We start from the raw sequence: 72,089 nt of genomic DNA, 5'->3' as shown, positions 1-72,089 counted from the left end.
TTTTGGGGGGGGGGGGGGGGGCTTTGGGTATGATGGGTACTATGGGCATCATGGAAGACACAAAGTAGAAGAAGGGATATTTTGCACAATACACAATACACAACACACAATATACATAGGGGGGAGGGAGAGAGAGGGTTTAGAGAAGGATAGGATTCCCTCCCCTTTTTCTTCTTTTTTTTTTTAGGGGAATTAAGGGGAATTAATTCTAGAGCACAAGGAGAGCACAATGAGAACACAATCACTTTGGGGTCACATTAAAGTGGGGAGTTGCTAGGGGGGGGGGGGGGGTCCAGGACGATGATGGAGGAGGGAGGAGACCAGGGAGGGAAGGGAAGGTGGGGGAAATATATTGTATATATTGTATAATTGTATATTGTATAATTGTATATTGTATAGACAGATTTGAATCCCCCCTTCATAACATCAACCCGATTGACCCTTGATCATACTAGTAATCTAGCGAGGTAGGGAGTATGGTAATGAGTGGTTTTTACACCTGCTAACGACAGATTTTAAATGTGTTAGTCGAAGGTGATAGGAAGTTGATCGGGAAATGTAAGGTTTGAGGGGGAGGGGGTAGCAAGCCTCAGGACGGAGGGATGGAGGGAACCAAGAGGGGAATGGGGTTTAATAATAATCTTTTCGGGGGGAGGGGGTTAGGGGGGGTTATTTGAGAAATATTGCAGGGCAAAGACTGGTTTGCGAATACTTTAGGTGCCAGGGGGGAGGAAGGGCCGTGGGCCATTCCTCCTTTGTTTTTTTTTGTTTGTTAGGGGGAAGGGAAGGGAAGGAAGATGTTTGTTCTCTTTTTCCTTTTTTTTTTCTCTCTCTTCCCCTTCCTCCATGGTCGCTTCCATTTATTTATTTTTTTTCTCTTTTTGGAAGACTTGATCCCTCGGGGAGATTAGTTAATTAGTATTCTCTTTTTTCAGTGGTTGGAAGGAGCCGCGGGGGTGAGGGGAGCTCCCTTACCGAGAAATGCGCGGGTGAAGTCCCCCTACTAGGTCAACACTCATAGGGTATAGCGAGTGTAAAAGCAGGGGCTTATAGATATCTCCGGAGGAAGGGGAGGAGGGCCTACGATCTCCTCCCCGCCGTCCGTTGATATCAAATAGAGTAGGGTAGGGGTGGGGGTCTATTTTTAGTTTATTCTTTTTTCTTATTTTTTTTCGGGGGGCTTATTTTTAAATTTTTTTTTTTTTTTTTGTTTTTTTTTGGGGTTTTTGGTTTTTTTTTTTTTTCTCTCTTTCTCTTCTATTTTCTTCTCTCTTTCCTTCTCCTATCTTCTCCTCGCCCGTCTGGTCCCCCCCGGTGGATCCCCAGGTTGTGACTTGATCCGTTTCCGTGGGCGCCTTATTGACTGGGAGATGGATACCGTGGCAGTAGTATCAATAAATGTTAAGGGCTTAAATATACCCGAAAAAAGGAAGATTTTGGTACAAGACTTGAAAAAAAGGGGAAGTAATATTGCTCTGATACAAGAGACCCATTTTAAAACAGGAGGGCCGTTTTATCTGGCAAGTGGGTTGTTCCCATGGGTGTATCATGCGACGAATCCAGAGGCCAAAAGGGGAGGAGTTTCTATTTTGATCTCAAGAAACACCCCGTGGGTATTTATGGAATCATTAGTGGATCCAGGGGGGCAGTATTTAGTGTTGAAAGGGACTATAGCAGGCATGGTAACTACCTTGGCCACCTTTTATTCCCCCAATATACAACAAGATAGTTTCTTGAAAAAGTTCTTGAATGATCTAGATGGTTTTCAGGAAGGTCAGTTGTTGATGGGAGGAGACCTGAATATGCCATTAGACCCAAAAGTAGATACATCATCGGGGGGATCCTCAGTTATGGGGGGCACTAGGAAACGAATTCAACATATGCTACAACAGGCGAGATTAATAGATGTATGGAGATTGATGCACCCCGGGGAGCGGGACTACTCATATTATTCTATTCCACATAAGAGCTATTCACGTATAGATTACTATTTTATTCCACATAACCAGCTACATTCGGTAAAAGAGGTTGGAATAGGGGAGATTACGTGGACAGATCACGCCCCAATTTCTTTGAGGTATGCGTTAGCAGATTCTCGCTCTTTGGGGCCTGGACCATGGAGATTGAATGAAAGTTTACTGCAGGTGGAGCCTATTTTAGAGGAGATACGGAGGGAAATAAAGTGGTATTTTGAGACTAATGAGACCTTGGATTGTAATTTGGGAGTGGTTTGGGAGGCCCACAAGGCGGTAATAAGGGGGGTTCTGATAAAGCATGGGGCAAGGATCAAGAGGGAAAGGGAATTAAAGGTAACAACTTTAATGACAGAAATTGCAGATCTGGAATCAAGACATAAACAGTACCCCACTCCAGAGTTAGAACGGGATTTACGGGCAGCTCGTAGACAGATCTCAGAAATACTTTTATACAGGGCCAAAAGGGCAATACAAAATGGTAAAAGGCAGAGCTATGAATTTGGGAATAAAAGTGGAAAACAGCTGGCAAGTTTATTGAAGGAACAACAAATTAAGACCTACATTCCAATGATTCAGGGGATAGGTGGAGAGAAAATGGTGCTACCTAGGGAAATTGCAGGGAGTTTCGGAGAATACTATGGTTCCCTATATAACTTACAAACAAATTCACAGGACCGGGTGGGAATGGATAACTATATAACCTCCTCGGGTATCCCGAGCTTAGCCCCAGAAATGAGCCAAGAGATGGAAAAACCCATTACACTAGAGGAACTCCAGGAGGCAGTGAAGAAGGGGAAAGGGGGGAAAGCACCCGGGCCGGACGGATATACCATTCAGTATTATAGAGCCTTTTTACCAGAGCTGGGCCCATATATGATAAAAATGTTTAATAATTTAGGGGAATCAGGGACTTTTCACCCCGACTCATTAAAAGCGGTAATAGCGGTTATCCCTAAAGAAGGAAAGGACCCCTCCCAAAGGGGGAGTTACAGACCGATTTCTTTGCTGAACGAAGATTTGAAGCTTTTTGCTAAGATTCTAGCAGGGAGGGTCCAACAGAATATACCAGGACTGGTCCATAAAGACCAGGTGGGATTTGTGCAGAAACGGGAGGCCCGAGATAACACGGTTAAGACTATGAACCTGATCCACCTGGTTAGCGCTTCCCGAACCCCATGTGTCTTTGTAGGGACGGATGCAGAAAAAGCATTCGACCGAATAAATTGGCAATTTATGTTTGCAGTGTTGAGACACATGGGGTTCGGTAGAAAGATGTTGCAATGGATTGCAAGTAGCTACACACATCCAGTGGCGCAGGTTAGAGTGAATGGAGTTTTGTCGTCACCCTTTAAACTCTCTAACGGGACAAGGCAGGGATGTCCCCTCTCGCCGTTATTATTTGCTCTGACAGTGGAGCCCCTTTTGAGTAAAATACGGTTGAATAACGGTGTTAAAGGGGTGTCTTTGAGAGGTGCAGAGTACAAATGTTCAGCATACGCAGACGACATGATGTTTAGTTTAACTAGCCCAATGGAATCCCTTCCCAAGCTAATACAAGAACTGAGTGAGTATGGAGAGTGGTCAAATTTTAAGATTAACTACGATAAATCGGAGGCAATGGGAGTGGCAATCCCAGGGAGAGACTTAAAGCTATTAAAATTAAAGTACAGATTTAGATGGTCAGACACCTCCCTCACGTATTTGGGCACATCCATCCCGGCGGACCTAACACAAGTTTTTAAACTTAATTATGTGCCTTTACTGTCTAAAATACGGGTCCTCCTGGATGGATGGCAGAGGGGGTTCCATTCTTGGTTTGGGCGAATCAGCATCGTCAAAATGAGTGTGTTGCCCAAGTATCTGTACCTCTTTCAGACACTCCCGGTCGCAATACCGAAATCCTTTTTTAAGCAAACACAGTCCCTTATTAATAGATTTATCTGGGCGAACAAACGTCCAAGAATTAAGGCTCGGGTAATGTCATTAGCCAAACGGGACGGAGGAATAGCGGCCCCAGACATCTATGGATACTACCAGGCGGCGTTACTATGTCGACTTGTTGATTGGAGCAGACACGCAGGGGACAAGCTATGGCCAGGGTTGGAGCAAGATCAGTGCGACTGTATACTGCAGAGGGCAGCATGGTGTTACCAGGGGCTCCCAAATGATGTTAAGAAACATCCGTTGATAGGTCCCACTCTTCGGGTGGCCCATAAATTATTTGCCAGAGGGATACTATCAACGGATGATTCACCACTTTTCCCAATTCTGGGAAACCCACAGTTTAAACCAGGCTGGATGAAAGGACCATTTAGTAAATTAATAGAGCAGGGGTGGTTCCAGGCTTCGCACTTCCTGAAGGAGGGGGCCTGGACTACTCGACAGGAGATGATATCGGGTGAGCTACCCTATCAACTCGACTTTTGGCGGTCTTTACAATTACAACATTATTTTAATACCTTGAAACCCCCAGCTAGTTACGGGCGGACCTTGACAAGGTTTGAGAGGTACTGCAGCGGGGAAGGGACCCTGCGGCACCCTTTATCGAGAATTAGAGAGTTACTGAACACCCCAACAGAGGAGTTTCAGATACCCTTCTTCCATAAATGGGAGCGTGAACTGGGGAGACTTTTTACAGATGAACAAAAGAACAAAATAATTCGGAATATTTTTGAAACTTCTATGTGTGTAAAGACTCAAGAGATGAATTATAAAGTCCTGTCACAGTGGTACCGGACACCGGAGGTATTGAATAAGTGTTATCCAGACATGGTAGATAGATGCTGGAGGTGTGGGAAGAGGGGAGGAACCCTAATGCATATTTTCTGGGCCTGTCCTAAGATTTTAAACTATTGGGGTAGGGTCCGGGAAATAACACAGAGATTTAGTGGGACGCAGCTACCAGACGAATGGTCTTTTTATCTGCTGCAAGATACAGAGATGTCAGCGAGACGATATAAGAGAACAATGACCTGCCACCTTCTAAATGCTGCGCGAGCATGTATACCAGGGACATGGAAGCAGACATCTCCTCCAACTATAAGAATGTGGCTTAACAGAGTTGAAAATTTGAATAGAATGGAGGATTTGGTTTGGACCTCAAGGCAAAAACGGAAGGTATATTTAGAAACATGGGCAGAGTGGAACACATTCAGATATTCGGAGGAGGGAAAGGCCCTGATGGACGCGGATTAAGGGAGGAGTGGACGGGGGGGGACCTGATGGGGGGAGGAACTATGAGTATTTTTTTTTTTTTTTTTGTGTTGTCGATTGTGTTTTTTTTTTTTTTATTCTTTGGTGCTTGTTCTGTTTAGTTGGGGGGGGGGGGGTATAGGGGAGGTAAGGCAGGAGGAACAGATTAGTAGCCCCAAGCCCGACGGGACACGGATCCCCCGTCGGTCAGGTGGCAAAAGGGAAGGAGGGCAAAGTGGTATTAGGGGGGCGGATCAACAAAGTAGACCTGGGGTAGTATGGAAGGATCAAGTATAGGAAGAGAGATAATGTAACAGATTATGAGCCTCCTTTCTTCCCCCAAAAGAGATCCACTTCCCCTTTACTTTTTTACTTTTACTAGATGAATTGTTATGAAGATAATACTGTTACTTATGTATTGACTGACTTAAACCAGAGGAATGCCTCCTAGGTCTCTGTATACTCTTGCTTTGCTAAAAACCAATAAAAAAGAAGATTAAAAGAAAGAGGACTATCCAAGGGTTATTTTCCAATTCTTTTTTAGTTATCTCTTTTATCAAAGCCAAAACTTTTCCCCAGAACGTTTTGATTTTTACGCAGTCCCACCACAGGTGGGCCATCGTTCCTCTTGCCTCACATCCTCTCCAACATTCCTCTGACTCCCCTACTCCGAATTTGGCCATTTTATCTGGGGTATTGTACCATCCTGTCAGACACTTGAAGTTCATCTCGGCGGTTTTTACATCAACCGCCGAAGTATGAGTCAAATTAAGGATTCTCCCTATGGTCGTCTTCCCCCTTGGGACTCCTAGGTCTCTCTCCCATTTCTGTATGTAGTTTAGCGTATCCGACTCGTCTATTTTCTGTAAATATTTATATACTTTGGAGATATTTCCTTTTGAGCTTTCGGTACTACACATCTGTTCCAGTGTAGTGTACTCCTCTCGTGACCTCAATGGGTGTGGGAGGCACTTAACGAATGACACCAACTGGAGGTATCTCCACTCGCTGAGTGCCTCCATTTCAATCCTGATTTCGTGAAGGGTCATAATTTTGCCCTCTAGTGTTATGTCTTTTAACTGTGTTCTATTTTTAATCCACTTACCACCTATCTCTTTAGTCCCAGGTGCAAAATATTCGTTTTCTTTCAAATCTATAAGGGGTGAGTTGAATTTAGTTTTTAATTGTTTGTGTAATCGATCCCATATCCTTAAAGCGTTATGTGTAATTGCGTGTGTTGACGTGTGTAGGGTTCTACAATGTGGGGGGTTCCAGATTAATCTCCCTAACTGTGCCCTCGCTAACGTGCATTCAATACTTATCCACCTTTTATCCTGTGACTCTTTAGCCCATTCTATAACCCGTGTGAGGACCGAAGCGTTATAGTATAATCTAATGTCAGGTACAGCCAGGCCGCCTTTTTTCTTGGTTCGTTTTAGAGTTTGGGCAGAGACTCTGTGTTTTTTATTGTTCCATATGTATTTCATTAGAAGGGAGTTAATTATTTTAATATATGACGGAGGCAAATAAATTGGGACCATTTGGAATTTATACAAAATTTTGGGGATAAGTACCATTTTTACCACATTTATCCTCCCGAACCACGATATTGGTCTGTTGTATATAGTTTTAATTTCTCTTTTAATTTCGTCGAGAAGGGGGATAAAGTTTATTCTATATATTTTTTTCAAAGTATTTGCCATTTTTATACCCAAATACTTTATCTCTCTCTGCCAGGAGAAATTGTATTTCTTCCGCAAATATAGTTCTTCGTCTTTGTGGATATTAATATTCAAAATCTCAGTTTTTGTTGTATTCATTTTAAAGTTTGAGACCTCGCCATATTGTTTTAAGGTATCTATTAACTTCGGGAGAGTGACTCTTGGGCTGCTTATGTAGAATAATAAATCGTCTGCGAAGGCTGACAGTTTATGCTCGTCTTCACCTACTTCTACCCCATAGATTTCTGGGTTTTGTCGGACCATTGCCAGGAGGGGTTCCAATGATAGGACAAAGAGGAGGGGAGATAGGGGGCATCCTTGCCTAGTCCCATTTTTCATCTCAAAAGGTGCGGAAATGGATCCGTTAATTTTGATCCTTGCACACGGGTGATGATATAGGGTTTTGATCCTCCTTATCATCCCTGGGCCTATTCCTATAAATTCTAAAGTTTGTATCAGGAATCCCCAGTCTACCCTGTCGAAAGCTTTCTCAGCATCAACCGACAGGAATAGACCGGGGGTCCCACTTTCTTTAATCTGCTCAAGGAGGAGGAGCGCCCTCACGCCATTGTCTTTTCCCTCCCTCCCAGGTATAAAACCTACCTGGTCTGGGTGGATAATGGCAGTCATCACTCCCTTCATTCGTTCCGCTAAAATTTTTGCATATAGTTTCGTATCTGTGTTCAGGAGTGAGATCGGTCGATAACCTGAGCAAGTCGTATTATCCTTTCCCTCTTTTTTAATCACTGTAATCGTTGCTGTTAAAGCCTCTCTACTCATGTCATAGTCTATTCCAAGACCATTAAAGTATTGGCAAAGTCTGGGGATTAAGATGGTGCTGAACTTTTGTAGGTAGGCAGATGTAAAGCCATCTGGCCCGGGACTTTTCCCCTTAGGAGTGTTTTTTAAGGCCTCACTTATTTCCTGTTCCGTTATTAAACCTTCCATCTCTTCTACCTCCCCTTCTTCTAATTTTGGAAGATTAGCTATTTGTAATATTTCCCTATTCTTATCTATTTTTTCGCGTGGACATCTGATCTTTTGTTGGATACCGTAAAGTTCTTCATAGTAGCTCCGGAATACTTCTGCTATTTTATTTGTCGCGTATACTAAGTCACCATTTCTGTTCCTGATTTTTTCTATAAAATTCCTAGTTTTCTTTTTTCTTACCATTCTGGCCAAGTTTTTACTAGGTTTGTTTCCCCAGATATATCTTTCTCTCTCTATCCGGTCTGTATATTTCTTAGTTTCTTGTTCCGCCAGAGCTCTATATTCATCCCTTCTTATACGCAACTTATGAAGTATTTCCCTCTTTTGCCCCTGTGATTTATGTTCCTGTTCCAGCCGATATATCTCCTCCCTTAATGTTTTTAATTTACTTGTTCTTATTTTATTTTTCCTTGCCCCTTCTACAATAAAAATTCCTCTTATATATGCTTTATGGGCATCCCAGAGGGATGCTCTTGAAATCCCCTCCTTATCGTTCTCCTGAAAGTAACGTTCCAATTCTTTCTGTATCCTCTCCACTACCTCCTCATCCCCCAACAGACTCTCATCCAATCTCCATTCTGGTGGTATGTCTTTTTGTATAGAAGTTTTTATTTTTAAGGTTATAGGGGCGTGGTCAGATAACGTCATGATCTCACACCTTGCTTCTATCACACTCTCCAGAAGTCTGTGGTCGATGAGGACGTAGTCGATCCTCGAGTACGTCCCATGCACCGGTGAAAAAAACGTGTAATCGCGGGCCCTCGGATTGAGGATCCGCCATACATCCACCAATTGATTTTGTGTCATTTGTTTTATCAATATCGTTAGTTGCTCACGATTTGTCCCCTGTACACAGGACGTACTATCGAGGCTTGGGCTCATGCAGAAATTGAAATCTCCCATCAAGACTACATGGCCCTCTTCAAATTCTTTTAATTTTCTCATGATTTTTCTAATATATTTAACCGAGTTCACATTAGGGGCGTACACATTAGCCAGAGTATAAACCTCTCCTCCTAGTTTTATTTTCAAGAACAGGAACCTCCCCTCCGGGTCTGTTTGTCTATCCACCAATGTGAACCGGATTCTACGAGCGAATCCAATAGCGACCCCGCGGGATCGCGATGAGATTGTATCCCCGTAATACCATATCGGGTATTCTGATGAATAGAGCTTTATATTGGACTCCAAGGTAATATGGGTCTCTTGAAGGTAGGCGATATCAGTTTTATACTGTGTTAATTCACAGAGAATTTTATGTCTCTTAATATGAGAATTTAGCCCTTTTACGTTATATGAGAGAAACTTGACATCTGTCATATAACTTTTTTTTTTTTGTTTTTTGTTTTTTTAAGCGTTTGGGATAATTTTGTTATGGAGTCGGTCAGATGGTCTCCCTGCCTCCCCCTACCCCCCCGCCCCCCCCCATTCCCTCCCCCTCCCTCCTCCATCCCATCCCCCCTCCCTCCCTCCTCCCCCGTCCCATCCCCCCTCCCTCCCTCCTCCCCCCTGGCCTATTCTTGGCCTATGAGCCTTGGAAGGGCAATTCCTCGCCTTCACCCTCAACTCCTCTAATTGTGGTGGTGCTCGGGCACTCCCTTGACTCCCCCCCCCTCTCCCTCCCCCCCCCCGGTCCATGATCCCGGAAATCCAGGTAATTCAGAGCCCCACTAATCCACCCAAGCCGATAAGTCGGGGGGTTCTAGCTGCATTTTAGAGCAGAAATCATTCAGTTCTTCTGGAAATCTTAGTCGAGCCGTTTTACCTCCCTTAATGCCTATAAGGCATGCCGGGAAGCCCCATTGGTACTTTATATTTTGTGCCCGCATCAGCTCTAAGAGTGGTTTCAAATGTCTTCTCCTTGCCAGCGTTTCCTTAGATAGGTCAGAGAATATTTGTAAGTCAGTCTCTCTATATCTCAGGGGGGTTTCCCCCTAAGTCTTCTCCAGATTTCTGCTTTATCAACAAAATTCTTGAACCGGACAACAACATCTCTTGGCCCGTATCTATCTATCATCTGGGGACTTCCCACTCGATGCACTCTTTCAATTTTGAGGGGCTTCATTTCTGCTGGTCTCTCAAGTAAAGGGCAAAAAATTGTGTTCATGATCTCCGTAAGGTCTTCCTCCTTTTCCTCCACTATCGCTCTGACTCTAAGGTTCTGTCGCCTGTTGCGATTCTCCTGGTCCTCTATCCTGTAAGCCGCTACTCTCTGGCTCTCGGTCAGGGCCCTAACCTGCCCTTTCAGGGTGTTTATTTCTTGATCCTGTTCCTCTAATCTCCTCTCTGTCTCTACTACCCTTTCTCTGAGACCTCCGAGGTCCACTCTCACCTTATTGATCTCTGTCTTTATGACATTTTCCATCCTTAATAGCATAGCATTCATTTCTGCCTTTGTGGGAGGCTGTGAGTCCTGTAAGTCTGGGACCAACACTTCCGTGTTATTGTGATCTTGCTCGCTTTCTATTGTAGTTTCACTTTTAGAGCTCTCCGCGCTATTCGCTCCCTTTTTTAATTCATTCTTTCTTTTTTCAGTCTTTTTTGCGAGACCCGGACTTTTAAGGCTCCCCTCTTGGGTCATGTATTGCTGTATAGAGCTATTCCCCGAGTTATTCTTAGTGGGTTTTAAGGTGACACCTCTCGTTGACCTATTCATTCTATTGGAGGGTCTGATTCTCTTCCCCAGTTTGAATGCGGATTTTTTCCAGTCTACTATTGATTCTTTTCCCTTTTCCTTTTTTCTCTCTCCCTCAGCCTTGCCTTAGCTCTTCTTTATGGGGATATCTATTCCCCTCTTGCTACTCTCTCCCCTCCCCTTAAGGGGAAGAGAAAAAAAAAAAAAAAAGAGGCGCAAAGGGGGAACGGGCGCCAGCAAAACAAAGGATATGGCCAGGAGCACCAGAGAGGGAAGGGCACACAGGGAAGGAGTTCCCAGTATAGTACACAGGAAGAAGGGGGGACCAGACGGAGAATAAGGAAGATAAATAAAGGACCCGGAGTAGGGGCACCTCCTCTCCGTCCCCCTATTGACTCCCGTCCACTCCCCGTCCCCAACCCAGCTTAATTATTACAATGGACAGACCAACTGTTGTTTTATCTTCTTGTATCAGAGCTGTCTTCCATATGATTTTAGTATTTGAGCTGCGGTATTTTCTCTGGCTTGCCCTCCTAACCTATAGGGGCCTTTCTTCAGGTTGGATTTCCCAAGCTTCTAGTAAGATTTTATATACATGTCTATGGTTAGGGTGAAGGTTTTTGCGACTCTTTACCTACACTGCAGAAAATTCTGAATGTTATCTGGCAGGATGCTGGAATCTTCTATAGGCACCTGGTGGTTAAGCTCTATTCAGCGTTTCTTGATGTGCTATTACCTCCAACCTATGGTTAGATTACCGGACTAGTTATCCTGTCTGTCCGCGTTATCTAATCAATACGGCCCTTTTACATATAAGGGGGGTCCTGCTCCTTCATAAATTGATTTATATACAGGCTTTTTGTACGTATGCAGAAAATAGGGCTCAGACCAGTATATCTTCCCTGGTCTGACTGTCCCTCAAGTTACTGGCTGCTAGGTATGCTTACCCCACTGCCGAGATACACGCAGGGGGACCAGGAAGGAAAAAGACACCGGTAACAGAAGGAAAAAAAAAAAAAAAGGAGAGAAAAAATAAAGAAAAGAAACATGTATCAAAATCTGCTCCGCATCTAATAGGACCTCTGTCACAAGTCTCTTTCCTAGACTGCAGGCAACTTAAGTCTCTTACTCTTTAGGAACACTTATCAGCTTAATGCTTATTTAAAAAGGAAAAATCACCCATGCACATTCAACCTCTTGCTTTGGTAATCATAGATGGCAGCACTTTGATAATAATGGTAATGGTCCTGTTATCTCAGTGCACCAAGATTATAACTCAGTCCTTTTTCCTATATGTACAGCATTAGCTCATTGCACATATAGTACTAACACCATCTAATCCAATTTTCCTTTGTCTCCTGGGCTGTGGCACCTGTAGAGAGTCCCAGCATAATAAACACAGTACCGGGGGGATTGGGGGGGGGGCCCAGGGAGGAGGGGGGGGGGGTGCGGGATGGCACCCGACCCTGCTCGGCTCTACTGAGCGTCTCACCCAACCTCAGGACCTCCTTGACGACCTGTTGCTGCCGCTGCCAGTGCTGCTGGGGCTCCGTTTTCCTTCCTGCATCATCCTCTATCGTAGCACCGCTTCCTCCGTTCCCCAGCTGCTCCCGGCGTAGTGCTGACCAATCGCATAGCCTCTTCCAGTCACGTGGTATCCCTCTGGGTCCCGTTTGTTTAGGGTTTTTTTTTTTTTTGTTCATTGAGCCATGCAGGGCGGGGGTGAGTCTCCGACTTGGTCGCCGGGGGTGTCAGCCTCTCGTGCTGGCATCCACCGGTCCGCAGCTGGATCCGTCGGCTCTCCACTCTCCTCTCCCGCTACCGCACGCCATGGAGTACTCCGGCACCTCCCACCTCACGTGCGCGCGCGTCACGTCCTCATCAGATGATCGGCGTGTAGTGTTCTAATGAAGCGTGACCCCATGTAAATGCATGGCCGACCGAACGGTGCATGCGCACGCATGCTCAGAATCACGTCGCAAATACTCCCTAAGATACGCCGGCTCCATTCATACGACGTGAATGTAACCTACGCCCAGCCCCATTCACGTACAACTTACGTAAACAACGTAAAATACGACGCTGTTCCGATGTTTCCGACGTCCATACCTTAACATGACTTACCCCTGCTTTATGAAGGGTAAAGTTACGCCGGACGTACACCTTACGCAAACGGCGTAGCTTAATGCGACGGGCGCAAGTACGTTTGTGAATCGGCGTATCTAGCTCATTTACATATTCGACGTGTAAATCGATGGAAGTGCCACTATGCACCCAAGACACGACGGCGTAAGGAGACTTACGTCAGTCGTACAGTATCTTGCAAAATTCAGGCGTATCTCAGTTCCTGAATAAGCACATAGATACGACGGAGCACATTTGGACTTACGACTGATTAGTTGCAAGAGGTTACAACACATGATTTATGCTTGTTGATTGGTTGCTAGGGATTACTGTACAGTAATACTGCTCACTGATTGGTTGCTAGAGGTTACAGCACATTATCTCCTCACTGCCTGCACACCATGGACTGTGGAGGTGAGTGGACCCATTAATAGACAGAAAACTCCTAGGGATCCAGGAGCATTCGTATAGGTGATGGTGGATATGACCTTTAGGGGGGCATGATATACATATGAATGCCGCCTTTATTTACATATCAATTCCACCGGACGCCACTATTTACATATGAATGCTGTCGCTATTTACATATGAATGCCGGTTATTTACATGTAAACACAGGGTCTGCAGGTGAGTCATCCCTACACAACAATAGGGCAAAGCTGGGCAGCATTAGTATCAAAACTTCCCCACTGAGATATTGGGACACAGCACAGGACTAAAACTTCAAGGGACAAGGGAATTCAAACCAGGATAGTTGGCAAGTATGAGGCAGCTTCTTTGGGCCCCACAACAATGCCAGGGCAGCTGTCCCTTTTGCCCTGCCTTAAAGCGGATGTGCCACTAAACAAATATATTAAAAGCCAGCAGCTACAAATACTGCAGCTGCTGACTTTTAATATAAGGACACTTACCTGTCCTGGAGTCCAGCGGTGATCGCAGCAGATGACGAGCCGATCGCTCGTCACCCTGCTGCTCCCCCCTCCATCCACGGTGAGGGAACCAGGAAGTGAAGCGCTCCGGCTTCACTGCCCGGTTCCCTACGGCGCATGCGCGAGTCGCGCTGCGCCCGCCGATTGGCTCCCGCTGTGTGCTGGGAGCCGAGTGTTCCCAGCATACAACGGGGGACGGACGGGAAGCGGAGAAAAAACCCGTCCTTTGCCCGTATCGTAGGGCCGGAAGTGGGTGCAGATACCTGTCTATAGACAGGTATCTGCACCCCCCTCCCCCCTGAAAGGTGTCAAATGTGACACCGGAGGGGGGAGGGTGGCGATCAGCGGGACTCCACTTTAGAGTGGAGATCCGCTTTAAGGATGGCCCTGGATGTCCACCGACACCTTCCAATTGTCAGGCAGAGACTCAGAACTGAGCTATGTGTATGTCAACAAGGTAGACAGGGGGAAAGGGATGGATTCTGTGTTCCTGCAAAGCAGGGAATAAAATCCATGACTTCTCTTAATAAAAGCAGTACACATAGTACACCAAAAGACTGGCTAAGCACACATTTAACCATCTGATCACCCTAGATATTTAACCCCTTCCCAGCCAGTGTCATTGCCAATGACAGTGCATATTTTTGGTACACATATTTTTATTCAAAATTTTAAAAGAATAACAAATAGGCATGTATAAATTGTCCACGCAGGGGCTCAGAGTGGCAACACAACTTAAGGAAAACTTAATCTACAAGCCACCAAATAAAAAACAGCAGTGACGGTGGCTATTTGCCAAGTTTAGAAAGTCAACAGTGCATCTTTTTTAGTACTGTTTACTGTATTGTGCATACACACGGTCGGAATTTCCAACAACAAATGTTCGATGGGAGCTCTTTGTCAGAAATTCCGACCGTGTGTAGGCCCCATCGGACATTTTCTGTCGGAATTTCCGACAACAAAAATTTGAGAGCTGGTTCTCAAATTTTACGACAACAAAATCACATTCTCGTAAATTCAGAGCGTGTGTAGACAATTTTGACGCACAAAATTCCACGCATGTTCTGAATCAACTATGAGACGGAAGTGCTCGGTCTGGTAAAACTAGCGTGTATAATGGACATAGCACAATCGTCACGCTGTAATGGACTGAAAAGCACGAAGCTGAAAAACGCAAATCAACTTTCACCAAACTTCTACTAACACGAGATTAGCAGAAGGAGCCCGTCGTACGTGCTGTACGTGACCACGTTCTTGACGTTCACAATATCCGACAACATTTTTGCGACCGTGTGTATGCAAGACAAGTTTGAGCCAACATCTGATGGAAAATTATCCACAGTTTTGTTGTCGGAATGTCCGATCGTGTGTACGCGGCATTAGTGTTACTGGTTCCCGCAAAGTCTCAAAAGTGTCAGTTAGTGTCTAATTGTCTTCCGCAATATCACAGTCCCGCTATAAGTCGCTGATCGCTGTCATTACCATACCTCCCAACCGCCCCAGATTGGCTGGGACCGTCCTGGAAATTGATGTCCCTAGGGTCCCGGCCAATCATAGCAATGTTCCAGAGCAGAGCCAAGTGCCGAAACAAGTTCCAGCACTTAGCTCCATTGAAATTACTGGCAGGGGCGCGCTGGTGCAGGGCTTTTTTTCAGCTGGTGCGGCTCACTTCTCCCTGCATCTCCATGTCAGCACTATGTTATGGGGGGAACCAATGCGCAAACCAAAATAAAATTAATATATAACTAAATTAAAGTGAACAAATGAAATAACAGCAGCCACAACAAATAATGTGCTCACGCACTGTACAAGTATGAAAAGGGGAGGTGTTTGTGGCGCTTGCTAATTTAAAGTGCAAACGTGCAATAATTAATAATGTAAATATATAAATATAATAACGTGAAAGTGATCCACTAATCGTGAAAGCCAAAATGAATTCAAATGAGAAAATATAAAATGTAAATAGTCCATGCAGAAATGCAAATGTGAATCATTGTGCAAAAACAATGCAATTAAACAGTCCAAGGAGGCGGCTGGGATGAAGAGCCGCGAGAATGGCTAGAACCGATTTCCCTATAGCAGGGAGAAGAGCTCACAAAACCTCCCAGGACCCAGGACCAATGAACAGGCTGACCGAAGAACTAGGACCGGGGGGGCAGGAGGTGCAGGCAGCCAGAGACAGCAGGAGATCTGCTGGATGGAGTAGCTCCTTGACCTCTTGTAACCACCCAGCTATGAGAATGGGCTCTGTGCACTGCATGGAAGGTACAGTGTCACACACACCAAAACTCCGATGGGTGTAACAAGATGTCCACTTGCCCCCTTCTCAGTGTATCCTTACAATGGACGAGTGTGGGGTGTAGCAAGATGGCAGCGCCGGAAACGTCACTTCCGTTACACTTTATGACAGGTCGCCAAATCTGATGAAACACCAGTGTTCTGTCGAGAAGTGCCCCCCATCGATTGTCCGGGATGAACTGCGCATGTGCATCACAACAGCTGAGTTTACGATCAGCTGTTGTGTCAGCGAGACGGCACGTGCGCACAATAGCAGACGGAAGATTTTTTTCTGTCAGATTGTGCTCTGTGCTGCCGAGGCGTGTTCATGTGGCTGAGGGGCGGATTAGTACATGATGGGGGCGGATTATTAAATGATGGGCAGTGCTGAAAAACACATACTTTTCTGCTTGCGCAGCGTGTTAAAGCGGGGGTTCACCTGAAAAAAGAAATGTAAAAGTCAGCAGCTACAAATACTACAAAACTAACACTTACCTGTCCAAGTCGCTCACCGAAGCCGCCATCCTCTTTAAGGGAATCGAGAAGTGAAGCGCTGCGGCTTTACTGCCTGGTTCCCTACTGCGCATGCGGGAGTCGCGCTGTGCAATTCCCAATGGTTCCCGTTGTGTTCTGGGAGCCGAGTGTTTACCAGAACAAAACGGGGGGGGGGGGGGTGTGACGCGGAGGGGCCGGAGTCTATACCCGGAAGTGGTGCAAATACCTGTTTTATACAGGTATTTGCACCCCCCGGAAAGGTAACACCGGAGGGGGGGAGGGTTCCGAAAAGCGGAGGTTCACTTTTGGGTGAACCTCCGCTTTAAGTAAACTGTAGGGTGGGTTTTTGTATCAGAAAAATGTGTTTTGCAGCACTGGGCATAATGAAAAAACCTGCCCCCTTTTTCACAGCACTTCCCATAATTTAATAATCCCGCCCCATCATGTAAAAATCCACCCCTCATCGTCAGTAACGTGCCTCAGCAGCATGCAGTGTTCTATCGAGAAGTGGCCGCTATTGTGCGCAGGCACCATGTCGCCGACACAACAGCTGATCGTAAACTCAGCTGTTGTGATGCGCATTCGCAGTTCGAGGCTGGGCACTTCTCGATAGAACACCGGTGCTGCGCATGCGCCATATGTCATAGCACAACTGCCGATTTGCTGACCAGCTGGGCTGATGTAACCAATGCGCATGCGCACATCGTAGGAGGTATCTCTCGATGGGAGATACCATTTCACAGCCACAATTTAAACCTATACAAACAGTGGGGAAACCCGTCCAACAACAGCCGCCCCGCAACAGCAAGGCACAATGTGAAAACTACCGTCTCCCCCCGCTATTTGTATAGGTTTCAATTGTGCCCGTGAAATGGTATCTCCCTTCGAGAGATACCTCCTATGGTGTGCGCTTGTGCCCTGACACGTCAATCCAGCTGATCGGCAACTCGCATACGCTGGCACTATTCGATGGGGGATGGGGCACTTCTCGACAGAACACAGGAACACCCACCCGTCATTGAAGCACACAGTATCCAGCGTATCTCTCTGCTCTCTATAATATGGCACTCCAGGGTTGCCAACTTTCAGTAAATTTACAAACCAGTGGCGGTTCGTCCATAGAGGGCGCTGGAGCGCCGCCCCCTCTGGCTCTCGCACAACCACTGAAATACATAGATTCATGCATTGCATGAATCTATGTATTTTCGTCGCTGCCACCCACTATTCAGATGGCCGGATGGTGAGTGCTGGCCACCTGAATAACGGAAGCTGGTTGGCTGTGTGGAATTGCCTATCAGAGCCAGCGGCCAGTGGCTCAGTGGGCCAGCTTCAGTGACAGCGGACCGCCGCCTCCCTTCGCTCCTCTGTCTCTCCCTTCCCGCAGCGCTCACCTCCTCTCCCTCCCCACAGAGCTCAGCGGGGAGGGACAGAGAAGCAGGGGGAGGACCAGAGGAGCAGGGGGGACGACAGAGGAGCATGGGGGAGGGGACAGACAGCTGACTCAACAGCTATGGCCTGGGATCTTCTCACTTCTGCCTAATCTTGTCCCATAAGGGGGGGGGGGGCACCAAACTGATTGTTTGCCCCGGGTGAAATACTGTCTAGCTTCCCCACTGGTACTGCCTATAAGAGTACCAGTACCAGCCGTTCTACTCTAATAAATTAGAACGGCTAGTGACTAGTGAAGGGGGAGAGGGGGCTTGGGTGGCCGGGGGTGTGGGAGTTGTCCGGCCGCCATGGGAGAGACCTGTCAAAGTGGGCCAGTCTGGATGAAGTCCAGGGCCAAATTTTTGTCCCAGTCCAGTCCTGGATAAGACTGACAGGCATCTCAGCCAATCAGGTTCACTGGTTCTGGTTACCAGTAACCTGATTGGCTGAAGCATCATCGAGGGCGGGAGAAGACATCGAGGGACGTGGAAGGAGGATGGCTGACCCCCAGAAAGGTAAGTGCTGGGTGGGGGGATGGGGCATTTTACAGGGCACAGCGGCGCCAATGGGCACAATGGCGACAATGGGCACAGTGGCATCAATGGGCACAGTGGTGACAATGGGCACAGTGGCAACAATTAAAGGGCACAGTGACATCAATGGGCACAGTGGCGACAATTAAAGGGCACAGTGGTGACAATTAAAGGGCACAGTGGCGACAATTGGCAAAGTGGCAACAATTAAAGGGCACAGTGGTGACAATTAAAGGGCACAGTGGCGACAATTGATGGGCACAGTGGCTGCATTTGATGGCATGGCACAGTGGTGACAATTAATGGCACAGTGGCTGTGTTTGATGGCACAGTGACTGTGTTTGATGGCATGGCACAGTGGTGATAATTGATGGCACAGTGGCTGCTCTTGATGGCATGGTACAGTGGTGAAAATTGATGGCACAGTGGCTGCGTTTGATGGCATGGCACAGTGGTGACAATTGATGGCACAGTGGCTGTGTTTGATGGCATGGCACAGTGACTGCGTTTGATAGCATGGCACAGTGGTGACAATTGATGGCACAGTGGCTGCGTTTGATGGCATGGCACAGTGGTGACAATTGATGGCACAGTGGCTGCGTTTGATGGCATGGCACAGTGACTTCATTTGATGGCATGGCACAGTGGCTGCGTTTGATGGCATGGCACAGTGGCTGCGTTTGATGGCATGGCACAATGGTGACAATTGATGGCACAGTGGCTGCATTTGATGGGCACAGTGAGGCTGCAATTGTTTTTTTTTTTTTTGTTTGTTTGCGCCCCCCCAAAAATTTTGAATTCCGCCACTGTTGCAAGCAGTTTGTAAAATCCATAATTGTTGCATCTGGTAATGAATGTCAGTTACAGACATGCAGCTTACATGTCCGTAATGGACAATCAAGGACAGATGCAAAAAGTACAGATTTTACAAACTGTTTGTAAATTTACTGAAAGTTGGCAACTGTGGCACTCTCATCTGTAATGTGGCGCTGCAGTGCACTACTCGTAATAACCATTAGAGGCGCCTGCGTACTGTTTCGGTGGATGGCAGGTGTTCTGTCAGATTAGTCAACCCGTCAGAATTGGTAACGGAAGTTACGTTACGTAGCCACCATCTTGCTACACCCCGTGCCATATCTGACAGAACACAGTCGCTACGGTAAACAAAAGATGGCAGCTCAAATCACGCGATGTTTCATGAGGAAGTTCTTCCTGTTTGGGCGGAAGTTGTGTTTGTAGTCTGAGAGTGATAGTAAGATGGATGCGGGTGGGAGGAAGACGCTGCTGGTTCGGCATCTCCCAGCTGAGCTTAGTCCCCAGGAGCAGAGAGAGCTTCTAGAGAAGAGCGGAGCGTGCGGTGTGCGCCTGTGTTCCGGGAGGACAAGGGGGAGCCTGGTAAGAGGGGAGCACCATGTGTCCGAGCTCCCTGTGTACACTAATCTGTGTATTACCAGTACACTCCGCCTAGGAATACATGTTATGGAAGCTTTCCTTAAAGCTGACATGTGGGTATGATTTGTATCAGTTACAGAGGTCCAGCCTGGCACTGTGTACATACATCAGGGATCCATGGAGAAGCTGGAAATCCCTGTATTAGTCACCGCAGTCTTCTGGCTCCAGTGCTGAGCAACTGTCCTCCTGTATTGTGACCACAGGGACATGGCCACCGCTTACAGAACATCTTGTATTTTGTTTAATGAATACAAGGCCTGTGATTGGATGAGGTAGAGGGGTGGTGATGTCCTGATCTACACCCTGTATTCATTAAACTATTAAAGTCTTGGTTTTAGTTTAAAAACAGCAATCATGTTATTCTTGCCTCCTCTGTGTAATGGTTTTGCACAGAGCACCCCAGATACTCTCCCCGGGTCCCCTGTCGGCGCTCCTGGCACCTCCCTACTGCCAAGTGTCCCCACAGCAAGCAGATTGATATGGGGGCACCCGAGTCCCTGTGCTGTGTGTCCATTCAGACCAGGAGCTGCGGCTCAGTCCCGCCCACTCTCTCCTTATTGTCTCACTGACTTCGACAGATGCAGCCGCCATTGATGCCTTCTGCTGTTTCAGCCAATGAGGAGGGAGAGTCCTGGACAGCCAAGTCTTTTGTGCAGCGTTGCTGGATCGATATGGGCTCAGGTAAGTATTAGGGGGTTGCTGCACACAAGTTTTTTTTATTTTCTTTATCTTAATGACCAGAATGCATTAAAGTGGTTGTAAACCCTTACAGACCACTCTGACCTACAGGTAAGCCTCTTACGTTGCTTTTCCTGGCTCATTGCTGCGATCCGTGAGTCGTAGATGGGATCCGCTGGCCCCGGATTGTGATCATAGAGATCTCCGGTGGACCAGATGGTTGCCGGATCGTCAGATGCTGGGTGTGATGTTATGACGTCACGCCCGGCCTCTGCATTAAAAAAAAAAACAGTGCCGCTTCGGCTGTGAATCGGTGATTTGACCCCATATGTCACTGTAAAGAGGTTTTGTCGTGTTATTCCTATTACAAGGGGTGTTTACATTCCTTTTAATAGGAATAAGTGATCACTTTTTTTTTTTAAGTGTCAAAATAAAAAAAATGAAGTAAAATTAACAATTACATTTTTTTTTTAAAGTGCCCCTCGCACGCAGAAGCGAATGCATATGTAAGTCCCGCCCACATATGAGAACGGTGTTTAAGCCACACGTGAGGTGTCGCAGCGAACATTAGAGCGAGAGCAATAATTCTAGCCCTAGACCTCCTCTGTAACTCAAAACATGCAACCAGTAAAAAAAATGTAAGCGTCGCAATGACCGCCATTGTATTCTCTAGGGTCTCTGCGAAGTGTCAGAATTGGCCTGGGCTTCAAGTGGTTAAGCACCTAAAGTAACAACTTGATAAAAAACATGTTCTTTAGCAAAGAACATTGCATGTTAATTATGCTACCAAAATTTGTGTCTGCTGTAAATTGCCTCCAGCATTGCTTCTGTTTCTTCTTGCTGGAGGCTGCCATTTTTCTGAAGCCCAAAGCCCCAGAACAGCAATAAATCCTAAAGTGGAACTAAGCCAATCGATTTAATGGTTTCCAAAAAGTTACATTGCTGGAAACCTAGTGTTCCCTTCATATTTCGTAACGGAAGTGACGTTCCATCACAGCCATCTTGGTGCACCCTGCACTTGGCCACACTAAGCCTACAGTCTGAAGTCGCCAAGTGGGCATCTTTTTACACCCACCAAAATCTTGCATTTCACACTTATTTTTACCAATAAACTGAGCTTATATCGTGAAACACAGTACAGTGGAACCTCAGATTACGAGCTTAATCCGTTCCAGGAGAATGCTTGTAATCCAAAGTACTCGCATATCAAAGCGAGTCAATGGAAACAAAAATAATTTCTTCTGCATTGCCTTCAGTGGCATGCAATACCGCATGCGGCCAACGATGGGGGGCGCCGGAGAGCCTCGGAAACAGACGGAAAGGCCAGAGCACAGTTCGACTGACATCGGAAAGGCTTGGGAATGGAGTATTTCCGAACAGCGCTGATCGACGCTGTTCGGCTCCGGCACCCCCCCACCTCGGGCCATACACGGTACTGCACACCACTTTGGCCTGAATCCTGCTTATTTTTGCAAACTGAGTTAGTTTTTTTTAAAGACAGTGCTCGTATTGCGTACACGCTCGTTAACTGCATTACTCGCAATCCAAGGTTCCACTGTATTTAGAAGACCGTGACACTGTTTTGATGATGAATTTTAAAATCGGTGGCAAGCCTGCTGATCCCACACATTTGCCAATCTGACAGAACACTGCTGCTTTTAAAATTCAACATCAAAATAGTGTCACAGACTTCTAAATACTATATTTCACGATATAAGCTCAGTTTAGTGGTAAAAAAGTGTGAAATTCAAGACTTCCTGGGTGTAAAAAGATGTCTGCTTGGCGACTTCAGGCTGTGCGGGGTGTACCAAGATGGCCGTGACGCAACGTCGCTCCTGTTACAAGATTTGACAGGTCACCTAATCTGATAGAATACCAGGATTGCTAATTGTCACATTTGCTTGTGTCCTCGAGCAAACTGTCAAACCATCAAATGGCCGGAATCATAACGGATCACATGTGCAGCACCATGGAAGTTGCAGATCAAACAGAAGCAGCTTCCTTGACTCTAAAGCAGGGGTCTCCAAACTTTTCAACACAAGGGCCACATTGTAGATTTTTTCAAGTATTCAGATGCCGAAAATCAGTTATTTATAAATGAATGAATTCAATTTAAATAAATGAATATGTTTTATATGGATCATACGTCTGTGTCCCCATCATCAGTCGCGCCCCCCCCATGATCGTCTCCTGTACATCTTTAGCACATCTGCCTCAGTACGATCTAGGGTTGTCCCGATACCACTTTTTTAGGACCGAGTACAAGTACCGATACTTTTTTTCATGTACTCGCCGATTACTGATACTTTTTTTAAAATGTGTCCCCAAATGCAGCCATGTCCCCAAAGAGAAAGCCAAGCCCTCCCCCATCCCCCCCCCCCTGCCGTCTAGTTGATCAGCGTGGGGAACATTACAGCTTTCATTTGAATAGCTATGTGTTCCCCACCGCGCCTTGTCCGGGCACTTTGATAGACAGATCACCCATCCAATCCTGGGATAGGTGATCTGTCTATCAAAGTGCCTGGACAAGGGGGAGGGGCTATATATGACGAGGCGCGGCGGGCAACACATAGCTATTCAAATGAAAGCTGTAATGTTCCCCGCGCTGATCAACTAGGCGGGGGGGGGGGGGAGTGGGGGCTTGGCTTTCTCTTTGGGGACTAGACGGTGGCAGCAGCTCTCTGCCCCCTCTTCACCTGCTCTCCACCCGCTCTCTGAAAAAAAAAAAGTATCGGTGAAGCATCGGGAGCATTTGCGCAAGTACAAGTACTCGCGCAAATGCTCAGTATCTGTACCTAGGGAGCAGTACCATGGAACCAGCAAAAACTGGTGTTCATGTGTGATCTAATGCTACAGGGCCATCAAGCAGCTGAAGGTAGTTTGTGAGGTATGTAAAATGTAGAAGGAGGTGCCAAGGAGCCATCAAACCTGGATGGTACGATTGGGGAAATTGGAATCCTGTGAATGGTGCCATCAGAAGCTTGTGATATTGTGTGGGGTAATTAAAAGCCAACAGGCAATTGCTGGGATCCTCAGAACCTTAAGTTGAAGTTAATGGACCCAACCATCATTTTCATTTCTTCTTTTTGGGTTCCGTCTGACACCCCCTCCTAAATACCCACCTGAATGCAAACATGGAGCTGTTCAGAGATGTATATATGCCACAATCCCAATGCTGTGTGCCACTGCAAAAAATAAGCAGCATGCTGCATTTGGTGGGTGTTTCTGCCATGGAATGCTACCCATGCAAGCCTAAGCATTGTCTAAGCATAGTACACAGTTGTGGAGCAGCATTTACAAAGCTTCCCCCCCTCTTGCCTTTTACCGCTTGCGCATATTGAATAAGAGCTTACTTTTTTGTGTACTGTTAAATACTTTACAATCACTTTAAGCTCAGATAAAGTCAGATTTTTTTTTTTTTTATCTTAATGCATTCAGGGAAAAAGCCTTCTGTGTGCAGAAGCCCCCCTCACCTACGTACTTGAGCCCCATCTCGATCCAGCGATGTCCACGTGTGCCTCTCCCTCCTGATTGGCTGAGGCACAGCAGTGGCACCATTGGCTCCCGCTGCTGTCAATCAGTTAGTTAGTCAATAAGGGGACAGAGGGGTGGGACTGAACCGCGGCTCCATGTTTGAATGGACACACAGAGCTGTGGCTCGGCTCTGGTGCCCCCATAGCTAGCTGCTTGCTGTGGGGGCACTCAACAGGAGGGAGGGGCCAGGAGCACAGAAGAGGGACCCAGGTAGAGGAGGATCCAGGCTGCTCTGTGCAAAACCATTGCACAGAGCAGGTAAGTATAACATGTTTATTTTTGTAGAACAAAAAATTGACTTTACAATAACATTTAATTACCTTTCTTTCATCTGTTGACCAAGCAATGCATTAAAGAAAATAACTGGCAAGGGGATAGCACTGGACCTACTAGTCCGTGTTGGAAATCAATTACCGTGTTTCCCCGAAAATAAGCCCAGGTCTTATATTAATTTTGGCAACAAAAGACAGTAGGGCTTATTTTCGGGGTAGGTCTTGCCATGTAATGTGATGTCTTCTCTCCCCCTGCCTGACAGGAATCCCCAATGTGAACTGAGTTAAAATGCTTGTAAAATCCAATAATCCACTCTATTACAGTAGTATATCATGTACAATATGTGATTTTGTAATATAATTGTGCCAAAAACCTTTTGTTCTAGAGGCGCTCTCTGCTTTTGTGACCCGCCAGAGCTCTCTTACCCGCAATTATATTACAGAAACACACACATTGTACATTATACTATTGTAATAGAGTGGGTTATAGTATTTTACAAGCATTTTAAGCCTAGAACTTATTTTCGGGGTAGGGCTTATACTGCAGCCCTCCTGGAAAATAACGCTAGGTCTTATGTTCGGGGAAACGTGGTAGAATTAGCAGTGATCAAAAAGACAATGTTGAAAATGTAATATCAGATCTAAACTTTCCGTTTTTTTTGCTTTTATTCCTTTTCAGAAGCATGTGGCTTTCGCAACATACCCAAATGAATTTGCTGCTGCCAAGGTATCTTTTCATATTTTTTTATACTGCTTGTCTTGAGGACTAAATACGTGCAATATATGAAGCATGTTAGTGTTAGCTATGCATACCATAGTAAACACTGATCTGGAGCAAACTGGCACATGAGAAAATTTATGAGTGAATTAGGGGCTCCTGATTTTCATACTTGGTTCAGGTTACTGACTCTTTGTGGAAGCCATTGGATCAGGGCAATGGCTGGGTAAGTAATATATATTCAGGAGAGGTCAGAAATAGCAGAGCTGGTTTCCCACTTTTTTTTTAAACTACTTCCCATCCTTAGGGTGTGTGTGTGTGTGTGTGTATGTGTATGTGTTTGTGTATGTGTGTGTGTGTATATATATATATATATATATATATATATATATATATATATATATATATATATATATATATATATATATATATATATATATATATATATATTTTACCCATTTTTTTTGTAAAATATAATAGATATTGGCCCAAGCAAATAGATACCAAATATGTTTAAAAAAAAATATATATATATATATTTGGTATCTATTTACTTGGGCCAATATCTATTATATTATACACAAAAAAAAAGGTATTATATTGTGTGCATGGTGGTTTCATCCTCTGACACCTATATAACTAGAGGACAAGTCGTGATGTGTGGGTTTTGGAAACTGACGACATTGAGGGCTAAGCCAGCTAGGCAAGTGGCATTTTAGATTTTTAGGTCAGCAATTTTTGTCACCTTTTGTCGGTACAGGTTTCCTATATGTTGCATAATTGGCAAGGTACAGTGTTTGAAGGGCATCGACCCTGAAAAACTTTGCAGCCATTATGGAAATTATTATTATTATTATTATTATTATTATTATTATACAGGATTTATATAGCGCCAACAGTTTGCGCAGCGCTTTACATCAGGAAATAAAGAAAAATGCCTACTTTCCCTCTTTTCTCTTGGAGAATATTGAATTCCCCCAACCCTGAGTTTTTTTTATTACTTCTCCATGTAAAGTCTGCTATTGTAACTAAAATTTGTTTTGTGCAGTTTATGGTTTTCTGTTTGAAATGTTCAAGCACTTTGAAATCATCTCGCACTGTTCATTCACAGGGTATTTCAGTGCTTCATCAGCTTACAGTGTTGGGTCACACACTTGTGGTTGAATATGCTAAGGAGAACCATGTTCACTTACCAGACCAGCCATCCTTCTCTGAAAAAAAAAAAAGGTTTGTGGATTTTGTTTGCTCTATGTAGATTAAAACATGACTAAGCTCTATAAAGAATGTATACTCATCTTGCTGGTGGTGGTGTATGTTTAATATTATATGTGTGTGTGTATATATATATATATATATATATATATATATATATATATATATATATATATATATATATATATATATATAATTTTATTATTTTTTGCATATTTGTCACACTTAAATGACTCAGATCATCAAACAAATTTTATTACACAAAGATAACCAGTGTAAATACAAAATGCAGTTTTTAAATGGTGGTTTCATTTATTAAAGCGGAGTTCCACCCAAAAGCGGAACTTCTGCTAATTTTGTCTCCTCCCCCTCCGGTGCCACAATTGGCATTTTTCAGGGGGGAAGGGGGACAGGATACCGCACTGTGGCCCATGACATCGCCGCAAGGCTTCCTCCTCCTGTCAGCAGGCCAGTAGGAGAGGGGCTTCGCGCATGTGCAGTAGGGTTCCAGGCGTGAAGCCATAAGGCTACACTCCCGGGTTCCCTTACCTGCAATGGCTGCGGCAGCACTCGTCAGCTGATGGAAACATCAGCTGCGATGCCGACATCACTGGACTCCAGGACAGTTAAGTGTCCTATTATTAAAAGCCAGCAGCTCTGCAGTATGTGTAGCTAATAAAAAAAAAATTATTTATTTTTTTTGGACGGACCTCCGCTTTAAGGAAAAAAATGGTTGTGCCACCCTTGACGGAAACAACTGTAATTGAGCATTTGCGATAACTGGCAATGAATCTTTCAGATTGCTGTGGAACAATTTTGGCCCATTCTTCTTTGCAGAATTGTTTTAAAGCCAGCCATACACTGTTCGATTTTTCGAAAATCGTATCAAAGAATTTTCGTACGAATTTCGCACTGTTGGTGAGCTGCAGAAACAGCCGATTTCCGTGCTGCAATCAAATTTGAGGAATCGAAAATGTTGGAAATTTTTTGAAAAACTAACGATTTTCTAATCAACGATGGGAGAATCGTGCGAGAAATGTAATAGAAAAAAAATGCGCATGTGCAAGAAAATGTCCCGGAGAGAAAAGAATATTCCCGGCCACAAAAATTATTTTCTGTAGCAACATGAAGGCTTTGTCGGCCGAATTTTTGAAAATCAATGATGGCATCATCGGATCACAAAAAAAAACTTTTATGATTTTGAAATGGAAAATTTGTTCAAAATTCAACCGTGTATGGCCTGCTTTAGTGTCCTAATATTAAGTCAGCAGCTACAATGTGTGTAGCTGCTGACTTGAAATTTTTGGAGGGGGAGGCCAGTACACCACTTTAATTGAACAAGCTGAAGCCAGAAGTTGATTGGCTATCATGCACAGCTGCACCAGATTTTACACTCCAGTTTTATTATATCAAACCTCATGATTACTAAGGATCTAAGGCAACTAATCAGCAGTATTCGCTCTAGCAAAATTAGAAATGTCATTCTTTGACAAACTGAGTGCTGAGAGGAGACGGTCCCATAAGTACAATGCTTCAGCCTGCTTGTATTTCCAGCCTCCCAGGAGCCAGTGGCCTTCGTAGGACTTCACATACACTGACACTCGTTCATAGAGATAAATTGAGAACTGACAGTTGGGTGGAGCCTGTGTCCAAGGACTTTACACCTACTGACAAATTAGATGAAGGATAGTGGGGGCTGTTTTTTTTTTTTTAGAGATGTTTTACATCGAAAATGCAGCTGTTCTCCAAAGAAACCAATACTTGGATTATTGGCCCATCTAACAATGTATAATTTGTTATTTTTATTATGGTACAAAAATGTCTGTCTTTTTATAATTTCCTGTCTTCTCCCAGCAGTGCGGAGAAACCCGATGAATGTAAAGACTCAAAGCTCCCAAGCCAGGTTTCCATTGAGAAAGGAATAGCCCCAAATCATGGGTATGCGTTAAGTTTGCCTTGTTTGTAACATCTACTATTTTGATTTTGTAGAGCATTTGTATTGCAATGTGTATGCCTTAAAGGAATATGGAGCAGAATATGGAATATTAAACGGTAAATATCCTGGTGCATATTGCATCAATATAATTGTGACATAAAGAACAATATAACAATTTATAAAGTGCTTCAATAATCGGTGAAAAGTTACTCCGGTGCTTCAACAGAAATGAGGCGATTTCCCCCTTCGGTGACCCCACTCACCAAAATGAACAGATCCTCAGCTTCGCAGTCTGGGATCAAATAAAGCAGTGATCTCAAAGATCTAGGGATGTGTAGAATGGTTCCTCAGAGAAATACTTTACGGCAGGAAGGATATATCGCACTCCATAAATAAAAAAACAGAGAGAACTCGCTTTAGTTATCAAGCGCATTTAGGTGCCACTTACAAGATTTCTGGCAAATACAGGCTTCAGAGAAAACATCCAAGATCGCTGCTGTATGTGTATGCCTGCCTTATATTTAACCACTTAAGACCCGGACCATTATGTATTTTAAGGACCTTGCCCCTTTTTGCGATTCGGCACTACATCGCTTTAACTGACAATTGCGCGGTCATGCGAAGTGGCTCCCAAACAAAATTGGCGTCCTTTTTTCCCCCAGCAAATAGAGCTTTCTTTTGGTGGTATTTGATTACCTCTGCGGTTTTTTTTTTGTTTTTTTTTGCGCTATAAACAAAAATAAAGCGACAATTTTGTTGAAAATGCAATATTTTTTACTTTTTGCTATAATATCCCCAAAAAATATATACATTTTTTTTTTTTACTCAGTTTAGGCCGATACGTATTCTTCTACCTATTTTTGGTAAAAAAAAATCTCAATAAGTGTTTATCGATTGGTTTGCGCAAAATTTATAGCATTTAGGGGATCGTTTATGGCGATCAGCAATTTGTGGTTTTTTTTTGTTTTTTTTTCTCGTTACTGCGACATTATGGGCGGACACATCAGACACTTTTGATACATTTTTGGGACCATTGTCATTTTCACAGCGAAAAGTGCTATAAAAATGCACTGATAACTGTGAAAATGGCAGTGAAGGGGTTAACCACTAGGGGGCGCTAAGGGGTTAAGTGTGCCCTAAGGGAGTGATTCTTATTGTAGGGGGCGTGGCTGTAAGTGTGACGTCACTGATCGTTGTTCCCTATATCGGGGGAACAGACGATCAGTGTCACTGCCACACAGAACAACGGGCAAGGTGTTTTTACACACACCTCTCCCTGTTCTTCAGCTCCTGTGACCGATCGCGGGACACCAGCGGCGATCTGGTGCGCGGGCGCGGTCACAGAGCTTTGGACCCCACGGCTGGGCTCTTAAAAGCAACGTACAGGTACGTGCCTGTGCCCTTCTGGCGACGTATATTGGCCTGAAGGGGTCCTTAGGTGGTTAAAGGTCTCTCTGCAGTTGAACTGGAACTCGGGCAAGTTTTATTTTTAGTGCAGCAGCCCCCCATTTCCCCAGCACCCTCTTATACTTATGCTCCATACTTCCCACGTCGGGAACAAGCACACCAGCTCCGGTCGGTGTCTCGTGTCCTGATTGGATAGATTGATAGCCGCACAGCCATTGGCTCCTGTTGCTGTCAATCAAATCCAATGATTCGGAGCCGAGTCCTACTGTCTGTGTCGGACGCAGTAGCAGGACATGGGAGTACGCCCACATAGGTGTCCCGTCGGAGAGCACTTCTCTGACAGGACATTTGAACAGGAGGAGCCAGGATCACCTCTTGGGGACCCCAGAAGAGGAGGATCGGGGTCACTCTGTGCAAAACCAACTGCACAGAGGAGATATGTATGATATGTATTTCTTAAGTTAAAAAAAATAAAAAATATTAACCTTTACAACCCCTTTAAAGCAGAACTTCAGTTTCTCCATTACCATTGACTTTTTCCAATTCTTTTGCAGCTGGCATTGGTAAATGGATATGAAAGTATATCATTTTAACCTAGGTTCACAATAATGAGGTACGGGAAACATCCACGCCCGTTTCCCGCTCCTCATTCAGATGTCACTGCCCTTGTGGTCTGCAGCGGGTGTAAATGCAATCTTAATGACACCCCAAGCGCCAGTCACGCGTTTGCCTGCCCAGACCCCACCATGGTACGATCTGGTTGCGATGCAGTACTTTTTGAGCCCAGAATAAAAATTGACTCCCCCCCCCCCCCCCCCCGGCCTGCTTGCATGAACTAAGGGCAGATGGATTCCAAGCAGTTAATGCTACATTGGGGTATCGAATTAAAATTCCCAGAGGTCCAGTCAGTAAAATACTCTTCCATCAGAGGACCAAATCACATGTTTGTGCAATTACTCCGATTTTTCACATCACAACACCCCTTCTCTTAGACTAGCTTCTTTGCCTGGATAACATGCACTTCCCCAAACCACAGAGAAACTCGATGCAATTTAGCAGATGCTCAGAATTGATGGCACTCCCACATGTCTGTACCTATGGCACATTTTTACGCATGGCAAATCACGTGGTGCTGCAGCGCCATGCAGCTTGGCGCAGTGAAAAAAAGGGGGGTTAGCACTAAATTCCCTGCGTTTGTCGTGGGTATGGCAGCCCATTAACCCTTTTGCTGACAGTGGAGTGTTTCACACACACAATTTAGTGGCTGAAGCCACCTTGATTGTGTTTGAAACTGACAGACTCCTGCCTGTCAGGTGCAAGCATTCAGACGGCTGCGCTGCCACCCGATTGCCTCCACACACACCCGGTACCGCCCGCCATGTTTTCCAGGCTCTGCTTGCCCATCTACGGCCACAAGAGCAGGGGCTGAAGGAGAAGGAGCACGCACCTGTCCGATTTTCCCCCCCCCCCTCTTGTTGTGACTTGGAAAGCGACGACTGTGACTTCCCTTTTGTCCCCTATGTGATGGGGGGAGTAAAAGAAATAAATAAAACAAAGTTACACCCAAGCACATAAAATCCTATAACCTTTGCGGTAATAACGTTGAACTGCCACGATTTCTCTAGGGTGTCTGCTTTCAGAAAATGTTTTTTTGGAGGATTTATGTAATCGTTGGGCCAAAAAATATTTTTTAAACGTGGCTCTGGCAGCGAAAGGATTAAAATGCATGAGATGCCTTATGCTGCACATGCACAGATCTAAACTAAACCTCATATCTCAATCCCGTGTGTCAGCATCCACTGTCCCACTCTTTACATCAGCCCCCCCCCCCCCCCCGCCTTTCACACTGCTGTCCTCAGTCCATCCCCCTATTACTGTCAACCACCACCAACCATCTCTGTCCTCCGCATATCTAGTACAAAAAAGTATAGCTAAAGACAAAATGTTTTTGTTTAATTTTGGACAGAGTGGAGATGGATTAGAATGCTTGACAGTTTTTATTGCTGTCTATGTCCCCGTTTAGGAGATTCACCCTCTCTATTTGTCCTGTTTGCCATTATCATTGAAAGTGAAAATAAATAGAGGGGAAATCTTCCAGTAGGGACACTAGTTCTGGAGGTCCCCAAGGAATTCCCTTAATTTGCAGGCTTTTCCCATCGCTTTGTTTGGCTATAGGACAGATATAGCGGGGAAAAAAATTGACCGGGGTTATAAACCCTCCCTTGCTTGATCCAAAATGGAAAAGTGTTTTTCCTATAGTTCTACTTTTAATAGCTGTTTAGTTCACTTGGTTTCCTTTTTACTACAGGTCGCTGCATTATAGATTTGTCACTCAGTAGCTATATGAATATTTTCGTTTGTTGGCACCATTTACATTTTTGAATACTGTTCCTGTGCTCTGTATACCTTTTGAAGTATAAGCTTGAGTCTGAGGCTTGCAGTCGTAATAATGCAATGTAGTATCTGTTCAAGTTTAAAACACATAAACTGTTGTGTAAGTATTACAGCTGGAGGAGATAAGATTTCAGCAGCTGTGAGTTTTCAGTGGTCAGTTTTTGGTTATGTGTGTGGCCGTTAAATATTAATCAGAAATCCACACCAAGGTCTTCCCGAAAGTAAGTTTGTAAACATCTATTTTGAGATCTAGTTTCATAACGCATTACAAGGACATAATGTGTGCTGCCTGTATCTTAGTGTTTCCCAGCACGTATATACCAAATTCTTTTGTTCCTGAGCACTTCCCTACCGGATCACTCTCTAGTTTTATGTCTGTTTATTGCTTTTTGAAGTGTTCAGATGAAAAGGAACACTTCTTTTTATTTAATTTTTTTCTGCTATATAAAGACTTGTGATGCCAATCTCCTAAGACCATGTGCATTGCTAAAGCAGACATACTGCTTTTTTTATGCCGCGTACTGCAATGTTACTTCAACACAGCCGTATAATACAAACATTACAAACCGTTTTCGATCTGCCTTGGACCTGCGTTCATTATTACAGATCGGCATAGCACAACAAATATGTTGTGAACAAGTCCTAATTGTGCACAGAGCCACAGCTAAGCATACACTCTTGGCACGATTTTGTGCCAGGACAAAATAACTCACATGGGCATGCTCAGGAATTACAATCTCCCACCTGGGAAAATCAAGGCAGCTAGAAGACTGAACCCAGAAAATGGCTTGGAGAAGGTGGAAGCACTGGTGACAAGGGGGCATGAGGATCTCTGGAGATGGGGGGGGGGGGGGGGGGGGGCGGGAATTTGCCAGTTAAGTGCATCATAGTATGCAAAAATGTTCTGCAAAGCTGCTCAGTATGGAAAAGGCACCTGGGAGTCACATTTCCATGCTGTTTATTTTCGCTTAAACAAGACCTGATCAGTGTGCTACATTGAGATCCTATGGTGGTAGTCATGTGACTGGCAATCATGAGCTCTTGATAAGTTAATTTTTACAGCCTAGGTATTTTATATATATTTTTCTTTCTCGTACATCACGGGACACAGAGCGGCATATTCATTACTATGTGGGTTATATGGAGTACCTTCAGGTGATGGACACTGGCAATCTCAAACAGGAAGTGCCCCTCCCTATATAACCCCCTCCCATAGGAGGAGTACCTCAGTTTTTTCGCCAGTGTCTTAGGTGTTGGTCACGGAATAGCTTGCCTCCATATCCTTAGGATTTTGGCAGGCTAACCGGATCTGTCCAGAGTGCCTCAGTGCCGAAGTGGACAGTACCCGGGCCCCAAAATCCATGGGGTTTTGCCTATAATGCCCTCTCTGGAGGGCTGGACCCCAGGCCCAGGACTTGGAGCTTTTTTCCAAAGCCAAAAGTATCCTGCTTGCCGGGGTGCTATATAGGTCCAGGACAGCGGTTCCTTCTAGGACCCCAGTGCCTGATGGTCTACTACACTACCCACGGAGATGGGAGAAGATTGGACTATGTTTGCTTGCAAACGTCCTGCGGCATGGAGCAGGTAGGTGGGGAGCCTGCGGAACTTGGTTCGACAGCGGGCTCCCCAGGGGTGATCAAAAGGGGGGGTAGCCTAAGTATGCTCTGCATAGGCACCTTGGTCACTATGTCTGTGTGTAGACAGGATGGTCTGATTCCCCCCCCCCCCATCTCTGGTTCCCCTGTCCAAGTCTTTGCTGGCTACCTGCTGCCCTGCTGGTCAGTCCTTAAGAGTCTCTGTTGGGTGCCTACCTGTCCGGGGGTTCAAATTTGCCGCCCTGCAGCCGTTGGCTCGATCCTCTCTCCCTGCCTCTGTAGCGCCTGGCGCGCGTCTCCATGTGTCTCTCTCCTTCCTGACAGGCGCGCGCGCGGGCACGCCAAAATAGACGGTTTTGCGCCGTTCGGGAGGAGGGGGCGGAGAGAGCGCAGGAAGAGGCGTGCCTTTGCGTCTGTTAAGAACAGCATTCATGGCTCAGTCTGAGCTGATGCTGGAGGAGAGGGGACGCAGAGCGGCACTCCGGTGACCCCCGGTGGCAGGAAAGGGGTAGTACATCCTAGGCTTGGCCTAGTTTCTTTCTACAGCCAAAAATTCCCCTTTGCAGCAGGTTGGAGGCCGCAAAAGATATCTGGTGGGGCCGTGTGTTTTAAAAAAAAAAAAAAAAGAATATATACATTCTATTTAAAGGAACATAATATCATAGTAAAAAAAAAAAAAAAAAAAGAGATTTTTTTTTTTTCCTTTGTTTTTTGAATAAACATACTCGGCCTCACCAGGGGTTTTTGGACACTAGTAATCCTGCTGTTCCCTAAACCTCTTAACTATTCCTAGCTGCAAACAGTCAGTTGTTGCATGCAGGGGTACCTCGGTATTGTACTATGGCTCCCAAAGGCTCAGGATCAAAAGGGGCAAAAAATGCCAAAAAACAAAAGGGCTCCCCCTCGGATTCTGAGGACATGAGTCAGGCTATGCCGGTACTCTCCCCACCTAGTAGCCAAGTTGTGGCCGCCTTGGTTGAGCCAATAGGGGGGTCTGGTGCGGCGGCTGGCCCAGATCCACCCAACCCTGTGTTTGTCACAGAGGAAATGCTAGCTGCCTCTTTGGGTGGGCTAGAGGAAAGATTGGCGGCTATGTTCGCTAAGTCTTTACCAGGCAAGAAACGGACTAGATCCCCTTCGCCTAAATTTGTATCCTCAGATGCTGAAATTCTCTCGCCGGAGGAATTAGAGTTTCAGGAGGACCTACTGGACGAGAATCCAGAGGGTTCAGGAATTGAGGAATCTACTGTTGAAGAACCATTCTCAGCCTCCCAAGCGGAGAGTCTGTGGGTCCAGTCTTTGACACACATGGTTCACTCAGCATTTAAGTTGCCTTTACCGGAGCGCCGGGGTCCGGTAGTTTCCTCTTTGGGCTCCTTAAGGGCGCCCTTGAACAACGCAGTTTTTCCGGTCCATCCTCTTTTGGAGGAATTAATTTTCCAGGATTGGGTACGACCAGACAGAATTTTTCTGCTGCCTAAAAAAATTTCTGTTATCTACCCGTTGGAAGAGAAGTTTGCCAAAAGATGGGCGCTCCCAGCTGTGGATGCTGCCATCTCGTGTGTGAATAAATCACTAACTTGCCCGGTAGAAAACATTCAAATGTTTAAAGACCCGGTTGATAAACGTTTGGAGACTCTTTTAAAAGCTTCCTTTGCTACGGCAGGGGCAGTGGTACAGCCAGCAGTTGCTGCTATCGGAATCTGTCAAGCTTTAAAGGACCAGACTAAACAGATGCTTAAGGACATCCCTGCCCAGCAGGCAGAGGAGCTATCTGATATACCCAGAGCTCTATGCTTTGCGGTGGATGCTATAAAGGACTCTATTCAGCAGGCGTCTCGTTTATCACTATTTTTAGTGCATATGAGAAGACTCTTATGGTTAAAAAACTGGGCGGCCGAGCCCCCGTGCAAAAAGCTTCTGGCAGGTTTTCCCTTCCATGGAGGGCGACTCTTCGGAGAAGATCTGGATAAATACATTCAGACTATTTCGAGTGGTAAGAGTACGCTTTTACCAGTCAAAAAGAAGTTTCGGGGGCCTACACGTAAAAGGCAGCTTTCTCCGGCTTCGGGGCCCTCAAATTCCAGGCAGTACCGACGGCCTCCTGTACGATCAAACTTTAACAGCAAAGCGCAGGGACAGGCCTCTGGCGGCAAGAAACCTTGGTATCGCAAACCAGCTAAGCCAGCCCCTAAGTCTGCCTTATGAAGAGGCGCCCCCACCCATGAGGGTGGGGGGAAGGCTTCACCTCTTTGCAGAGGTTTGGGAAGCCAACATCCCCGACGAATGGGTCCGGTCTACTGTGGCCGCAGGTTACAGATTAGAGTTTCTAAAAATCCCTCCTCCTCATTACCAGGAGTCAAGAGTACCAGGCGACCCTGTGAAAAAAGCCGCATTGATAGCGGCATTGAATCATCTGCTATGCCAAAAGGTGATAGTAGAAGTACCAGTCCGGGAACAGGGATTGGGGTTCTACTCCAACCTGTTTATCATCCCAAAGCCCAACGGCGATGTCAGGCCAATTTTGGACTTAAAGGGAGTAAATGCGTACCTAAAGGTCCGCCCATTCCGGATGGAAACTATTCGGTCAGCTGTCGCCGTGCTCCAGAAGGACGACTTTATGGCGTCCATAGACATAAAGGATGCTTACCTTCATGTGCCAATTTTTCAGCCACATCAAGTATTTCTACGCTTCTCGGTGGCTCAACGTCATTTCCAATTTATGACGCTCCCTTTCGGGTTGGCTACGGCCCCCCGGGTATTCACGAAGGTCCTAGCCCCAATCCTAGCCAATCTAAGGACCCAAGGGGTCACGGTCTTGGCTTACCTGGACGACCTCTTGGTTGTAGACCACTCGTCTCCTGGCCTGGAGCGAGCAGTGGCCCTCACAGTTCAGTACCTCGAAAGGTTCGGCTGGGTCCTAAATCGAGTCAGCATTCAAAGTCAGCATTCCTGCCCACAAGGCAGCTGGAATATCTCGGCATGAGATTGGATACAGAACAACAAAAGGTGTTCCTACCCCTATTAAAGGTCAAGGCCATCAAAGAGCTAATACAAATAGTTCTAAGAAAGAAAAGGCCAACTGTTCGTCTATGTATGCGACTACTAGGCAAGATGGTGGCCACATTCGAGGCGGTTCCGTACGCTCAGAGCCACACTCGCATCCTGCAGGCAGCCATCCTGTCAGCATGGAGCAAGAGGCCTCAGGCCTTAGAAATTCCTTTGCCACTCTCGCCAAGAGTGCGGCAAAGTCTATCTTGGTGGTTAAACCCTCAGAATCTCCTGAAGGGAAAGACTTTCAGTCCTGTGAACTGGAAAATAGTAACCACAGACGCCAGCCTGATTGGCTGGGGAGCAATATTGGAGGGTTGCACTCGCCAGGGCACTTGGGCAGCGGCAGAGAAGCAGTTGCCCATCAATATCTTGGAGCTCAGAGCTGCTCGACTAGCCCCTCAGGGCTTGGACGTCCAAACTGCAGGGGTTCCCGGTGAGAATACATTCGGACACTGCCACGGCGGTGGCATACATAAATCACCAAGGGGGAACCAAGAGTCAGGCCGCTCAGAGAGAAGTGAGCTTGATTTTCTTGTGGGCAGAAGCCCATGTGCCCTGCATATCGGCTATATTCATTCCCGGAGTGGACAACCTACAGGCGGACTTCTTAAGTCGCCAGACTCTGTTGCCGGGGGAGTGGTCTCTGCATCCACAGGTCTTTCAGACACTCTGCCAGAAATGGGGAGTGCCGGACGTGGATATCATGGCATCGAGACTGAACAAGAAGCTAGACAGGTTCATGTCCCGCACAAGGGATCCCAGGGCCTGCGGAACCGATGCGTTAGTTTGCCCTTGGCATCAGTTCAAACTTCTTTATGCATTTCCCCCGCTCCAGTTACTACCCCGCCTGCTGCGCAGGATCAGGGTGGAGCACATACCAGTTATCCTGGTAGCTCCAGCATGGCCCAGAAGGGCATGGTATTCACTAATCCTAAAGATGGTAGTGGGAGACCCTTGGACTCTTCCTCTACGGCCAGACCTGCTATCGCAAGGTCCGATCCTCCACCCTGCCTTACGGCATCTAAATTTGACGGCCTGGAAGCTGAATCCCTGATTCTCAGGGGTAGAGGTCTGTCTCAGAGAGTAATCTCTACCCTAATCAGAGCCAGGAAACCGGTCTCTAGGGTGATTTATTACAGGGTCTGGAAGGCCTATGTAGGCTGGTGTGAGTCCAAGCGATGGCTTTCTCGGAAGTTTACCATCGATAGAGTATTAAGTTTTCTCCAGCTAGGAGTGGATAGAGGACTGGCATTAAGCACAATCAAAGGACAGATTTCAGCTTTGTCAGTATGGTTTCAGCGGCCGCTGGCCACCCACTCGCTGGTTAAGACCTTCATGCAGGGGGTCTTGCGTATTAATCCTCCAGTTAAATCCCCGCTTTGTCCGTGGGATTTAAATCTTGTTCTGTCAAGTTTACAGAAACAACCTTTTGAGCCGTTGGCTGAAATTCCTTTGGTTTTACTGACAAGGAAGTTAGTATTTTTGGTCGCCATGGTTTCCGCCAGAAGAGTATCGGAACTGGCAGCCTTATCCTGTAAGGAACCATATCTTATTTTACATAAGGACAGGGTCGTTCTCCGCCCTCATCCTTCCTTCCTACCAAAGGTTATATCCAGTTTTCATCTGAACCAGGATTTGGTATTACCATCCTTCTTCCCTAAACCTACTTCCAGAAAGGAGGGGTTGCTGCATACCTTGGATATTGTCAGGGCCATGAAGGCCTATCTTAAAGCTACAGAGAAGATCCGGAAAACAGATGTGTTGTTCATTTTACCGGATGGGCCCAAGAAGGGGCAGGCAGCTGCAAAATCCACCATCTCGAGATGGATTAAACAGTTAATCACTCAGGCCTACGGCTGGAAAGGGTTGCCTCCTCCGTTATCATTAAAGGCTCATTCTACTAGGGCCATGGGCGCCTCCTGGGCAGCACACCACCAGATCTCTATGGCTCAAGTTTGCAAGGCGGCAACCTGGTCTTCTGTCCACACGTTTACAAAATTCTACCAGTTGGACGTAAGAAGGAATACTGATACAGCCTTTGGGCAGGCAGTGCTGCAGGCTGCAGTTTGAGACCCTCGGATTCCGGGGGGCTCCCTTTTGAGTTAAATTTAAAAAATATTTTTTCTCAACTAAGTTGGATTTATTATGATTTGAGTATATCTCTAAATTAAATCCTTTTGTCTTGGGAAGATGTTCTCCCTCCCCTCATTGTAAGCATTGCTTTGGGACATCCCACATAGTAATGAATATGCCGCTCTGTGTCCCGTGATGTACGAGAAAGAAAAAGGGATTTTTAATACAGCTTACCTGTAAAATCCTTTTCTTGGAGTACATCACGGGACACAGAGCTCCCACCCCTCTTTTGGGGACCATTTTTGGGAGGCATACTGCTTGCTACAAAACTGAGGTACTCCTCCTATGGGAGGGGGTTATATAGGGAGGGGCACTTCCTGTTTGAGATTGCCAGTGTCCATCACCTGAAGGTACTCCATATAACCCACATAGTAATGAATATGCCGCTCTGTGTCCCGTGATGTACTCCAAGAAAAGGATTTTACAGGTAAGCTGTATTAAAAATCCCTTTTTTTGTTGTTGGCATATATGATTTTGGAGCAGAAGTCAGGGATCCAGAATAAAGACATGGTTCAGTAGAGAAACCATTTCAAAACCTGCAGCTTTAGAGGATGGATCACATCAGAGGCTCACGTTAGTAATGTGCTGTGTGAAGTTGTCTGACACTAAGGCTAGGTTCACACTGCTGCGAATTCAAAATCGCGGTAAAATCGCGATTTTACCGCGATTTCGCGGCTGCGATTTTGCCGCGATTTAAGAGACATCTGTGCAGGGTTCAATGTAAATCGCGGCCCGAAATCGCAAAAAGTAGTACAGGAACTACTTTTTGAAATCGGCGCAGCGTCGCAGATACGGCGTCGCACCAATTAGGACAGTGCCATTGCCGACAATTGCCGGCAAATGCCGCCGATTTGAGATGCGATTTGACATGTGAAATTGCATCTAAAATCGTACCAAATCGTACCCAGTGTGAACCTGGGCTAAAGGACTGAAAATCTGCCAGTTCTACTTCCAGTCCATGTTTACTGCTGTCTGTTCCACAGACGCTAGTCTAATGACTGGCTGCTGTCAAATAGTCATGCTGAAAAACCTTCATTCGAGGATGTTGTAATAAGTTAAATACTATACAAAACATTATATGAGCTTTATAAATTAAACATAAACACTTGGAATGCAATTTACTTGTTTGCTCCCTTTTTGGTCTGGAAAATTTACCTTTTGCAAGCATTTTGTTATATCTGTTTGATAAAGGCAAATTCTGAGCAGTCCTGTGTCATTTACACACTTGCTGTGTTATCTTGAAGAGCCATGTTGGTTCTTATCTTGGACTACACAATTATTTAACTGTTATGTTGAGATCTGTGAGAGGGAGTGATTTGAGTAGTTTAGCAAAGGCACTCGACAGGGCTGACACCACTCGCATAACAAAAAAGCCGTGTGTTGTCAGTCCATGAAAGGACCTTGAAGAGGAGGGCATTTCTAGCAAATCTACAGGCACTTTACTGTACTTGTAGAGTCTTTAAGAGGCAAGTTCACTTTACATTTTTCGTAAAATAATAAGTCCTGGCCAATTCTCCATAAACAGCTGCAGATGGCCATGATGCCCTGTACTGTAAGTGTAGCAGTCTGTACACTACAATACAGTCTCAGAGTGAGTACCTATCATCATAATCCTCGTAATGGCAAAAACTCATTGGTCAGTACAGCCATGTGACCTTCCTGACCAATGAGAAGCGCATGTAAGGTTTCTTCTTCAGGTATGATGTCCCAGAAGAAATAAGCATTTCTAACTGGTCAGCATGGTTATGTGGTTGTGCTAAACAATGAGTGCTTACCATTTCAAGTAATATGATGGACAATCACTCAAGGCCTGTGTATTGCAGTATACACACTGACTGCATGGGGCATTGGCCATCAGGTGCAGTGGTGTCTAGATGGGTGGCTAGGATGTTTAGAGTTGTGTGTTTGTGTGTGTGTGTGTGTGTGTGTGTGTGTGTGTTTTTTTTCGTGCTTTAATTTATTTATATTTTCGAATGGAGCCCTGCTTGTACTGTCTCAAAACTGGTCAGGTATAATGGCCATCCTGTCAAGAGCTAAATTCAATATGGCTGAATTAATAATTTGTCCACTTGGGATGGTCAATAAAGGTTCTGAAATGTAAAAATGGTTGACCGTAGACTGAACTCCATAGTAAACACTTGTGGCATACCTGACTCGCATTACTTTTTACATGAATACTGTCAGAATAGCGGTGTTAAAATGGCAAACTAGTGATGCAAAAAAGTAATGGTATTTTATGGTCTTTTTTTTTATATATATATATATATATATTTTAGGATGTGCACTGTATTACAAGCTTATTTAGTTCTTTGTGTGCATATAAAATGCCTTATGAGAACATAATATATATATATATATTTTTTCTTTTTAACAGGCTAGTTTTTCCAATAAAATCCGGCCTAAAGTACTTATATCCACCTCCTACAAGCACCGTTTTGACAAACATTGCAAATGCCCTAGCAAGTGTTCCAAAGTTCTATGTTCAGGTAAAAATACATAATTTTAGTTAATGTAAAATGTAATGAAAGTGTTAAGTTTATATAGCACTACCACCATAAATGGAAACAAGAAAATAGGGACATTGTGCTCTCATTAAAAGTACTGAATGTACAGCAGGGACGATACATTAGGCCATTAAAACAGTTGGTTCAGAATAAAGGAACTAAAAATAATGAAACAAAGGGCTATTTACAGTAAAAAAAATTGCAATTTTCGAAAAAAATAAAAAAAAATTGAAGATTTTATTGAGTTTACACAAGGTAAGTACACAAAAATCATTAAAATTTTAGTATACAAACATTTTTTTCCCACGGATTTATGCTGGCGCTGGTGCGAAAAAATGCATGCTGCTGTACTTTTCTTTTTAACCACTTCCAGACCTTAGGTGTTTTTCAGATTCGGTGTTTGCAAGACTAAAACAGTTTTTTCTGCTAGAAAATTACTTAAAACCCCCAAACATTATATATATTTTTTTCTAACACCCTAGAGAATAAAATGGCGGTCATCGCAATACTTTTTGTCACACCATATTTGCGCAGCAGTCTTACAAGCGCACTTTTTTTTGGAAAAAAATCACTTTTTTTAATTCAAAAATAAGACAACAATAAATTTGGCCCAATTTTTTTATATACTGTGAAAGATAATGTTTCGCCGAGTAAAATGATACCCAACATGTCACGCTTAAAAATTGCGCCCGCTCGTGGCATGGCGTCAAACTTTTACCCTTACAAATCTCGATAAGCGATGTTTAAAAAATTCTAGAGATTGCATTTTTTGAGCTACAGAGTAGGCCTAGAGCTAGAATTATTGCTCTCGCTCTAACGATCGCGGCGATACCTCACTTGTGTGATTTGAACACCGTTTTCATATGCGGGCGCTACTCGCGTATGCGTTCGCTTCTGCGAGCGAGCTCGTCGGGACGGGGCACTTTAAAAAAAAATATTTTGTTTTCTTATTTATTTTTATTTATTGTATTACTTTTTACACTGAAAAAAAAAAAAAAATTTATCACTTTTATTCCTATTACAAGGAATGTAAACATCCCTTGTAATAGAAAAAAGCATGACAGGTCCTCTTAAATATGAGATCTGGGGTCAAAAAGACCTCAGATCTCATATTTGGGCTTAAATGCAAAAAAAAAAAAAAAAAATTGGAAATGTAATTTTTTCAAATGACAAAAAAAAAAATTGTCTCTTTAAGAGGCTGGGCGGGACTGACGTTTTGACGTCACTTCCGCCCAGCAGAGCTATGGGGACGGGCGAAGGAGATTTTTCCTTCAGTCTCGTCCCCGCTCAGCTCCCGAACGGTCCCGATCGCCTCCACCGCTACCGACGGCTCCGGTGAGCGGGCGGGCGGGAGGGGGGGCCCTCTCCCGCCACCGATAACGGCGATCTCGCGGAGACCGCCGTTATCGTTTACCAGACCGCGCACACTAAAGATTGATACCTCGGTTGTGGCAGCAGCTGCTGCTGTTACCGAGATATCAATCTTTAAAAAATGGACGTACATCGTCGTGCGCAGGTCTGGAAGTGGTTAAATAAAAATAGGTTAAATTTTTAAAATTAAAAAAAAAATATATACATGCACATTTTTTGTAGGAAACCAAATGTGCATTTACTTTTTTTTTGGAACAGATCAGCAGATGGTGCCTTGCAGGGCTGGTGTAAGTTGTCTGCACGGCAGGTTCACACTGATAGGAACAGAGACGACCGCTGCAAAGAATATTGGTACTTGTAGTTGATTCATTCACTGAACTCTGTGAATGCATGATGTAGCTGGTACAGGGAACTTCTCCCCGTATTGCTGTCACACAGGCAGTGAGTAGCTGAGCAGGGGGAACATGTAACACATTTCCCAAGGTAAACGCCTTTTTAAAGACAAAAAAAACACAGAAAATATCCACGCTAAAAAGATGGTTAAAAGAAAATGAGCAGAAAAAATATAGCAGCCAGCATAACCAGAGCTAGATCCAACAAGTTCAAATCATGGATCGCTTGCCAATTTCCACATCAACCAGTGGGATGGCTTCCATCATATTAATTGATCAGTACCAAGATTCTAAATGTATGTTTCCACTTTACTTCCTCCACTTCGCTCAACTCCCTAATCACAAGGAATGTGTCATAGTAATAGACATGAAGAGACGTATGGTGAAGTACAAGGTCCTTTCACACGGGTGTTCCCTCTTTCATGTTTTGTAAAAAATGCCCAAGTGGATTAAACAAATGATCATCCGTGTTCATTCATTAAGCAGACCTAAATGAATGTAAATGGGCAAACACCTGTGTTTTGTATCCATTTTTGCATTGGTGGTTGGGAGTCTGCAACGCCAGTATTCCAACAACCAGTGACCCATTCCTGCTGTCATGGATGAGTCGCTGGTTGTAAGGATGCTGGCGGGTGCCAGCTCCAAACAACCAATGCAAACATGGACTGTTTGTCCTTCTTTTTTTTTTTCATCCGTTTTTAGATACGCTTCTGTTTAAAAAAACAGGGGGAAAAGAGACTTGTTCTTTTTAAAAAAAGAACTTTAATGGATGCTCTTAAAAATGGATGATTATTCATTTATATCTGTTTTCCCATTGAAATGCATTGCTGTCCGTTTTTTCATCCTTCAACGCATGGGTGAAAAAAGGACCGACAGATCTCCCATGTGAAAGGACCCAAAGGTATATGCTTTGTTTTTTACTCTGTCAAACTGGCTGAATGGATCATGGATTTATGCTTTTTTTTTTTTTTTTTTTTTTTTTTCTTGGCTGAAAGAATTTCATTTTTACACTCGGTAATAGTGGTTGGTATCCTTGCTATGTTTAATGAGACATTTTATTTTAGGTGTTGCATTTAATGAACAAAATGAATCTTCCAGCTCCTTTCGGACGTCTTACTGCACAGCCTCCTTTGGTGAGCAGATGTTTGTATCGCATGTTTTGCAGCGCTGGGACTTAAAGTGGATGTAAACGCCCCAAAAAAAATAGAATCAAGGCTTGCACCTTTTACGGTATAAGATTTCATGTCATCTGTGCCCAGTCTTACCACAAAGAGTTAATCCAGCTCTAAGCAATCCTCTTTTTTTTTTTTTTTTTTTTTTTTTTTTTTTTTTTTTTCAGTGAGAAAAAAACAGACCCAGAAATAGGAGTCTGTTTCTCCTCCTTGCTGTGAGTGACAGGTGATTTATATATCTCATGCAGGAGCCTAAGACAGACATTCTGTGTACTTCAGATCCCCTCCTCCAGCTCTTCCAGGATTGGCTGCTCCACACCCCAGCATGATTGGGCATGCTGAAGTCATGTGGTGACTTTTCTGGATTTTGACTGGATGTTAGTGATTATAGCAGAAGTCTAGTGTAAGAAATACACAGAAGAAAATGCATGTTGACATGCCCCCAGAATCTGCAGTTTTTCAGGTCTCATAACAGACAGAGCGGAGACATTTGACAGGCAAGGATACATGCAGGAGGCATGTATATCCTTATAGATAACTACTATGGCAGTAGTTTAGAAAGGATGAGAGTGGGTTTACATCCACTTTAAAACAGTATGTATGTATTTGACTCAGTTTCCCACACGGATAATGAAACACAACTGGCTAAAAGATAGAATTCAGAGAGTAATGGTTAATCCATACTTTGGTTTAAGGTTTAGTGGTGGTACCCCAAGGTCAGTGTTGGCCCTTACTTTTTAATATATTTATAAATGATATTGGGTCTGGAATTGGAACCATTCCAGTCTTTGCAGATGACACCAAGCTATGGAGTAGAACATCCTTACAGGATGTCTCCAATTTACAAGCTGACCTCTGACTGTGCACTGTTTAAAGCGTGGGTTCACCCTAAAATACAACTTTTTACCATGCCATTCAGCATACTAGCGTCAGCTACAGTATGCCTTTATTTTTATTTTTTGCACTGTACTCACAGTTTAATCGATTAGTTTTGTTTCCGACTCCGCGGGGAGTAGGCATTCCTATGAAGAGGGGAACATGATTGCCGGCTATGGCGCGTCACGCTTCCCGAAAATAGCAGGAGTAGGACTCGCCTCTTCACGGCGCTATACAGACTAGGAGCTGACTGCGCAGGCGCCGTGAAGAGCCAAGTTTCGGCTATTTTCGGGAAGCGTGACGCGCCATAGCCGGCCGTCAACCATGTTCCCCTCTTCATAGGATCGCCTACTCCCCACGGGGAGTCTGAAACTTAACTAACAGATTAAACTGTGAGTACAGCTAAAAAAATTAAAATAAAGGCATACTGTAGCTCACGTTAGTATGCTGGATTGCATGGTAGACAATTTTTTTTTTTTTTTTTTTTTTTTTTAAGGGTGAACCCCCGCTTTAAATGAGCAACTGTCGCAGATTCAGTTAATTGTTGAAAAATGTAAAGTTATGCACTTGGGGACTAAGAATTTACATGCATCATACATACTAGGGGGCGTACAACTGGGGGAATCAATGGTGAAGGATCTGGAGTTTTGGTAGATCATAAGCTTCAAAATAACATGAAATGCCAAGCTGTGGTTTGCTAAGCGAGCAAAGTCCTTTCTTGTATTAAGAGAGGTATGGACTCCAGAGACCGAGATATCATTTTGCCCCTGTACAAATCATTAGTAAGACCTTTTCTGGAAAATGTAGTTCAGTTTTGGGCCCCAGTTTACATAAATTATATTGGGGAACTGGAGAAAGTGCAGAGAAGGGCAACCAACCTGATAAGAGGCATGGAGGAGCTCAGCTATGAGGAAAGATTAGAAGAACTGGGGGGCCGGGGGGGGGGGGATATGATCAACATCTTTAAATACCTAAGTGGTCCATATAGTGAACATGGTGTTATTCACTTTAAGGTCATCAGAGGACAAGGGGGCGCTCTTTACATCTAGAGGAAAAGAGATTTAATCTCCAAATATGGAAAAGTTTCTTCACAGTAAGAGCTGTGAAAATTTGAATAGATTCCCTCAAGAGCCTTAAAGGCTTGGACTCTTTCCTACATATACATATTACAACTGGATACTAACATTGTATAGGTAAAGTTGAACCAGGGAATGTACGATTGACTCTCTTGGGATCCAGAAGTAATTTTTTTCCCCTGCTGGTGCTAATTGGTTCATGCTTTGCTGGCGTTTTTTTTGCCTTCCTCTGGATCAGCTGTGGGTATAGGATTGTGTATATGAAATCCCACACTCCCCCCCCCCCCCCCCCCAGGCCCCTTTCACACTGGGGCGAGAGGTGCGGTGGCAGTAAAGTATTTTTACCGTCGGAATTGTGGCATATTCGGTTGCGGCCGAAAAAGGGCTTTCACATTGGAAAAACAGCAGCTGCTGTTTCAGGTCAGTTTGCAGGCGCTATTTTTAGCGCAATAGCGCCTGCAAACCGCCCCAGTGTGAATGGGTCCTTATTGGTTGAACTAGATGGACGTGTGTTTTTTTTTTAAACCCGACTACACACACACACACACACACACACACACCCACACACCCACACCCTTCACATTTTTGTAAATATTTTATTACATCTTTTCATGTGACAACACTGGAGAAATGTAACTTTGCTACAATGTAAGGTAGTAAGTGTACAGCTTGTATAACAGTGTAAATTTGCTGTCCCCTCAAAATAACTCGACACACTGCCATTAATGTCTAAACCGCTGGCAGCAAAAGTGAGTACACCCCTAAGTGAAAATGTTCAAATTGGGCCCAAAGTGTCAATATTTTGTGTGGCCACCATTATTTTCCAGCATTGCCTGGACATGGAGTTCACCAGAGCTTCACAGGTTGCCTCTGGAGTCCTCTTCCACGCCTCCATAATGACGATATGGAGCTGGTGGATGTTAGAGACCTTGCACTTCTCCACCTTCCATTTAAGGATGCCCACAGATGCTCAATAGGGTTTAGGTCTGGGGACATGCTTGGCCTGTACATCACCTTTACCCTCAGCTTCTTTAGCAAGGCAGTGGTCGTCTTTGAGAGCTTTTTGGGGTCGTTATGTTAGAATACTGCCCTGCAGCCCAGTCTCCCAAAGGAGGGGATCATTCTCTGTTTCAGTATGTTACAGTACATGTTGGCATTTATGGTACCCTCAATGAACTGTAGCTTCCCAGTGCCAGCAGCACTCATGCAGCCCCAGACCATGACACCCCCACCACCATGCTTGACTGTAGGCAAGAAACACTTGTCTTTGTACTCCTCACCTGGTTGCCACCACACACGCTTAACACCATCTGAACGAAAAAAGTTCATCTTGGTCTCATCAGACCACAGGACATGGTTCCAGTAATCCATGTCCTTAGTCTGCTTGTCTTCAGCAAGCTTTTTGCTGGCTTTCTTGTGCATCATCTTTAGAAGAGGCTTCCTTCTGGGATGACAGCTATGCAGATCAATTTAATGCAGTGTATGGTCTGAGTATGGACAGGTTGACCCCACCCCCACCCCTTCAACCTCTGCAGCAATGCTGGCAGCACTCATACGTCTATTTCCCAAAGACAACCTCTGGATATGATGTGCACTCCACTTCTTTTGTCAAACATGGCTAGGCCTGTTCTGAGTGGAACCTGTCCTGTTAAGCCGCTGTATGGTCTTGGCCACCATGCTGCAGCTCAGTGTCAGTATGTTTTGGAACTACATTTCCCATGATTCTCAACTACACTGCAGAGTGCATGAGCATCATTTGAAATGTAGTTCCAAAACATCTGGGGTGCCAAGGTTCGCCATCACTGGCCTATGCCAGCTTTATGTAGAGCCACAATTCTTTCTTTGCCATCAGGTGCCATGTTGAACTTCCAGTGACCATTATGAGATCGTGAGATCGAGAACGCCACATTTAACACACCTGCTTCTCATTCACACCTGAGACCTTGAAACACTAACAAGTCACTATGACACTGGGGAGGGAAAATGGCTAATTGCGCCCAATTTGGACATTTTCATTTGGTTGTGTACTCGCTTTTGTTGCTTTTGGTTTAGATATTAATGGCTGTTTTGAGTTATTTTGTGAGGACGGCAAATGTACACTGTTATACAAGCTGTGCACTCACTACTTCACATTGTAGCAACGTGTAATTTCTTCAGTGTTGCATGAAAAGATAAAATAGTGCAGAAATGTGAGGAGTGTACTCACTTATGTGAGGTAATATGTGTGTGTATGCATGCATATATGTTTAATATAGATATTTTGAAGTGGTCCTATCAAATCTGTTAATTCCAACAATCTCCTACGGAATACTATTTTCTGGGAAGCCAACATGGTTAAAAGTTTGCATCTCCTGTGTCCCCTGCGTCTCTTACTGGTTCCTTGTTCTGACCTAGTAGTAAAGCAGAGGTCTTCTGTAGGAACCCGTGGTGATTCCCATTCAGTGGACATTGATAGTGCATGAAGATGTGTAAGTACTTGCACAGGTGTGTGTGTGTGTGTGTGTGTGTTTTTTTTGTTCCCTCTAGTGGGAGCAGCAGCATTTTTTCTGTTTTTGAGCCAGCAGATGATTTGTGATATAAAGTTTTTCTGTACTTGAAAAGTGTAATAGGCATTTGAACTGTCTTAAGGTAGTTTTTTCACATCTGTTGCATCAGTATGCAGATCATTTTGCTGCACCGACACTATACCCACCAGTCCCACCCGACCTTCCTGAGAACCCTCCATTGCCAGAGCTGGATGATGACTATGATATGGATGTGTCAAGCAGAGAAGAGTCAGAGTATGAAAGTGGGGATGATGAAGAAAAGGAGAGGTAGGTCTTGACTGTAATTCAAGAACATTGCCACATTCTGATTTATAAGCTACAAGTCAATAATGAATATGTGTCGGTACCAAGTAGACATGGGAGCATTGTAGTTTTCCTGTTCGCCCTGTCAGTTTTCTGATCCTCACCATGGTCAGTTAGATTGTTCCTTTTTCAAAATGTTGTCAAATTCTTGTGGTTGCAATATTGTTATCTTATTGATACTTGTATCTTTGTCGTAAAATGTGAAACGCGCCCTACCTAGCCTAGAGCAGCTGTTAGTTGGTGACTTTAGGCTGGGCAGGTAATTGGACTGTCTTTTGAGCAGTCTGGTCAATTAATTTTTCTACAAAAGTCTGTGGTGTGTGTTTGTGTTTTTATTGTGACTGTTGTGTTGCACTTGGGACTGTTGAGTTCCCCCCTTTTTTTTTTTTTTTTTTTTTAATCTGCGCTACGGGAAAAGTAAGTTATACCCCACAGATGGGGGCTACATCTGCACTGCAAGGGTTAACTGTGTCTGGGGGGGGGGGGGGGGGGGTAAAGTAGTTTGTGCTCCTGCAAGCTTCTCCGTTCTGCTAGACTGATCCCTACAGACTGTTTTTCCCTGTAGATCCTCTGACATCATTAAGACCAATGCAGGGACCATAGTCATTCCCACCTGAGTGGATCCATCCAAGCAGATCTGCATGCTCAGCAGTGGATCTCTCTCCGCTGAGCAGGCGGATGACAGGTTTTCTCCGCTCTGCAGAGCAGACATGGACCCTGCCAACTCTCCTCTATGGGGCAGTTGGATGAAAATGCACTGCATGTCCGTTTCTTTCTGATTGTCCTCCGATCCAGTCTGCCGGACAGATGGTGAACATATCCTCATCCGTCTGTTTTTAGCGGACAGTATCCGATGCCAGCGGGTGACCCGCTTACATTTGTCGCGCCATAGACAATAGGTGGTCTGATCGGGTCTGCCTGAAAAACGAGCAAGCGGACCTGATCGTTCTGCTGGTGTGAAAAGGGGCTTACACTTAATCACCAGGGTCAGGAATTTCAGCTTTTGAAAAAAGTGATAGTTCTTTTCAACTGAATCCATTCATTTAAAATTGACAGTTCCATGGCTAAATAAAGAACATTATCCTTGTGTTAAAGTTTTAGGAATCTAGCCTGTTGCAAAGTATGTGAGAGTACATTGGACACCTTTTTAGAAGTCTGCATTCATTTAGCACTTCAGAACAGTATGGCAAAAAAGTTGTTAAGCACTGCTCATTCATAGGAATATTGTTCAGATGGGAAATATGATTTCATGTCATTTTGGGAAAAAAAATTTGAGTAGCTAGTATTGCATAGGAATGTTTCAAATTTGCTGACTGTTTATAATGTGTGTGTGTTTTTTTTTTTTCTATAAATATCCAGGGTTGCTCGTCTAAAAGAATTAGCAGATATGCTGCCCAAGAGACGAAGTCAGAAGAAACAATCTCGCCCTCGAAAAAAGATGAAGATTAAGGACCTTATAGACATGCCTGCGGCACCCCAGTGAGTCCCGAAAGCATGTATCGTATGTTTAGAGTGTGACAAAGTTTGTGATCCAATTAATGTCATTTCTTGTCTTTTTCAGACATGCACATGCACCACTGTTACCGTCTGAGGTGTTTGAACAGCCATGTATTGTAGGTCCTAAAAAAATGGAATTCCACATTCCTGCAGATGTACCTGCTGCTGGTAAGCTTGATCGAAATAAACAAACGCATACCCTTGTGCACACCAATGTATTCAGTGTGACAAATCAAGTAAAGTGCTGCTGTTGAAATTGAGGAGTGTACCACTCCTACGTGCTAAAAAGTGATCCAGCGCTACACTCCTATATGACTGTGCAGACAAGTATATATTTGTATGAATTTACAAGTCCAACTGTATAACAAACTCCATATATGAGCCCACCGTTCCCCAAAAAAAATCAATAATCCAAGAAACAAACTAAAAAAGATATATGCAAATGACAAAAAAGTCCATGTGAGTGTGTTGGTCTATTAGCATCCACTAGCTTCTAAACCTGCTTGTTTTTAGCTGATCTTCACACCATGGGGGGGATTCTGGTGCAGTGTAACCAATCCGCTTTGAACTTCATCCTGTTCAGTTAGGCTTTGACAATAAAACCTAGAAGCTGATTTGTTATGCACAGCTGCACCAGGTTTAGTAAATCTGTCTCTATGTGTACCCACCACCATTGGCCACTCAATTCCTATGTTAACCTATGGTAAATAGGTCTAAAGTGCTTGTCCCTTTTTAAGGGCAATATCTGGATAGGATTTGATCCTCCTAGTCTGTTTTCTTCCAGTGACGCTCAGGAGATATCCCAATTGGAAGCTCGGGAATAAAATACATGGAGTATCATAGTGCTTACCATAAACACTACTTATTATACAACTTCATACAACAGACTCACATTTTGTAATGCACTAGAGCAGGGGTCCTCAAACTACGGCCCTCCTGTTGTTCAGGAACTACAATTCCCATCATGCCTAGTCATGTCTGTGAATGTCAGAGTCTTGCAATGCCTCATGGGATGTGTAGTTCTAAAACAGCTCGAGGGCCGTAGTTTGAGGATCCCAGCACTAGAGGCTGGTACACAATAGACAAGTAGCATGTGTAGAATACCGCTCAGTGGCACTACTACTGAAGGCTGTAGCTTGTGGATGCATAGTTAAGATCCATCCCCTTAAGGGCTACAGACATGACAAAAACTGAAAACATTTTACACTGAGGTGCTCAAACTGCCCATTAAACGTTGGGCATTTTTGTGACGTTAGCGGTGTGCTTATTTTAAGGTCACGTCCCATACATTTCAACAGACAGTAGTTTTTCAGGTGCTTTTTAAAGCGCTCCAAACATACCCCAAAGATGCTGCTTGCAGGACTTTTTGCACCTCCCCGCCAGCACACCACCCCAATGTGAAAGCTTCCATTGAAATGAATTGGCAGAATTTTCCAGGCGCTATTTTTAGCGCAAAAGAACCTCAGTCTGAAAGGGGTCTTATGCTTTATCGGCAAGTTTACACTTGTTTCAAAACATGGCTTCGGACATGCTTTGTTAACCACTTGCTGACCGCTGCACGCCAATATACGTTGGCAATATGGCAGCGGTGGGCAAATGGGTGTACAGGTATGTTCCACTGTAATTTCCCACACAGCGGGTGCGTGCGCTCTGCCGTGGTCGTGACACGGAGAGGCAGAATAGGGAGTTGCCTATGGAAACAAGGCGTTTCCTGTTCTGCATGGTGACATGACAGGAAATCCACTGCTCCCGGTCATCGGGAGCAGTTATCTGTCATGTCAGTGGTAGCCCAACACAGTTAGAATCACTCCCTAGGGCACACTTGACCCCTTTATCGGCCCCTAGTGTATCGACCCTTTCCCTGCCGGTGTCATTTACACAGTAATCGGTGCATTTTTATAGCACTGATCGCTGTATAAATGACAATGGTCGCAAAATAGTGTCAAAAGTGTTCGCCATATTGTCGCAGTCACAAAAAAAATCACAGATCGCCACAATTGCTAGTAAAAATTTTGTTTTATAAAAATGCCATCAATCTATTCCATATTTTGTAGACGTTATAACATCTATTCAGAGGTTAAAGGCAAAGTTCACCTCTTGGGCCATGTTTCTTATTGCATACATATTTAGGGTGTAACATGAAACTGACCCTAAAAAAAAGTCTTTAACACTTGCAGGCAGTGTAGGGTTTCTGTCCAAACTAGGATGACTTTCAGGTAAACCCTGCCGTAAAAACTTTTTGTATAGGTTCGTTGACAACACGCTATTCCCTATAAAATCTGTGAATTAATAGAGAGGTTTGTAACAAGCGATTTCTTGCAATTGTAAATTAAGTGTTTTCTTCAAGTGTAATACATATTCACCAAGCGAAACTACACTGCATCTGAGCACCATAAACCAAAACCGCTGTTTGATTCATTTTACGTATTCAAAACAAACTAACCTATCCCACCAGTGCCTCCATGCTTTCTTCTTCTTGTCCTTGTCCTTCTCGTCCTTGTCCTCCTTCTCGTCCTTGTCCTCCTTCTCGTCCTTGTCCTTCTCGTCCTCCTTCTCGTCCTCCTCCTCGTCCTCCTTCTTCTTTGAAAAATACCCCCTAGCACATGGGTCTTCAAACTATGGCCCTCCATTTGTTCAGGAACTACAATTCCCATCATGCCTAGTCATGTCTGTGAATGCCAGAGTTTTACAATGCCTCATGGGATGTGTAGTTCCGCAACAGCTGGCGGGCCGTAGTTTCAGGATCCCTGCCCTAGCATTTCTGTCTGTGGCCATCTTGAGGAAGGGCAGTTTTATAAAACAAATGTCATACTTGCCTGCTCTGTCCAATTGTTTTCCACAGACATGCCCTAATCCTTCTTTTCTGGGGCGTCCCAGCGACGCTCCTGGCTCCTCCTCTTCATTGGGTACCCCACTCTGAGAGTTATATTGTATATATTATATACAAAAATGAGGAGGGGTGGGGTGGTCTTTAGTTTAAGACCTAGTTGTATAGTTGACTGGAACTCCACTTTAATGTAGCTTGTGCCCAGCATTCACTGGTCTATAAATATTTTCAACTTTGTCCCTTTTTATCTGTACTTATGTCAATTATATTAGTAGACCCAGCAATTATTGCAGTAATCTAAGAAATTACATTAAACTTATTTTTTTTTTCACAGCTCCTGTTTCACATGTAGCGGAAAAGGAAAGTGAGGAGATGCCAGGATTTGGAAAGCTCTATCCCCCTCAAGTATCTATGGTGGGTGATGGTGATGATGATGAAGATGAGGAAGATGAATTGCCCACAGAATTTATTTCCAGGAGGGAATTGGAGAAAAAAAGAATTTCAAAAGAAGGCAAGTTTTTTTTTTTTTTCTTTGACCCATAGGTCTGCCAGTAATTATGTGCAGTCAGTCATCGTGGTAAGATTTGTAGTTGGATACAATAAATAAAACCTCACGAGATAGAAAGGGCTCTTTCACACGGAGCAGATCCGTATTGATCCGCCCCGTGTGTGTCTGCCGGCTCAGCGGGGAACATTCGTAAATCCCTGCTGAGCTGTCGGCGGACAGGGCGGTCCCCGCACACTGTGCAGAGACCGCCCTGTCTTTCCTCCGCTCTCCCCTATGGGGAATCGGATGAATACGGACCGTGTGTCCGTATTCATCCGATCCGTTCCGCCAGATGGAAGAAAAATAGGGTTTTCTTCCGTCTGAAAAAGGGGATCTTTGCGGAGGCGGATCGTTACAGACGTTAGCGGATGCATCATCCGCTAACGTCCACAATCCCATAGTGATACATTACAAGTCCGTAAACGGACTTGTAAAAAACGGTCTGTTCGTCCGCCCGTGTGAAAGGGCCCAAATATATACATACACTCTAGAAAAATTGTGCATTGGTTCAAGAATAGAGTAGTTTTGGGAGTTGGGTTTAGGTTTCTCTATAATGCCATCTAAAAAAAAAATTGTGGCTTTATCAAAACTGGTGTGAAGTAGAGAGGGCTTTCATTTCTTTCTCCTGTGGTCAGCAGTGTATTTCCATTCTCTCATTACATGGGGTAAAGGTGCAGCATATGTCCCAGCTAACACACACCAAGTACAAGCAGTGAGGCTTTGTGATGACTGGGCTCCAGCCCAGCCAGGAAATCTCGCAGTTCTCCTAACAAGAAGCATAAAGGCCATTTGTGTGCATCTGACTGCATCCGTTGATGGCTTCTTACCTTCCGCTGCAGTTGGGACTAATGAATTTTGTTGTTTAAGCCGAATAGGCATTCAGGATTCCAAAGCATTTTTCTAGCAAAACAAAAATGCTGTTTATAACATGTATGTGAAAAATGACAAAATAACCCTGCACTACAAGTGGTTAGCTAACACAAATATATGTTGCATGAAAAGTTTGATATGGAATAATTGGTAACGTCTTAAAAACCTTGTTTTATTCCTGGTTGTAGAAATGCGCCAGCTTTCTGTGTTCAAGGGCTATGAGCCAGGAGAGCCAAACTGCAGACTGTATGTGAAAAACTTGGCAAAACAAGTCACTGAAAAGGTAATGGCCTCATGCAGGTTGTGATCTGTGTTTGTCATGTGCTTCGTTTACCTACATATTGTGCTTAATTTCCAACAGGAGCTCAAGTTCATATTTGGGAAATTCATCCACTTTTCATCTGAAACCGAAAAGAACATGTAAGTTGCATTTTCTAGATTGGGTATGACAAAGTAGTAAAATGACCTGCTTTTAGTAAACTTTTTATGGCCAACTTAACTGTACACATGCAGATTTGAGTATTGTTTGACATTCTGGCCTTTTTTATGGTACCAGTGGGTAATTGCAAACACCTTTTTAAGTGGTCAGAGGCATTAATTAACAATATGAGCAGGTCTTGATCCAGCCTTCTGTGGCGTGTGCTGCTGTCCGTAACAGAAACACAGTAATTGAGCCAAGGCGCTAAACCTGTGAAGCCAGTGTTCAACTTACCCAAGCCCAGTCAGAGCTCCGTGTATCCATTCAGACACGGAGCCCCCCTCCTTTGATAGCCGTGGGAGACAATGGCGCCGCTGCTCTGTCTCAGCCACTCAGTAGGAGTGTCCTGGAAGGTTGAGGGGATCGTGGACATCGCTGGAGAGAGATGGGGCTCAGGTAGGTAATTACGAGGGTGCTGGGGAGGCTGCTACACACAGAAGTTTTTTTATCTTAATGCATTAAAATAAACCACCTGCCTTTTACAACTCCTTTAACCACTTCCCGCCCGGTCAATAGACAATTGACGTCCTGGAAGTGGTTCTGTTATCCTGACTGGACGTCTATTGACGTCCAGCAGGATAACATGCCGCCACGCGCCCATGGGGGCGATCGCTAATGCGTGGTGTCAGCCTGACACCCCGCATCTCGTGATCAGCCGTGTCCAATCACGGCTGATCACCATGTAAACAAGAAGAGCCGTTGATCGGCTCTTCCTCACTCGCGTCTTTCAGACATGAGTAGAGGAGAGCTGATCAGCGGCTCTCCTGATGGGAGGGGGGGGGTATACGCTGATCCCCCGCGGATGCCCACACTGGACCACCAGGGAAGCCACCAGGGAAGGGGGCAACATGTGGATGGCCAGGTATGTACCCCGTGGCCATCCACATGTTAAAAAATATTTGCAGTAGATGCCAATCAGTGGGCACTGACTGGCAACATATGCACAACATATAAAAAAGTGATGATCAGTGCCACCCCTCAGTGCCCACCCATTAGTGTCGCCTATAAGTGCCCATCAGTGTCGCCTATGAGTGCCCATCAGTGTCGCCATATCAGTGCCTGTAATTGAAGAGGAAAACGTATTTATGTTTTTTTTTTTTTTAGTTGCATAAAAAATAAAAATCGCTGAGGTGATGAAATACCACCAAAAGAAAGCTCTATTTCTGTGAACAAAATTATAAAAATGTCATTTGGGTACAGTGTAGCATGACCGCGCAATTGTCATTCAAATTTCGACGGCGCTAAAAATTGGCTTGGGCAGGAAGGTGCGTAAGTGCCTGGTATTGAAGTGGTTAAGGGGGTGGACTGACCTTTTTTAGAACTGCTATAGGTTGATAGGAATTTTAGCTTGTTTGTAAATTCCATATCTTGGAGTACAGGATACGGGCCCCCCTCTTCTGTGTCTCCTTATTGGCTGCTGCAAAACTGTCCAGTCTCTACTAAAGGTAGTAGCATAGTATTCCATGGTCTATGAAAATGAGGCCGGTGTCATGCACTGTACTCCCAAGATATGGAAATTACAGAGAGGTCACATTTTATTTTTCACTTAAAAAATCCACAGTAATGCTGTGCTCTGTTAGTTACTGATCCAAAATCTTCTCTTGTTCTGTGTAAATAAGGAGACGGGGGATGGGGACCTTTTGTGTGTCCACTACCTACCTGATGTACACATTTCCTCTTGAATGTGTAGCTGCTGGGCCCTCTGTGGATACAGAAGCACTCTCAGTAGTGATGTCAGCAAAAGGGATGCTGCCAGTGTGGGCACATTTACTTTTCTGAAATGCTGCTAGTCTGTGTGACTTTACTTTTTTTTTTTTCATAAATTTATTATGTAGGTTTTGTCTTTTGTACTCCAGTAAGTTGATGATGTTTTTGAGGTCTTTTTTTTTCCCACCTAACATAGGTTTGATATTCGTTTGATGAAAGAAGGGAGGATGAAGGGGCAAGCTTTTGTTGGCTTTCCTAATGAAGATGCAGCAGCAAAAGCCTTAAAACATGTCCATGGATATGTTCTTTTTGACAAGCCATTGATCATTGTATCCTTTTTGTATACAGATTTATTAGTAGTACTAAGGTTTCTCTGGATGTATGCCTTCATCAATGAGTTGGTGGAGATGAGACTGCACACATTTATTACATACTGTCACAGGTCAGTGTCCCTGATTACCACCACGCCAGTTAGTGTCCCTGATCATTATTAATTGTAAATAAAATTCAGTGTAGCGGAGCACTAATAAAGCCTATCACGTGGCGACATGCGTCTAGGGGAGGAGTAGAGCTTTGTGATGTTTTACCCGAGTCACACCTATCGAGGTGGTGAGCCAGATGTGTTTTCACATACGTCTTTTTTATATTTATCTCTTCTAAGTGTAATTTAATGGGGTTTAACTACATGCCGACCAGCCGCCGCAGTTCTACGGCGACAGGTCGGCTCTCCTGTGCGAGAGCACGTAGTATAACGTCAGCTCTAGAAGCAGCCACTAGGGGCGCGCGCCCCCCGCTCGCTCCTGACTCCAGCGCGCATGCCCGACGGTCGCAATCACCGCCGGGCACCCGCGATCGCTCGTTACAGAGCGGGGACCGGGAGCTGTGTGAAACACACAGCTCCCGGTCCTGTCAGGGGAGAAATGCCTGACCGTCTGTTCATACAATGTGTGATCAGTCATTTCCCCTAGTGAGTCCAATCCCCCCCTACAGTTAGAACACACCCAGGGAACATAATTAACCCCTTCCCCGCCCCCTAGTGTTAACCCCTTCCCTGCCAGTGGCATTTTTATAGTAATCAATGCATTTTTATAGCACTGATCGCTATAAAAATGCCAATGGTCCCAAAAATGTGTCAAGTGTCCGCCATAATGTCGCAGTACCGAAAAAAAATCGCTGATCGCCGCCATTACTAGTAAAAAAAAAAATATTATTAAAAATGCCATAAAACTACCCCCTATTTAGTAAACGCTATAACTTTTTGGGCAAACCAATCAATAAACGCTTATTGCGTGTTATTTTTTGGAAAAAAAAAAAAAAAAATGTAGAAGAATACGTCCTAAACTGAGGAAAAAAATTGTTATATATATTTTTGGGGGATATTTATTATGGTAAAAAATATTATTATTTTTCAAAATTGTCGCTCTATTTTTGTTTATAGCGCAAAAACTAAAAACCGCAGAGGTGATCAAATACCACCAAAAGAAAGCTCTATTTGTGGGAAAAAAAGGACGCCAATTTTGTTTGGGAGCCACGTCGCAAGACCGTGCAATTGTCAGTTAAAGCGACGCAGTGCCGAAAAAGTGCCCTGCTCTGGTCTTTAACCAGCAATATGGTCCGGGGCTTAAGTGGTTAATAATACAGAATTGCATATGGAAGTACCCTGTCTGTACTTTCTACTTAAAGCGGAGGTTCACCCTAAAAACAAGTATATACCATTCCATCCAGCATACTGCCGACATGTACAGTATGCTTTTTTTTTTTTATAACCAAAAATTATCCTCTAAAAGGGCAGGAAAGTACAGATACCAACAGAGCCTTTTTTGGAAAGTAGGCAGTCCAATGTATTTAAAATTTAAATAATAGGCATAGTGAGTTTTTTGAAGTTGTAGTTTTGTCACAATTTTAAGCGCGTCACCATTTTCCCGAAAGAAGCCGAACTGTGAGTCGGCTCTATACGGCGCCTGCGCACCGACGTTCGGCTTCTTTCGAAAACTGGTGACGCGCATTATGCGCCGGAGGGAAGCTTTTGTCATCACGTCAATCACTTAGTCTCTGAATAGGAATGCCCACTCCTGCGGGATCCACTACCCAGAAGCCGGTGGGGAAAATAGCTATACGCCGGTATGTACAGCGGAAAAAAAAAAAACGGCATACTGTACATGTCGGCAGTATGCTGGATGGAATGATATATACTTGTTTTTAGGGTGAACCTCCGCTTTAAATCTTTACATAATCCAAGGAGACCTGTGAGAGGGGTTTCCCTTATCCCATTGAGGAGGAGTGGAGGCATTTAGCCGTGTTGTGAGTTAGCAAAGCTGTTTTTTATATACATGGAGGTGAGCAGGCACTTTGATCGTATATTTTGCTGCCCTACACTAAATTTGATTTACATTTATTATTTGAGGTACTGTGAAATCACTTACACAGTGGTTGGTGGGTCAGCATTATATTTTATTACATATTCTTATTTTTGTTTTCATTTTTGCACTGATTGTTTTACTCTATTTTTATACCTGATCATTATTAGATGCATAATTTATGCCCCTAGGTAGCCTAAGGTTCTCCTTGGATTTAGGGTCTCTATGTGGCTAGGCTGTGAAAAAGCCTGATGTAATATTACCTTACTTGGCAGTAGTAACAGAATGTGTTTATAGATGAAAGGGTAATATACTTTGTCATTGTATACATACAACAAAATGTATCGGGATACTCTTTAGAACCGCAAAAAAAAACATTTCTCAATACACACACACACACACTGCTAGAAATATTTATTTATTGACAACTTTGTGTAAAAACAATACAATTTCATTTTTTATTCCTGCACTTGTCAAAAACGGGTGGTAAAAATATAACATTTTAAAAAGGCTCACTATTATGGATGAGCTCCAGCGTGTTCGCATGGTACACGTGCAGAGCCCGCCAGGAAGTGTGCACGGCGCTGTGCTAATCGCAGCCAGGGAGACATTTCCCGATGCTCTGCTGCAGAGATCGGGGAAATGTCTCCCTGGCTGTGATTGGTGCAGCGCCGTGCAGACTTCCTGGCGGCCTCTGCACGTGTACCATGCGAACACGCTGGAGCTCATCCATAATAGTGAGCCTTTTTAAAATGTTGTATACATTATATATATGTACCATGCGAACATGCTGGAGCTCATCCTTACTCACTATGCCTTTCAGAGTGCTTGTTTTCCAAAATCTGGTCTTTTTTGTGGTCAGGAAACTAGATGTGTAATTTATGCCCCTAGAATGTCTGAAGGTGCTCCTTGGATTATGGGCATGTTATACCCATACTCGGGAGGCATAGCAGAATGTGTTTTGGGGTGTTATTGTAAATATTGCTTATGCTGTGTATGAGGAATTGTTAAAATTACAATTTCTTTTCTTTTATTTTTATAACAAAGTATTTAATTTCCTAATTTTCCAGAAAATTGTGATGAAACTACAACTTTTAAAAAACTCACTATGCCTATTTAAATTTTAAATACATTGGACTGCCTACTTTCCAAAAAAGGCTATGTTGGTATCTGTACTTTCCTGCCCTTTTAGAGCATCATTTTGGTTATATAGCAAAAAAAGTGGTGACTAAATACCGCTAAAATGATAGAATATTGAGTACAGTGTAACATGCTTGCTTCTACTGAATAATTGTCATTTTTAAAGTGTGACGGTGCTGAAAATGGCCTGGGCTGGAAAGGGTGAAAGTCTTTGGTTTTGAAGTAGTTAAAGGGACAGTATACCTTAAGGGCCCTTTCACACAGGCGGATCAGTAATGATCCGCTCCGTGTGTCCACAAAAGCTCAGCGGGGATCCTCCGTAAAATCTCCGCTGAGCTGGCAGCTGACAGGGCGGTCCCCGCACACTGTGCAGGGACCGCCCTGTCTTTCCTCCGCTCTCCCCTAAAGGGGATCTGATGAACACAGACCGTATGTCCATGTTCATCCTATCCAGCAGACGGAAGAAAAATAGGATTTTCTTCCGTCCGCAAATGCGGATCTTTGCGGAGGCGGACGATTACGGGTGTCAGCGGATGGTCATCCGCTGACACCCGTAATCACATATGGACCAATGTATGTCCCGTTTTCATCCGCAACGGACGGATGAAAATGCGGACATACGGTCCGCACGTGAGAAAGGGCCCTAATTATCCCTTTTTATTTACACAATATTGGCCATAAAACCATAAACTCCTGTTTGTTGTATTGGACCACATTTGCATTGATTATAGCTGTCACATGTCACAATGATTGTAAAGGAGTTCTGTGGAATTCTGGTGTTTACCGTTTGGTGACAAAACTTTTTATTGTGACTATCGTTTTCTTACAGGACCTTTTTTTTAAATACAGCACTATATTTGAGTTCACCGCTCCAATGAGGGCCTGGAGATGTAATGACGTTGGCAAGTCCTATTTGTGGTCCCTGGTCATGTTCTTTTTGCATTTAGCACTGAAACCAAACTTCATGCCATTTTCAGTGTAGAAAGTTCCATTTTGATATATTGCAGTTCACCTTTAGATTTTTCTGCCTTCTGTAAATGTCTGTTTTTCAAGTAACAAAAAAATCTGAAATTCAGACTTGATGGGCTGCATGCTTGATCCAGTTAATTTGTAAATGGTTAAATCGGCCTCAAGATAATTTTAATGTTGGCTCACCTCTGCTGCAGGGGCAGGGTTTCTTTATTTTTTTTCAATTATTTTTATTTCTGGCCCTGTGTTCCATGTATTTGAGTGAGCATCCAGGTGTCTGTTATATAATGTTCAATTTTTCTTTTGACTTTACATGCATACTCATTTTTGTGACCAAGTATATGAATGGAAACACTGTTCCTTCTGTATTTATGTGTGACCTTAACTGAACAACAGCAGTTTGCAAGATCGGCTCGTCCCAAGCCTAATGCTAACAAAATGCCAGCCAAAAGATAGCAGCCAAGGTAAGTTATACAAGAGACGCCATCAAGGCAAAACGAGTCCATTGACTTATCAGAGAGAGCAACTTTGTTATAAAAGAACATTTATTTTCTTAGTTGTATCTATTTTATAGCAGGGTATCTATCATACGTTTTAATTTTATGCAACACGCTGACGTCTTCAAAACCCCTATATTGTGTTTTTTAACAGACCCTGTTGCCAGACCATTAATTTCAGCCAGCAGAAAAAAAAAGATTTTGTGAATTTAACATCTATGCATGTTTTTTACCTGTAACAGGCCCCTTGTGTAGATATCCAAAAGCTTTGAGACGGCTCCTGTGTGCCGCCATCTTGAACATGCTGTGTACGTCCCCAGCAGACTCAGTGCTGTCATTCAACTAACACTCCTTATTGTATTTCCCTTCACTCCTCCCCCAACAGCTGTATAAAGGGTAATCTAGGGAGTTGTAGAGGAGCTAGGTCAGCACAGAATGTAATTGGACACTGCCGAAATGGGAGGGTGCTAAGTCCTGTAACAAGGGAAGTAGTCAAATGAACTAACCAGTTTAAAGGCACAATAAGTAACAAGTAAGCATTTCAAAAATAGATTTTTCTGTGCTTCTACCTGCATTTTGTTGGTAACAGAATCACTTTAAAATGTTTGTATACAACACATTACAGAATAGTTGTATATTTTTGTTTTTAGGTGTTGTATAATTTCATTAACCTGTACAAAGGCACCCTGATTGGTTAGAAGGAATGACCTCTGTCTCCTTTTATTACTTTTGCTAAAAAGCTGGGAGAAGGACCAAGGAGAAAATGTTTGCAGGACCAGTCCAGTACTAAACTTCTAAAAAGTTTTAGAATACCATTTTCAGTATTTTTAAAGAAACTTGTAGAGCGAGAGGTGTAGACTGTTGCAATTGCACCAGTTGGAATCTTTAAGGCTCCATTCACACCAGTATGATTTGTCATGCAACTTAAAGTCGCAGATATTTTGAAAAGGTGCTTGCGCTACTTTGGTGTAACTTTTGATAGAATTTCGATCCATTGTGTGTAAAGTCCAATCAAAGCCAGACTGGAAATCATGCTAATGTGAATGGAACCCAACACCTTTTTGTCACAAGTTAAGTGAATATGAATTATTTGAATTTCATTGGAAAATGTTGTCTGTTATGCTGGCTTCACATTGAGGTGGGGTTCAGGCTTTTTAGCGCTAGAAATTTCCTCTAAATAACGCCTGAAATCCTCCTCATTTATTTTGGTGTGACTTTTCACATTGGGGCGGTGCGCTTGCTGGACGTTCTGAAAAGTCCAGCATCTTTTGGGTATACAGTGCTTTCAAAGCGCCTGAAACGCACTTCGGAAGTGCAGTAACATAGGCACTTTAAACCCCTCTGGCTGCTAGCGGGAGTTAAAAGTCCCCGCTAGCGCCCAAAAAGCGCAGCTAAAACAAGCGGCGTTTTAGCGCTAACTTTCGTCGACCCCAGTGTGAAAGTAGCCTTTAAAGTGGAACTCAAGTCCACAGATGCTGAACTTACCTTGCTGATGCTTACATCTGTTACCGGCTTCCTGATTGGCTGGCCGGGAATTATGCAATTCCTGTATAACTCCCACGCATAGTGTACATTCTAAAGGATTACGAACATGCAGGTCAGTTTGTTTTATTGCAGAGGAGACGGCGCATGTTTCTTGTGCAATAAAGCGTTTGTCTGCTTACAGGTTTTTATTTTTGCACTTTAGTTCCTCAAACAGTGCTGACTTTACAGAGATAAACAAGGACATGGTGATATGTTAACCCTATTGTCAGTTTAGCTGTTAACTGAAATATATTATTTCCTAGCTAACCAAGGTTTAGTCGCTGCCATGAAAGTCCACTTGTGTGTCAGCTTGTCATTCAGTTAAAGCAGACAATTTCTTTGTTAAATTGAAACGGACATTGAACAGTTGGCACATAGCAAACTGTTGGGTATGTGCCTAAAAGTATACAGTACAGACCAAAAGTTTGGACACACCTTCTCATTCAAAGAGTTCTCTTTATTTTCATGACTATGAAAATTGTAGATTCACACTGAAGGCTTCAAAACTATGAATTAACACATGTGGAATTATACATAACAAAAAAGTGTGAAACAACTGAAAATATATTTCATATTCTAGGTTCTTCAAAGTAGCCACCTTTTGCTTTGATTACTGCTTGGCACACTCTTGGCATTCTCTTGATGAGCTTCAAGAGGTAGTCACCTGGCGCAGCACCCCATCACTCTCCTTCTTGGTCAAATAGCCCTTACACAGCCTGGAGGTGTTTGGGGTCATTGTCCTGTTGAAAAATAAATGATGGTCCAACTAAACGCAAACCGGATGGAATAGCATGCCGCTGCAAGATGCTGTGGTAGCCATGCTGGTTCAGTATGCCTTCAATTTTGAATAAATCCCCAACAGTGTCACCAGCAAAGCACCCCCACACCATCACACATCCCCCTCCATGCTTCACGGTGGGAACCAGGCATGTAGAGTCCATCCGTTCAGCTTTTCTGCGTCGCACAAAGACACGGGGGTTGGAACCAAAGATCTCAAGTTTGGACTCATCAGACCAAAGCACAGATTTCCACTGGTCTAATGTCCATTCCTTGTGTTCTTTAGCCCAAACAATTCTCTTCTGCTTGTTGCCTTTCTTTAGCAGTGGTTTCCTAGCACATATTCTACCATGAAGGCCTGATTCACACAGTCTCCTCTTAACAGTTCTAGAGATGTGTCTGCTGCAAAAGGTGGCTACTTTGAAGAACCTAGAATATGAAATATATTTTCAGTTGTTTCACACTTTTTTGTTATGTATAATTCCACATGTGTTAATTCATAGTTTTGATGCCTTCAGTGTGATTCTACAATTTTCATAGTCATGAAAATAAAGAAAACTTTTTGAATGAGAAGGTGTGTCCAAACTTTTGGTCTGTACTGTATGTTCTGGCGTTTAATCTTCAAGGAACTGTTGCCATATCCTTCCCTTATTCTTAACCGCATCACTAACGCCCTTACATATTAGCCAGAGAAGAAAATACCCTTAGCTTGATTAATGACAGCTTATCCTTAATGTGATTGTAAACCCGTACAATACACCTAGTGAAGTGACTGGCCTCCGGTGATACACGGAGAGGACACAAATCCTCCTACATATGTTTTATCTGTTTATCTATAGCCATTTCTTATCTACAGCTGTTCAAAGTGAATAATTATTAATTAGGAGCTGTTAGAAAAAGGGGGCAGAGAGCTGAAGTTAGACTCTACAAAAAGCCCAGTGAGGAGAGATCTGAAAGCTGATTGGAGGAAAGGGACACCCCTCCCCCATTCACACAGCACATTAGAACAGAGCTGTTCCTAGAGCTTCCTCTCGTCACCATTTTTCTCGATGTCATGAGAACTTGTCAGAAATGACTTATGCTGAAAGCAGAGGGATGAAGCAGCAGACAGCAATGACATGTAGTGCACTTTAGGCAAACGTAACTAGCTGTGACCAGAGCAAAGAAAAAATACAAGTTAAATATCTCCCTGGAAGAGAAACTGATGCAGGTCTTGGTAGTCTGTATGATATCTTCTGTCCAGCATAATAACATAGCGGTGAAAACAGTTTTGCTGTTTTTCTCCTTAAAGATGACCATGAAATTGCTGTTTGGGCATTCAGAGTGTATCCTTTCCTGTTGTATCCTTTTTCATATATGTAATTCCCAGCTAGATTAAAGTAAGCTTCCTTATGATTTTTTATTACTTCTAATCTTCTATGACATTTATGTTACATTTTAATGCTTCATAGTGGTGTTTCTATACTTGAGTCTCATTCACAAAATGTTTCCATTTTATAAATTAAACTGTAAACCATATATAAAACTGCAGGCAATACTGGAAGGCCTCTTCTTGCACAATTATAGCATTATGTTCTTCTAGAAGTATAGTGCTGCACTGAGGAGGCTTTCCAAACAGGATCCTGGCAAGACATTGGACATTCCACAATTCAAATCACCAGAGGGTAATTAACTTGGGGCAACATCTAGTACGGAATGAAAAAAACGTAATGGTTTGTTTTCATTTCTGAGCATTGCGAAAGCTGATAAAATTACCGATGTTATACTTCCACTTTAGATAAAGACTTGGCATGAAACTGCCAGCAAATTCAGGATACAATTCCCTTATAGCTCAGAGGGGATTTAAAAGAGAAATCCTTATTCCATGGTCATGTAACCTCATTTTGGCATATTCTCATCGACCCTGGAATGTGGGGGGCCCTTGGTTTCATCGCATACAGTTCGGGACCAGGACTCTGTTTTGTATGTGACAATATTGGCAAAAGGGATGGCAACACAACTGGAGAAGAGCATCGACTTTTAGGACTCTACTTTAGATTATCTTTATTAGAACTGCCAGGAAGAAGCCTGTGAAACCATGGAGTAAGGTCCCCATTCCTTTTTGCCCCCTAAACTAAACATTCATTGAATCTGGAATATTCTGGATGTATTCTTTTGGGCCAGCCTGGAGTTGGGCTTTTAAAGGATACATACGCTTGTATTCTGTTATCTTTATCCCATCCATATTTCCCCTTCCGATCAAATTTGGAAAGTAAATAACATCCAGCAAGGCAATGTTTTTGATGCTTAGAAGTAAACCCTGGACATCCTTTTTCTAGGGCCGACTTGGGATATATCTAGATAGAGATATATATGTGTGTGTGTTTTTTCAGAATTCACATGCAGAGAGTAGCCTTGGAAAACATAAGCACTATGCTGGTCTGGGCAGCAAATGCTGGTTTGTAAGTTGGTAACTTCTGTTTTCAAATTGTGAGCAGTTGTCGGGTGCAGTGGTGGTGAAACACAATAAAAGTGCGCTTATTCTATAAAGTGAAATCCTTTGGAGCTAAAGGTTTGTTGTGTCTTGACTACTAAACTACAGCACTTGCTATAAATCCAGTTAGCTGGTTTCAGACTAACTGAATGAATAGAAATGTTGTAATTGTGTTGTAAAATGTAAACATTTTTAATAAAAAATGTATGTAAAGTCTCTTGGGTAAGATATGATTGTGGTGTTTTGGCAATGTGAGTAAATGGGACTAAGCACATGTACCATACATTCCCAGACACACTGGGCCAGATTCACAGTGAATACTGATACGCCGGCGTACTTTCAAATTTGCCGCGTCGTATCTTTAGTTCGAATTCTCAAACCAAGATACGACGGCATTTGGGTAAGATCCGACAGGCGTACGGCTTCGTACGCCTTCGGATCTTAGGATGCAATACTTCGGCGCCCGCTGGGTGGAGTTTGCGTCGTTTTCCGCGTCTGGTATGCTAATTGGCTGTTTACAGCGATCCACGAAGGTACGCGCGGTCGTCGCATTCTCTTACGTCGTCGCTAGTCGGCTTTTCCCGGCGTAAAGTTACAGCTTCTATTTCATGCCTTATATTTAGACTTGCCATGTTAAAGTATGGCCGTCGTTCCCGCGTCAAATTTTAATATTTTTTTTTTTGCGTAAGTCGTCCGTGAATAGTAAAGGACGTAACGCGCGTCGCTGTCCAAAAAATTACGTTGGTGCGACGTCATTTCGCGCAAAGCACGGCGGGAAATTTCAAAACGCAGCATGCGCAGTACGTTCGGCGCGGGAACGCGCCTAATTTAAATGATACACGCCCCATTTGAATTAGGCGGGCCTGCGCCGGACGGATTTACGCTACGCCGCCGCAAGTTTACAGGCAAGTGCTTTGTGAATCAAGCACGTGCCCGTAAAACTTGCGGCGGTGTAACGTAAAGGTAATACGTTACGCCACCGGAATTCTACGTGAATCTGGCCCACTGTGTTTCACTACAGCAGAATTTGATCCATTTCGAATATATCGATTTTTGGATAGGAGAGGTACAGTAAATTTCCTTCAGCTTCACATTGCTTAAAGGGGTAGTAGAGCCTGCTTTGTTGTTGCCTACAGGTAAGCCTGTAATGAGGCTTACCTGTAGGTAAAATGAATATGTCCTAAATACGCACCGTTTAGAAGATATTCACCCTGCATTCAGCCACTGAACTCACTGGCACATGCGCTCAGAAGGTCTGGCATACTTTGTCCAGTCTCATCAGAACTTCTTACCGGGACCGACTGCTCCCGCGTGCATGCACGGGAGTTACATCATCGTGACTTCGGCCACTTACATCGTTGGAGCCCACAAACCCAGATGAAAGGGAAGATGTCGGCCCTCTCAGCGGTGACCGGGTGCCATTGGAAGAGCTTCGTTCTAAGGTAAGTATTTCATAATGTGCTAGTATGCGATGCACATTATTCCACTGTCTTAAAGGTGTGTGTGTATTTTTTCATTTTGTCTGCAACGGTTTACTAGCACTTTAAGTTGACATCATGCAGACTTGTTTGATACTTTGCAGCAAATACAGTTGAACTGCACATCAGAGGGTAACTATAAGGGTCGCCATTGCAACACAGCCCCATGCTTTAGGGGGATCATGTGGCTCCTGTCATATTTGATTCTACACCTGAATAGAAGGGGTGGCATATAGAGGAACCAATTTCCTCTATTATCCTCCGGCAGCCGCTGCAAGCCAGCTTCTCCTCCTCTTCCTTCAGCATTCAGGAGCTGCAGGAGGAATAGAGGGCATCAATTCCTCTATATGATTTCCCTCCTGTCCAGGTTACTTGTTTCTGCTGCCACCAGGCCTTTCTCCCCCCGCAGCACTGCCAGCTTCCCCTCTCCCGCTGGCTACTGCAAGGGATGCTTTCAGGATGAAGATATGCAATTTACCGGCTTCTTCCTTTTCTGAATTAACACTGTGCATGATTGTTACCAATTGCTCCTGTGTCATTCCTAAATAAATAAAGTATAGTAAAATGTGTTTATTATGCTTTGGTTTGTGATTGAATTGGAAGCTCTGTGCAGAGCTATTCCTGTCCATTCCTTCTGTGCTGCTGAGGCTGCAGAGAAGGAGATTGAGGGCTGTGTCCTCCATCTTTTTTTCTGTCTCAATTGTGAAACATCAGGTGTCTGTTTAAAATCCTGATATTTCACCAGAGTGCCCCAACAGGGGGCCCAAAAAAAAGTGCAAATTTAAAGAATTCGACAAAGAATTACTGACCCCGTCCACTGCTCTACTAAGACCATTCACAGTTCTACAAACACCAGTGGCAGAACTACCAGGATTGCAAAGGTCACATGTGGCGTTCTGCCATTGTGTGGGGAGGAGCAGGGACATGATAGCATTACTCCAAGGGAGTAAAGGGCCCCAAACTGGAAGCTAAGTGCCCTGCCTTGGGTCAGGGGGAGCCGTCATGGTTTCTTACACTGGGGCCCTGAAGGTTCTAGTTACGCTGCACACGCTTTTTGTGAATTTTTTTTTTTTTTTTTTGGGCAGATAATCAATACAACAGCATTGCCAGCAATAAAAAAATATTTCAACTTCATTACTACGTAGACAGGAACTGGGCATTAGAGCTTTTGTAATAGATGTTAGTGACTATTGCATTTAATTATTGGTGAAGGTGGCTATAAAAATGCAGTACATAGCTTGGCAAAATGAAAGCCCTAACATTAGGCTAGCCTGATTTGGCTAGAACAAAATTAAGTTTAGATGTGGAGCTGTCTCATATGTCTTCATTCACAGAGCCAATCATGTCTAGCAGATGAATGTTTTATTTGTTACATTGTATTTACAAGAGAATAGAAATGCTTTCGACTAGGTCTACTCCATACAAAGTAATATAGGAGAATGCTACCTTCTTTAATCCCCTAGTAAGGCTCAATTCACACTTCTGTCACTTGAAATCCGACTTGTGAGACCCCAAGTCGTGTGACATGTAAAATCACATGTTATTTAATGAAAGCTGTCTTAATCGGCACTACTGAAGTTGCTCAGACTTTAGAAAAGGTTCCCGTACTACTTCAAGGCAACTTCTATCCGACTTGTGCCCATAGACTTTAATAGAAAGTCAGATCCTCATCCATATTGTTATGATTTGGGCCCGACCTTACTGTAATATTACCCAGGCATTCCTTGAAAGTCGCATAAATTCGCTAGGAAGTTGCCTGGCAAGGTTGTACTCTTAAGTCACACGGCTTTCAGGTTGTGACAATGTGAACCGAGCCTAAATGAGGAACTTGTTATAATAATTCAGAGATGGGGCCCATGTAACTTGTTTGATTTAAGTGGGTTTCTCATTTCCATATAACTTTATGGAAATGCAAAACCTGTTTTAACCACTACCCGACGACCGTACGACTTTATACGGCCGCGGGGTGGTTCTGAATCTCTAACAGGCCGTAAAAACACGGCCTGCGTGCGCATCCAGCGGTGCGGGCGCGTCCGACGGCGGCTCACGTGTGCTCGTGTCCCTTGTACATAGGGACATAGATCGGTCACCTCCCCCAGTCACCCCCCTTCCCCCACAGTTAGAACACAATTTAGGGTACACATTTAACCCCTTCCTCACCCCCTAGTGTTAACCCCTTCAATGCCAGTCACATTTATACAGTAATTAGTGCATATTTATAGCACTGGTCGCAGTATAAATGTGAATGGCGCCAAAAATGTGTCAAAAGTGTCCGATGTGTCTGCCATAATGTCGCAGTCACGAAAAAAATGCTGATCGCCGCCATTAGTAGTAAAAAAAAATAATAAATTAATTCTGTCCCCTATTTTGTAAGTACAATAACTTTTGCGCAAACCAAAAATATGTAGAAGAATACGTATCGCCTAGACTGAGAAAAAAAAAGTTTTTTTTAAAGAAAATTGGGCTATTTATTATAGCAACAAGTAAAAAATATTGTTTTTTTTTTTTCAAAATTGTCGCTCTATTTTTGTTTATAGCGCAAAAAATAAAAACCGCAGAGGCGATCAAATACCACCAAAAGAAAGCTCTATTTGTGGGGGAAAAAAAGACGTCAATTTTGTTTGGGAGCCACGTCGCACGACCGTGCAATTGTCAGTTAAAGTGACGCAGTGCCACAAGCTGAAATTTCACCTGGTCAGGAAGGGGTATATGTGCCCAGTAAGGAAGTGGTTAAGGAGGTCAGAAGGAAGGTAAATGCTGAAGGATCTCTGAAGCTTCTAAAATTGGCAGAAGCCCAAAGCCTGTCGACAGGCCCTTATTTATCCATCTGCCACCCCCAGGATTTATCCTGAGGTGGTGCAAAAAAAAATCTAAAAATGACAACTGAAGAGACCTTTTTTGTTACGCTTCATGAGGAGAAATTTGTAACATTTAATTTACAGGATGTAATATCTAAAAGATAAATTATTCTACATCGGTTGCATTATTCGTACAATATAATGGCATTGATTTTACAGGCCAAAGATTACTGAGGCCTTCGAATTAAACTGTCATTTGTATTTCAGGTGATATAACATGGAAGGCAGAGCCGCTTCAGTACTGGCAGACCCAGAACACAACTAATTGTGAGAAGCAACTTGTTTGTAGTTCACAATGTGCTTGTGGCATGTACATATTGTAATGATATTTTTAAGTAAATAAAGTTTTATTTTTCAAAAATGGCTACAGTATTTTTTTTTTTTATATAAAACAATAGTGTCCATTACTCAGCAAGCTAACTATTTCAGTCCAAAACATGTTTTTGTTTACACCTTCTAGGTTTCTCTCTCATAAAATAGTTCAAATATTTGGTCTACATTATTTCTGTCCATACTATCTGTACGTATGTGTGTCTGCAATCCCAGTAGTAGAAAATGCAAACAAAACTATAGGGCCCCTGATCAGGTACTTGTGTCAATTTTTCGGCTGGAACTAATCCGACCATTCATTCCAAAGAACCAGTGGGTATAAACGGACTTGTCCGTTTACACCCACCTACCTTCAATCCAGTCCACTAAAATAAAACTGAAGAGCTTCTGTCCCCCTCTGTCTAAGGAGATTGGATCAGATGGCACTTTGCTGTCCATTTTCACCCACCTATCCGTGTCTGCTCAGCATAAATTGACCTGTCATCTGCCCACTCTAGATCAGCAGGGAATCTGATCTGAGTAATCAGTCCGCTCCGTGTGAAAGGGACCTAAGCCACCAACTATTGCTGAAGTTGATATGTCAACATCTAGTTGCTGCTGGAAAAATTAAATAAAGGGACACTATGTTGGTTTTGTGTTGGTTAGAGGAACGCCAGCTGTAAGTAAACCGGAGTAAAGAGCGCCAGCTGTTAGGAGTGTGAGGGGGTAAGTGAAGTAAAATTAGCTTTTCCTGAACGTACAATACAGGACACATGCTTATTTAAATCCTTACAACTGGGTTATATGCAGCTACCTTCAGATGATTTGAGATGGACAAAAAGAGGCTGCAAGGACA

General features: G+C 43.9%; 1 protein-coding gene across 4 annotated transcripts; it reads left to right on the top strand.

The window, feature by feature from the left end:
• The first annotated feature begins 19,506 nt into the window (after positions 1–19,506).
• RNPC3 (RNA binding region (RNP1, RRM) containing 3) lies at positions 19,507–71,287 on the top strand. Of its 4 annotated transcripts, XR_005750605.1 has the most exons (17): positions 19,507–19,695; positions 24,916–24,963; positions 26,066–26,181; positions 28,021–28,104; positions 41,060–41,171; positions 44,017–44,085; positions 48,732–48,889; positions 50,285–50,404; positions 50,487–50,590; positions 53,584–53,760; positions 54,855–54,949; positions 55,028–55,086; positions 57,048–57,180; positions 61,714–61,781; positions 65,407–65,494; positions 69,815–69,817; positions 71,132–71,287. XR_005750605.1 is itself a non-coding variant. In XM_040359913.1 (15 exons), exons 1-14 carry the CDS (start codon positions 19,558–19,560, stop codon positions 61,771–61,773), a joined length of 1,470 nt encoding a protein of 489 aa, XP_040215847.1. In that variant the 5' UTR covers positions 19,507–19,557; the 3' UTR covers positions 61,774–61,781; positions 71,132–71,287. The 4 variants fall into 4 exon arrangements, 3 of the variants coding, with proteins under 3 accessions (XP_040215847.1, XP_040215844.1, XP_040215846.1); XM_040359913.1 differs by lacking the exons at positions 65,407–65,494; positions 69,815–69,817 and having other exon boundaries at positions 28,024–28,104; XM_040359910.1 differs by lacking the exons at positions 65,407–65,494; positions 69,815–69,817.
• The last annotated feature ends 802 nt before the right edge of the window (positions 71,288–72,089 follow it).

This window comes from Rana temporaria, chromosome 7 (genome assembly GCF_905171775.1).
Source record: "Rana temporaria chromosome 7, aRanTem1.1, whole genome shotgun sequence".
Lineage (NCBI taxonomy): Eukaryota > Metazoa > Chordata > Amphibia > Anura > Ranidae > Rana > Rana temporaria.
This window is presented reverse-complemented; position numbering and strand designations above follow the sequence as displayed.

Excerpts from the sequence above, each read along its gene's own strand:
- RNPC3 (XM_040359910.1), top strand. The coding sequence starts at position 19,558 with ATGGATGCGGGTGGGAGGAAGACGCTGCTGGTTCGGCATCTCCCAGCT. Across the intron at positions 28,105-41,059 it reads GGAATAGCCCCAAATCATGG|GCTAGTTTTTCCAATAAAAT; the intron begins GTATGCGTTAAG and ends TCTTTTTAACAG. Across the intron at positions 41,172-44,016 it reads TTCCAAAGTTCTATGTTCAG|GTGTTGCATTTAATGAACAA; the intron begins GTAAAAATACAT and ends ATTTTATTTTAG.